Source organism: Pinus tabuliformis, chromosome 4_1, assembly GCF_031772625.1.
Source record: "Pinus tabuliformis cultivar Carrire ecotype Pingquan chromosome 4_1, CPIR1, whole genome shotgun sequence".
NCBI lineage: Eukaryota > Viridiplantae > Streptophyta > Pinopsida > Pinales > Pinaceae > Pinus > Pinus tabuliformis.
This window is the reverse complement of record NC_142303.1, coordinates 805,562,632-805,634,720: the sequence shown is the minus strand read 5'-3', so window position 1 is coordinate 805,634,720 and position 72,089 is coordinate 805,562,632. Positions and strand designations below refer to the sequence as shown.

General features: G+C 38.3%; 1 pseudogene; it reads right to left on the bottom strand.

Annotated features, from left to right (window-relative positions):
- Positions 1-19,844: 19,844 nt before the first annotated feature.
- On the bottom strand, positions 19,845-46,551 carry LOC149178666 (potassium transporter 5-like; annotated as a pseudogene).
- Between the last annotated feature and the right edge of the window lie 25,538 nt (positions 46,552-72,089).

Below are 72,089 nucleotides of genomic sequence, written 5' to 3'. Positions count from 1 at the left end.
AAAGAATTATCCTCATGTTCCTTGTTTCATTTTTTAATGAGGTTGACACAATACAAAGAACTATCCTCATACCCTTAGTTTCATTTTTTAACGAGGTTGACACAAGACTAGGAACTGTCCTCATGAACCTATTTCATTTTTTAATGAAGTTGACACAGTAAAAGAACTATCCTCATAAACCATTGTTTCATTTTTAATGAGGTTGACACAAGACAACTAACTATCCTCGGATTCAATCACAACTCATAAGAGGTCATGAAGGAGAGATCTGGTTCTAATTCCCCCAGCACATGATGTAAAACATCACTGAATTAATTGTCAGTCGATGTAGGTATGGGACTTGTTGCCACATAATTGACCTATGGCAGGGATGATACCATTGGTACAAAAGGACCATTTATGGAATATGGTTGATTGGGAGCCATATTTGGACCGAGAAATGAAAGATGGTCGACAATGACAATTCTGCCTTCATGTGGGAAACAAATCACTCAAAAGAGTGTTGAAATAATAGCTCCCTTGTCATAAACATAGTCGTGCCCAAGAAGTAAATTGTAATCTAGAGGGCCTGGGACTACCATCACATTCAGATAAATGATTTTTCCTCCCAAAGTAATGGGTAACCGAGGTAGGATCCCTAATGGTTGACTGGTTCCTCTGTTAAAACCCAATAGATTCTATGTGATAGGAACAAGCGGTGGCAAACTAAGCGCTTGCAAAGAAGTTGAGGAAATGATACTCACTGATGCACCTTCATCTATAATAGTGACAAATACAATCATATTACAAACTTGTACTATGATCTGGAAAGGCACATAAGAAGGAAGGCGGAATCCTACTAGTCAATTCCAATCAAAGGAAGTGACTAGATTACTTGGAGGGGGTACCGTAGAAATGGGAGAATTAACTCCTTGAGTTACAAGAATGGGAGGATTTTCCTCCTGTCTTGATGGAACAAGAGGATTTCCCCCAAGCTCATTAGAATCTGAAGAAACAAAAAGAACTTGAGTGGTATCATTTTCACTCTCTTCGGGAAAGGTACGATTAGCTGAAGTTGAAATCAGGTCAACTGTTACCTCAACCTGTTGATTTGGGTGAGGTATAGAGTCATAGGATTCACTTTCAGAGAGAGTGGGTTTGACCGACGGTTGATTTTGGTTAGTCAATTCATCAACAAGTGAAGGATTTAGGGAGATTTTCCTGTAACCAGATGGAAATCGCTACGGTGAAGCAGGATGGTTATCCAACACTCTTTTGGCTTCGTCCAAATAGGGACAAAGGTGAATGGGATGATTCCCTTCACATAACCTACAAGGAAACTTAACTTTTCCCTTCTTTCCATGAACTTTACTATCATTAGTTGATGGTGTGTCACTAACATGATCTCCAGAAGTTGATGACACAAGATGATGTAAACGAGAAGACCATTCTTCTAAGATCTGAGGAGTATCAAGACAACTTTGAAGAAGATGGTCTCCCGCACAAAGTTTGCATGGATATCGAGCTTTGTGAGGCTTGACAAACGGTTTCTCATCAGATGTTGCATTCAAAGCAATGGTTGCTTAGTTGCCCTTCTGCTGAATTTGCTTCTTCTTCTTCTTAGCCACCGGGTTACTAGTACCAATACTTTCACCAAGCGAAGAGGAAGAAGGGGAGGAAGTGTTATAGACATTTTTGTGCCTTACAGCTATAAGCATGAAATGTCCATAATTCAAGGGATCCAAAGTCCCTAAAGATGTTGTTACAGCTCCTAAAGGAACAAGGTCAACCAATGAAAGCTTCTCCCAGAAGTTCTCCACCAAAAACCACTCAGAAACAGTCAATTCAGGATCAATTCAGAAGCTCTTCTAGCTGCCTGCGTTGAAATACAGAAACTACACTGGCTAGGTGCACTGCAACGCAGGTGGAAGCACTACCAGGGTGCGCTGAGCGGGAAATGACAAATGGCAAGCTCATTCAACGAGGTGGAAAGACCCTGGAAGCTTCTAGAATCTTCTCCAATGACACTTGCCTCAATGAATTCAACTAGTGATGAGTAAGAGGTTCTCAACCTCCAAGTGGAAGAAAGAACTGACAGAGAGAAGCCACAAGTCAAAACATAAGCTGACTCATCCTATCTGCTTACATCTATATATGGATCTCTCACCCAGAGGTTCACGAGGCTGGAATTTTGTACTTTGCAGAGAATTGATGTTGGTTTGAGATTGAGATTAGTATATTGGGTGGTTTATGCTTTGTTGGAGGAGAGGAAGGGATTCCTTTGCTGGGAGGTAGATGCTGGATCGGAACTCACTGGGTTGTATCTCCTCTTGGACTTTTCTTATTCTATCAATAAACTATTTGAGTTTCTCCTACATGTTGTGTACCAATGATGTTTTGTTATGCTTACATGTTTAGCTTAATCTAATCTTGAGCTTTTTATGAATGTATATCTGTATCTTTGTGTAGTTTCTCTCTCTTGTGATCTTGCAGGAATTCGGTGAAGCTGGGCCGGTGAAGGAGCAAGAAACTGGGAGCTACTGAAGAGAGGAGTGATTGGATCGACAAACTAGCGGAAGACACAGGTTAGTTACATCCTTCTCCCTCACTTACATTTCATAAAGAAGAAATACTCAATTATTTTACCTTGTTTGTTGCTAAGGCACTATCACACCTTAGAGTGGGATAGGGGCATTCCGAATTGGATACTTTTCCCAACAACAGGAAGAAACAAACGAGGAAGAAGGGGAGGAAGAAACAAACGAGGAAGAAGGAAAAAGGTCAACTTTAGGATCAACTGGAGGTTGATTTTGTCCAGTTGGAGGTGTACTCAATTACAGAGACATCATGACATTTTGAACCAAGGAGGTTGAAAACAACCATACTGGAAAGCCAATGGTAAATCCTGAAAGGGACAATGTAGCCATATATGGAGCACCAATATTTCCAAATGGAGGAAAAGGACTAGGATTCCCATCAAAAGGAATTCCTTGATTGGTGGACTCCGGATTTGTCGCCATATGTTTCAACCTAAGATCAACTAAGGAGAGAGCGTGGAGGATGTTATCTGCATTCAATTAGTTTTACGACATTGGAACACAACTTTGCTTTTTCATTTTTAAAGAGTCGATAAAAAACAAAAGATGATTGTAGTCACCTTCAATGTTTGATGAGCCTAAAAGGACAAGTGCTCAAATGATCCTTTTACTTTTAAAGAGTTGAAAAGGAATGAAAGTGACTCCTCTGGAGATTCTAGACAAGAGGCTTTACCTTAGAGTGGGACAAGGAATTGGATACTTTTCCCAACAAAAAATTGGCGACTCCGCTGGGGAGAGTATCTTGTTAGTTTATTTGTGTTTCTATTGTTGTCCTTCTCATAAACTCAGGAGTGCCGAATCGAAATGCATTTGCCATTTTCAAATGCAAAGTAGAGATCTGCCACTCTAGTCCACTCACTGGCCCTGTTTTTATGATCTGAACAAACTGATCCACAAGTGCTCTAATAGCCCTTTGTGATAGATCTTAGTCCTCCTTTAAATCATCCTCCTAATTGTACCTAATTGATAGCTTTGATCCGGCCAAAAACTGTAGATTTAACTGCAAACCGTGACCCAGAACCCAGAAACAACTCTCGTTTCTACTTCAGCGCAGACTCTGTGAAGAGGTTCTGCATTTCAACATAGGTCCCGTGAAGGATACCTGCGCTGAAGTTCAGTTTCTCTGTGTTGAGGGTGCGCTGATCAGCCTTTGCCTTGTGCAGCTGTGGTTCCCTGCTTCCTTTTGCTTAGTTTTATCTCTGTTTTTTGCAGCCTGTTATCAGTCAGTGTACCTATCTGAAACCCCTTTTCTTTGCCTCAATTCCGCCTCAGTTGTATAAAGAAACTATATTTGTTCTTTGTGTATTTGTTACATCATTTGCAGTTTCCCATTACAAAAGTAAACTAGTCATATTGTCGCCCTTAGATCTAGACCTGTCATAAGTGTCGTTTTGGTCTTAGGAGTGAATTTGTTTGCTGTTCACAGTTGATTGAGCTTTTACTTTTGTCGTTTGGTTTGAATTTATGCATTTCTAGTGTCGAAACAAGTAAATCATAAAGTGTCGTAATCGTCTTTTTGATTTCGAAAAAGGAACTTGTTTATGTTTTCACTTGAAATCGAATTCAAATTTGTACAACAGCTTTCTTTTTAGGCATCAATATTAAGAAAGCGAAAACAAATACATGCATATGTGCATTTTCATTTTGATAGTTTGCATGCTTTGATTTAGGAAAAGTGCATTTACAGTGTGCTCTATGCTCTTTGAGAAAAGATTATGTCTTTCTTTTCCCATTGTAGCTAGGATTTTCATTGTTGAAAAGATATAAAAGCTTGCTTATCATCTTTAGACTGCATTTAGGAATTGTACCATACATCTCGTGGTGATCCAAAAAGGCAAACTTCTAAGAAAGATCAACCTAAAATAAATTGAATGAACTTAACAACGCTTTGTAACTTAACGCACAACATAGAGGTCTAGGCTAGAGACGTGTTCTGGCGTCGTAAAACCTGGTGACTGTCGATCTCGCTGATGGTTGGGTGATTCCTCCTGAGAGACGATAGCACCAGTACGGATTGTGCTCCCACGTACCGTCGAGTATATATTGCGAGACCCCTATAGGCATAAAACCTTTATCCTTAGGAAGCCGTGTCGGCCGCCCTACTGATCGCAATGCACTGAACACAGCATTCGGGAAGATTGACCGCCCGTACCTTAAAAAAGTATTCTGCAGTTTTGCGAAAAGTTTGGCACACCCTCTACCTAGAACTCCAGAGCAGTTCCTTTTGGCCTTTTTCAGACTCTATAACGGAAAAAGTCCATCTGAGCATTTGTCACTTCGGGCTCGTTAAAACATCGAAGGAGACTAGAGTCATCTTTAGCTTTTTCTCGACTCTTTAAAATTGAAAAAGCAAGTTGTGTCTAAGCATCGTTAAAATTTATTTTAAACGGAACAATCACCCCTTTTTCTTGCGTTGATCTTTAGGTTGAGAAAATGGAACCCACCAACCAAGGAATTCCCCTTTGTGGAAATCCTAGTCCCTTCTCCTCCTGGGGAGATGTTGGTGCGCCCCATATGGCCACATTGTCGCTTCTAGGACTGACAATTGGCTTGCCGGTCTGGCTCTTCTCAACCAATGTCGTTCAGAACACCACTATTCCTGTATAGTCGAATCAACAGTTAGACCAGTCCAGAGTTGCCCACCAGCCTTCTACTTCCTCTAATTCTTCCTCTCCTCCTTCCTCTTCGCTTGACGAAACTGGTAAAACAAGAAACCAAGTTCCTAAGGAGAAGAAGGAAAAGAAGAAGAAAGAGAAGAAGAAGAAGGAGCCAAAAGCGACTGGGGGCAAACAAGTGTCGTCTGACAAAAATCCACACACAGCACTGACTAGGCCTAAATCGCCATGTGTCATATGCAAGGGAGACCACTTCCACAGAGATTGTCCCTGCATCCCTCGGATACTAAGGGACTGGTCTCCCCGTTTGCACAATCCGGTGGCATCAACCTCTGATAGCCATGTTGAATGCATACCGTCAACTAGCGAAAGTGAAGTCCTTGGACAAAAAGGGAGAGCTAGATCTCCCTGTAGACTGTGCGAAGGCGATCACGCCATCCACCGTTGTCCCTTCTTAGACGAAGCGAAAAGAGTTTTGGATGATCGTCCAGTTTTACCGTTACAACTTCCTCCTGGATATAAAAAACTCTTGCCGAGTCCTTCGTTAGTTGAAAATCCAGCTGGCCCGCTCAAGTGGTCAACTGAAGCGCCAGTCATTGAAGATGAACCAGCTGAATCCATACCCGACGAAAGTCAAAAGGTCGAGGCGGCAATTGACCCGGTCTTGCCTTCAGAGGTTTTGTCTTCGAATGATACAGTCACTGAAGAGGATAAAGATGACACCATCCAAATTCTCTTCATCAGCACAGACTCCGATGAGCACGGGGGCAATCCCCCCATTCCTTTATCGCAGGAAGGAAGATCATCAAAGCGATACCCGGCCGTTTACTCGGTCCCACCACCAAGCAACCTAGTTGTCTCCTTCGACTGGAACCAACTAGGCAGACCACGTTTGCCAGCAAGCATACCATTCAGAATTATCGTCCAAATATACAGAATGGTCATGGCTGGCACCATCATTGATGAGGGGGCATCTGTGAGTATCCTTTCCTCTATTGCTTGGAAAGCACTTGGTTCGCCAGCGCTTTTGCCTGAAATGAGAAATCTGACAGGCTTTGATAAAGGAACCAGTCGACCTTTAGGGATCCTCCCCAATGTGCCTATCACATTGAAAGGGAAGACCGTTCAAATGAACATGATGGTCGTTCAAGGACCCTTGGATTATAACCTACTCCTTGGGCGAGACTATATATATTGCATGGGAGCCATCGTCTCCTCACTCTTTAGAGTAATGTGTTTTCCGCACGAAGGAAGAGTGGTCAAGCTCGTGGACCAGCTTTCATTTCCCGGATCACGCATCACAAATAGTCATATACCATCCCTAAATGGTCTCTTCACGCAAGAAATGTCTCAACCCACAGTCCGTCCTCCCGATGAGCGCGAGTAATTCGGAGGGATATGACTGGAACCCAGGGGGCATGCGTCCTGGTCTGCTTCGGCAGGAAAACTTTGGGTATAGGGTAGGTTTCCGCGGGAGAATATGACTAGTCTGTACCCCGTCCATCTTGGAAGAGGGGTTATTCTAGAATAAGATTCTTTTGTCAAAGTTATGTGTTTGGCGCTCATTGTCACGCACCTTTGTCTATCTCGGTAGACACCGCCGAAGAAATGTTTTGTTTGAAAGATTAATAGAACAATCTTTGGGTAACCTGAAAGAGGTAGGCCTTTTCTGGTAGAACAAATGTTTTATCTGCAAATTGAGGGGTAACCTTGAAATCGTACTTTATGCCTGGGGGCATGCAAACCTTTTTTAGGGCAAGCAAGGGGCGGCTATTTATTTTTTAAATTTTTAGGTCCTCCCTTTAAACCTGTAGGTCTAACCCTTTAAACTCGTAGGATTAGTCGTTTCCGAACTTGCATAAAGAAAGGATTCCAGGAGCATAGCTTTGTGAGGCGCAAGCTCCATAAAAAATGGGATCTTACATGAGACATTCTTATCATATGACTGGAAAATCGAGCAGTTTTAGCACATAGTTCATGCTCGTTAAAAAATAAACATAAGATCGAGCAGTTTTAGCACATAGTTCATGCTTGTTAAAAAATAAACATAAGATCGAGCAAGTGTTTCAACCCGCGTTTAAGCTCGTTAAAAAATGAACTATCCTCCGGTAAATAACAACCGTGAATGTAACATTATCAGCCATTAAAGCCTTGGTCGTGTTTGCACCGTCACTTCCACTTTTCCATTGGCCGATCATTCACCTCCATTTGATTGTTTACCCATTTTGAGGAACAGCTGCGAAGAGTGATTTCACTAGCCATCCTTGTGACACTGCCGTGATTGGAAAATTCCAAACCCTTACCTGGAATCAGTTGCTACCCGTTTTATCACTCGTTCCTCAAAAGACGAGTCTTCTTTAAGCTCTTTTCATCTGACTCGTAAAATATGAAAAGATTGCCGAGTTTTGGCCTTCCAGCTCATTAAAGCGACCGGAAGTGCTATCCCTCCTCTATATTTTAATCTTTTTGGACCTGAGGGATTATTGCACAAAAAGATCGAGCGCTTGTTTTGTTCGGCTCGTTAAAACTATCGAAAACTCATCCCTTCTGTATTGTTTTATACTTTTTCGGACTTAAGGGATTAGATGACGAAAAAGGACTTTCGGATTTAACTTTACGTACCTTTTCAGACTCTCTAAAAATGAAAAGGACCGAGTTATCTTTGTCGTTAGACTCGTTAAAAGGATTAATAGCGACAAACTTGTCTTTAGACGAGAACGAGTTTCACTATCGCTAGGCTCGTTAAAACATAGAGATGGGTTTGCCCGAAGGGCAGATTATAGAACAAGCATATGTTATCCTCCTCAAGCTTGACAAAAATAAAGAGGTACTGGTCAGCAATGACTGGGGAAAAATTGGGAAGAAACTCAAAGAACTTTATTGGTAGCAAGTCGCTCTTGAACATGACACTTCCACTCCGTGCCAGAGTTGGGTTGGGTTGTTTCATTCACCGGTCGCATCGCCATGGTCTCGCCATACCATCCACCTTTGGGGTAAATGCTACCAATTCATCACACAAGTGTCGCCGATATGTTCAAGAGAAGTCATCCAGAGAAGTCAACCATGTCCCATCCACTACCATACATTATCCTTCATTCTTTCATGACCGCCACCCTGAACCATATATCATCAGATCGTTTTCACCTCCATGAAAATCATTTGCTCCCTTCCATGTCACTGATGTGAGATACATTAAGGCCCTCCTTTGACGGATCGCTTCTTGTCGACATCAGCTCATTATCCAAGAAGTTGATCTAGGGACACCCCCTTCAGTACTTTGAAGCTTGCATGCCTCAATGGCAAGTTTCTCACTTCCGGCGACAGGTATACATCAATGACCTTCGACCGAAATATTTTGCGTGGTGTTCGACGCCAAGTCCTTTATTCACACCACGTGAATTGTACTGCAGTACCTTGAGGGTCATTATCATTATCGGTGATTACTCTCGCGCTTGTTAACGGTTTACCTCATTGACCGATAATCAAGCGATGTCTTTCCATGTTCGACTTCAGAACATCTCTCACATGGATCGACTTGTACTTAGAGTGAAGATCGAACGAGTTTGAAGACCCCGGATCTAGTTTCATCCATCTGGGCTGCGATATATATTAAGGAAAAATAAAGACAATGACATGTACATCATTGCAGCACAGACAATCATCCTACCAAAGGATGATGATTTCAACAGGATCATCAGTCTATCATCAGACAATTGTCTGTCCTATGTACACAAAAATGAATTTATAAAGCTGAGCATGGGAATGCCCGCCTCAGCTAGATCATGAAAACAGTATGAAAAATAATGTATTGTATTGTATCTTATTACAGGTCTCCTCCCAACATTGAATGAACTTCAGATCCTCCTAATAAAGCATTTCACCCGATAAACGGCCTCATACTTTAGGGGGCAACTGTTATAGACATTTTTGTGCCTTACAGCTATAAGCATGAAATGTCCATAATTCAAGGGATCCAAAGTCCCTAAAGATGTTGTTACAACTCCTAAAGGAACAAGGTCAACCAATGACAGCTTCTCCCAGAAGTTCTCCACCAAAAACCACTCAGAAACAGTCAATTCAGGATCAATTCAGAAGCTCTTCTAGCTGCCTGCGTTGAAATGCAGAAACTACACTGGCTAGGTGCACTGCAACGCAGGTGGAAGCACTACCAGGGTGCGCTGAGCGGGAAATGACAAATGGCAAGCTCATTCAACGAGGTGGAAAGACCCTGGAAGCTTCCAGAATCTTCTCCAATGACACTTGCCTCAATGAATTCGACTAGTGATGAGTAAGAGGTTCTCAACCTCCAAGTGGAAGCAAGAACTGACAGAGAGAAGCCAAAAGTCAAAACATAAGCTGACTCATCCTCTCTGCTTACATCTATATATGGATCTCTCACCCAGAGGTTCAGGAGGCTGGAATTTTGTACTTTGCAGAGAATTGTTGTTGGTTTGAGATTGAGATTAGTATATTGGGTGGTTTATGCTTTGTTGGAGGAGAGGAAGGGATTCCTTTGCTGGGAGGTAGATGCTGGATCAGAACTCACTGGGTTGTATCTCCTCTTGGACTTTTCTTATTCTATCAATAAACTATTTGAGTTTCTCCTACATGTTGTGTACCAATGATGTTTTGTTATGCTTACATGTTTAGCTTAATCTGATCTTGAGCTTTTTATGAATGTATATCTGTATCTTTGTGTAGTTTCTCTCTCTTGTGATCTTGCAGGAATTCGGTGAAGTTGGGCCGATGAAGGAGCAAGAAACTGGGAGCTACTGAAGAGAGGAGTGATTGGATCGAAAAACTAGCGGAAGACACAGGTTAGTTACATCCTTCTCCCTCACTTACATTTCATAAAGAAGAAATACTCAATTAGTTTACCTTGTTTGTTGCTAAGGCACTATCACACCTTAGAGTGGGATAGGGGCATTCCGAATTGGATACTTTTCCCAACAACAGGAAGAAACAAACGAGGAAGAAGGGGAGGAAGAAACAAACGAGGAAGAAGGAAAAGGGTCAACTTTAGGATCAACTGGAGGTTGATTTTGTCCAGTTGGAGGTGTACTCAATTACAGAGACATCATGACATTTTGAACCAAGGAGGTTGAAAACAACCATACTGGAAAGCCAATGGTAAATCCTGAAAGGGACAATGTAGCCATATATGGAGCACCAATATTTCCAAATGGAGGAAAAGGACTAGGATTCCCATCAAAAGGAATTCCTTGATTGGTGGACTCCGGATTTGTCGCCATATGTTTCAACCTAAGATCAACTAAGGAGAGAGCGTGGAGGATGTTATCCGCATTCAATTAGTTTTACGACATTGGAACACAACTTTGCTTTTTCATTTTTAAAGAGTCGATAAAAAACAAAAGATGATTGTAGTCACCTTCAATGTTTGATGAGCCTAAAAGGACAAGTGCTCAAATGATCCTTTTACTTTTAAAGAGTTGAAAAGGAATGAAAGTGACTCCTCTGGAGATTCTAGACAAGAGGCTTTACCAAACAAATTGAAAAACTACAATATACACCTTGGTGATAAACGAAAGAGAAATGACCAAGGACTTTACTTACGATAGTCAATCCTCGCTAATGTTGTGTTCGGTGCATTGTGATCGGTAACGCAATAGATTCGACTTCCTAGGGATAAAAGATTTCAACCTATTGGGTTCTCCCACCATATACTCGACGGTATAGGGAGCACAAGTCCATAATGGCACTTATCGAATCAGAGAGGAGGAATCACCCAACCTTAGTGAAAACGATAGCCACTAGGTTTAAAGATGTCAGAACACGTCTCTAGCCTAGACCTCTAGATGTTTTTCATTAATTCCCAATGCATTATTAGATTAATTGATGTAAATTTTAGGTTGATCTTGCTTAGAATTTGCCTTTGAAAGTTTACCACAAGATGTTTTCCGAAATTCCTAAGAATGCAACTAGAATGAGAAGCACTCTTTCCATTTAATTTCAGCAATGAAAATCCTAGCTATGAGGGATAGAGCATTCAAGTACTTTTTGAACAAGCAACAAAGAGCACAAATTAATGCAATTCCCTAAACCATTCCTTTCAAACATTCACAAACTCAAACTCTAAAATTCATATTGCATGTATTTCTTTTCAGTTTCTCTTAATGTGAATGATGCAATAAGAAAAACTAATGCACAAACGATTCAGAACTCTTTTCATAAAAAATGACGATTTGCAACAATTTATTTTAAAGGGAAAGGAATACTACACATGACACTTTCGATTTTAAAGAAATGAAGATTTTCGACACTTTAAATAAAAATATAAATCAAATGCACAAATAAATCAATCGATTATTTATGAAGGAAGACTTTACGACACTTCATTTTTCGAAGAAAATGACAATTTTACGACACTTTTCTATCAACAAAACAATCGATCAAAACTACCTTTTGACAGTGGATTGCAAATGATAAAACAAATACATAAAAAAACATCCAACAATCCAGTTTAAGTAGGGCCAAATTAAGGAGATGAAAAGCTATTTCAGAGACAAAACATCATTGACATTCAAAAACTCATTCAAACAGGAGAAAATTGGCAAAAAATTTCAGTTCCTAGATGGGAAAACTGACCCTAAAGAGGTTAGCGCAGGGAGCAGTTAGAGACAATGCGATGAGTCGCACTGAACCTATGCAGGAAGTGCACTACAACGCATTGTGTCCTTCATCAGACTGTGCTGATGACAGTAATCAATTCTGAAGGCAATTTTGTCACACTTTCGACTCAATTTTCAATGAAAGAGCACTGAAATCAATAACGACAACAAGTACAGTATGTAGAAATGTCTTAAGAGGTTGATAAGACACTAGGATGGACCATCTGTCCCCAGCAGATTCACCAATTTGTTTTGGTAATATTTAGTGTTCTTAGACAAATGCCTAACCCTCTGGATCTAGTAGCAGGTCCAGAAACAATAGACAAATTAATGTTAACCTTTTCTATAATCAACAGATAAAACAAGCGAGAAGAGAAACCTACTTGTAGTTTTCGCTAGCTCCCTGTCTCCCTTGACCGATCTTGCTGCTCCTTTCCGTACTTAAGCCGCTTGGAAATTACCTGCACAATCACAGAAACAAACACCCATCAAGGCAAATGATAATGATCTATTACTTATAAATAACATGGAATTGAAAACATGATATACATATGAAAGAACTAACATATAACACAAGAATAAGGAAAAAGTCTTGAAAACTTTATTGATAAGAGGAAAGATTACAACCAATATGTGCTTAATCTAGTGACACCTTTCCAATTCAATCCTTCATCACCTCATGACAAGCAAGACACTCCAACACTATTACAATACTTGCACTCAATTCTAATCTCATATCGCCAACATCTCCTTACAACTAAATATTTTTCAGCCCCCTGATCTCTTAGATGAGTGATTTATTTATAGGTGAGTGAAGGAGGTTATGCCATCAATGGTGATGATGAATTCCTTTCTAAATTTAGAAATCAGTTCCATGGAAGAAGGGATAGGGGATTAATGTTTCCTAATTCCATTTCTCATCCAAAAGCGAACTCAAAGGTGTAGGTGGCATTTGAGAAACTTCTAGGGGCTTCCAATGGATAAGGAATCTTCAAACCCTCATGGAAATTTGCTCAAATTCGCTCAGTGCAAGCCAAAGAGGAACCAAGTGCACTGCATAACACCTTGTCAGTGTATGGTTTGCATTGCAGTGCACCTTAATGAAGGCCTACCTGCGCTGATCTTCTTAGAGGTATTTTTTGGATGTTTTCAGTGATGGAACTTCTTTGGAAGTGAGGTATTCTGATGACTAACTTATTTAGGGCATGTAACAACTGCACTAGGGGTTCATGGGCCCTAATAGTATCGATCTGTAATTTGGGGTTGATGTGCCCAAATGGATCTGTAACAACAATACATATTCTAGACAATTTTTTAAGACGACAAATCTACAACTTATACAAAGAATATGAAGAAGGTGCTGAGGGACATGGTCGACTTATTACATATCAATATTTTGTGAAGGTATGGAAGAAAGAATTCAACCATGTTTGTATTCCTAAGAAGAAGGATGGGGATTTGTAGTACATGTGGTTCTCTTAAATAGAAAAGGGATAAATGTGAAGGGTCAGAAAGAGGTAAGCATTCATAAATTTAACTTTTAAAATTGTATAGTCATCAACTATGAAAACATATTTCTTAATGAATTTCTTTTATGTTGTGTAGATTCCATTGTCAAAGAACTTCAGGAGCATCGCGAATAAGAAACAAGTGAAAGGAAAAAGTTGTACAAGCATTGAAAGAAGTGTTATGATAATCCGAATAAATATTTGGGTTTGATAATTGATGGTATGGACCAAAAGAAAACACTTTTACCACATTTTGTTCAGATACCCAAAAATTCACAGGAGGAAAATTTTATTCAGTGTCACTTGGTCAGTTATATGGTCTTCAATGGGAAAATGTTGCCAAGGGTGTACTTCACAACTCCAAATATTCATAATGATGCAAATCTGATAATAACCATAATTCATGATGTGCTTTCTCATTTGTCTGGTAATCTTCCTGAAGTTTTGTATCTACAATTGGACAACACTTGCTGTGAAAACAAAAATCAGGTTATTTTTGGATATCTAAACATGCTTGTTGAATTGAGAATTTTTCAGAAGGTAAAGGTGGTTTCCTTCTTGTTGGGCACACTCATGACCATATTAATCAGATGTTCAGTCATTTTTCAGTCACATTGAGGAGGAAGGAAGTTGGGAGCTTTCCATCATTAATTGGATGTATTAAGAAATCATGCATGCCAGTGCCTACTTTTGATGTGTTGGAAGAAACTGTTGACATGTGAAGGTTTATTCTAGGATTGCATGGTGAGGAGAAATGCATTGAACAACTTAATGACATTAGCTTCCAACATCAATTTCGTATCAAAAGAATTAATGGGAAAACACTAATATGGGGCAAGAAGTATTCAACTACTGCAGAATGGGTATCGTCATCAGGTTTGGAATTTTTGAAGTTCATTCCAGATCATCCAATATTTGCATCAAATATATTGTTATTACAATCAGTTGTTGAAGTTCATAATGCATGCAGACAGAATAGAGATATAAATTATTCTGATTGCCTAGAAGAAATTAAAAAATGTATTAGATATACATATGAGTACTTTGACATTGTTGATTCAGTTTGGTGGGAGTCATTTTTCAATAATCAAAGTGATATCATTTCAAGAACAAAAAATGAAGATATACCTTTGAAAAATCCATTTATTTGGCCACAAAATGTGTCAAATGAACATGAGGAAAGAAACATTGTTGAACAACAACAATCTCAAGGTATTATTAATTCTTCACAGGCAGAGGAAAGAGAGATGTATATTGGTTCTAGAAGATCTCGTGCACAATGTGAAGCCATGGAAGACCTTTACAGGGGTTCAATACAGGATATTAAGGAGGGTTGCATGATCGCAGTGCTAGCAGATGGAGATCCCACTGGCTATCAATTCTAGGTTTCTAATGTTATAAAGGTATTTACAGAAAATGAAGATGTTACAAGTGTTGAAGTACATTGGTATGCCACAAATACATACCCATTCAATGGCATGTATAAGCCAGAGATGGTAGTTGATAAAAAAAAATAGCGGAAAGAGAAAAAGAAAGGATACAAATATAAATCATCACCACACAAACCTCTTAAAATTGGAGGATGTTGACATACTTGTTTATGACTTCAATTTAACAAAGAGAGGAACTATTTGCTTCAAGATGATAGAGATTCTGAAAAGGTTGTTACCCAAAGGAACATTGTTGAGATGGGAGTCTGCTGAAACTAGATGTAGATCCAGAAGAATTTGAAACTTGAAATGGTGGGCATGCATGTGGACACAAATGGGGCACTAGTTGATGAAAGAGAAGAATATCTTCATCTGCATCCATTCATTCATCTGAAGATGTGAATTTTGATAGTGTGCAAGAAAATATGAGTGATTTTGAATAATTGTCTAAGATAGTTTATATAACTGAGGTTTGCATCATATATTGAAATACAAGTTTTGATTTCCATATGGTGTTAAATCAGAAATTATGATTCATTTTTATGTTGTTGGATTATATGATTTAATTATGATGATTTTTATTGTTTAGAATATTTACAATGCAAAAATAAATTAAAGGTATAATGTATGTTTCATTCAATCTACAAATAATGACATTTTGATTAATTTAGTCATGTAATTTGTTCATAATGTCATGGTTTTTTAATTTTATGGTTGAAATTTTTCCAACTTTTTTGTATCTTTAATGTTATGATTGAAAACAATTAGAATTTTAGCGATCTTTAGTGTGATGTTATTATATGTTTAACAACATGCATGAAAACTAATAGAATGTTAATGTGTTTCAGATCCCATTATTTTTTCTTTTGTCGTCATTACTAAAACATGTTGAAATTATACTTAGGAAAGAAAAATGTTATTCTACCAAAAATATTAGTGTGTTTTTTCCTCAAAACTAGTTTTTTTTTTCACGTAAAAATTCGGTTACTGGCATTTTTTAAAAATGGTGAAAATTGACCCTAAAAAAAAACCATCACTCCAGTATCAACACTTTTCATTTTTAGGGTGTTTTTTGCATAATTTTTGCACAAAAAATCATTTTCACTGCCATTTTTAAAACATGTTCAAAATTGACCCTAAAAAAAAACATCATCCAGTATACACACTTTTCGTTTTTACCATTGTTTTTCATGTTTTTTTGGGGTTTTTTGGCCAGAGTTCCCGTTTTGAGTTTATAGTTCTCGTTTCAAAGTTTACATTGTTCTGTCCCAAAGGGGATTAGTTTTATTATGTTACCGTTCCTTTTTCTCCATGACAAGAGTCTTCTAGATAAAAGAATTGGGTCAGATGGGTCTGAAGTTGTGGGGATTAGAGGGCCTGCGTCTTGTCTTAATAATGCATGGATCGCTTCAAGGGTTAAATTATGGTAATTGGACTGGGCATGCTCCTATGTCTATTATGTTTGGTCACCTTGCGGTAATAGAACCCATGGTGATGTATCTGTACAGGGTTGACCTAGTTGGGCTTTGGGGTAGTATAGTGAAGTATCAAGCCTAAGGCTATCGGAATTCTGGGTCAAGTTGGGATGGGTGGGTGTTGGGTAAACTAGTGTGGGGGTTCTTTGCTGCTACTAAGACTCCCTGGCTTCCTAGTCGGAAGAAACCCTTGGGCCATTTCCATGTGAGTTGGTATGTGTTTAGTCAACCCCTCAAAGATGAAGGTAATAATGGGCATTAGGACCTTAGGGTTTTCATCGAAGTTTTGGTGTCTTATTACTAATCTCGGTGTAAGGGGATGGAACCCCTACCTATTTCAAGGAACATTGTTAAAATTTGTTGTAAAGAAAGGAAGGTTGGCAAGACCCATGTTCTGTTTTGACGGGTGTCTGTTAGTCTCTGGAGAGGTGAGCAGGTTGGAAACTGGACCCATACGCTAGGATGTTGTGGGTTTATACCACCTGCAAGTACTTAGTGACACATTTCTTCAACCATGGCTCACGTGACGGCTCGAACTCGAAGGCTTTCCCTGCGGGGTCGTGGTAGGAAGAAAAAAGACAAATAAGAAGAGGGTCAATCCAGTGCACCTGGAGGAAAATCGAGAACCAGAAAGTCTACTATGAGCATCATCAATGAGGTTGCAAAAGCCTACCATGAAGGCACAACATAGGAAATTCAACAATTGATTGAGGAATGGGAGGCAGATCTGAACCACCAGGCAAGTTCAATAGATATTGATGTTGAGGATTGGTGAATCTTGGTGCTCGATCCTGGGCATACACGGGGTTGAGTAAGCCAGTTTAAACACACTCTATTTCATTACCGGTGTATGAAATGGATTCTGGGCAAGGCCCTGGAACAAATAGCTTTGAACATGGCCACCACAATGCAGGATTTCTTGAACTACAAGCAAGGCTTCCAACAAGTCCATTCCCAAATGCAGAAGTAGGATGGGCACCTCCAGCGCATAGAAAACCACTTACTTTGCATCCTCTCTCCGACAAAATTCCCTGGGTCTAATGCAAAAGACCCAGTGCCAGTGGAATCTGCTTCAGTTGAGGAAGTAGATTAGTTATTATGATGTCTCTTTCTGTAGTTTTTTGGTGCGGATTACTTCTACTTTTCAATGTATAGACAGTTATGCCAATAGGCAAGTAGATGATAGGCTAAGCATAGACATATAGTCATATATTGCATGGTTAGAAAGACTTAAGACTTATTGTTTTTGGATAGAATACCACGTCGTAGGTGGCCAACGGACTTAGTTTCCCATAGGGCAAGTTGAGGCCACCTAACTAGCTTTAAAACTAGTTATAACTTGTTAAATTAATAGAAAAATTAGGTACAACCAAGCTTAACAAAAAAAATGTGATTTCCTTAATTTAATTTATGGCTTTAAATTTTTATTGAAGGGATGGTGAATAAAAATCCACAATTGTGGAATGCATTATAATTTAAATTTAATTTTTTCAACATTAATGTTATTTATTTATATTTTATTTTCTCTAAATTTTAATATTCATTTTATCTTTTCACAAATAAATTCCAACTTCTAATTCATTCACTCTCCATCTTAGGAGAATGTTTTAGATTAGAGATGCAAAAAATTTCTTTCATTATTTTCTTTTGCATATACTTTAAATTTTTTTTTAGTAAATTTCAGAAATATTTTAAAATTTAATAAATTTTTTTAAAAAAGTGACATCACTCCCTTCTAATTTAAAAAATATTTTCAAAATCTAAATAAAAAATAGCTCCTCATTCACAATCCAAATATGATTTCAGCATTATTCTTTTCAAATACTACACAATCTATCCATCGAATTCTACCATCTTCTTTTAATTCATTCTAAAACTTTTATGTTTCTTTTTTTAAATGTATTTATTCAAAGTTTGTTAAATGTGTATATATATTTAACTTTTAGGATTTGAATAATCATAATATCTTTACATTTTTTTAAACTAAATCTTTTCTTAAAAAATCATTTAAACACATCAAAATTATAACCTCTTTCTAGTATTTTCAGAATACTTATTCAAAATTGGTTAAACTTGTATATATATTTAAATGGTAGAGTTTGAATATATATATATATATATTTATTTATTTATTTTAAACTAAATCTTTTCGTAGAAACAATTTAAACAAATAACTATTATAATCTTACATAGAATTATAAACAAATAATAATTATAATCTTACATAAAATTATATCACCTAGTTTTTAAAAAGCTAGTTACAGAAGGCCTCCCTATTATTTCTACTTCCCCGCGTTCGTTATCCTTTCTTCATCGTCCGTTCACATTCGCTTGGCTTTTATTTCTTCCTACGTTTGACATTTTAAAATGTCCTTTTATTTTTTTGCTTCCTAATCCTTTCTTCATCGTCCATTCACATTCGCTTGGCGTTTATTTCTTCCCACGTAAAATGTCGTTTGACTTTTTAAAATGTCCTTTTATTTTTTGTGCTTCCTAAAATGTCCTTTTATTTTTTGTGCTTCCTATTCCCACAATAGGGACGCTTAGTCATTCGTGTTTTTAGATTTTTTCTAATGGATGATATCTTTTATCTGAAAACATGCTTTATTGGGCATGAACCACCCAAATACCTATTGAATCAATGTTTGACAATTTTCCCTTTTCCTATATACCAAATACCTATTGAATCAATGCTTACTATTTTGAAATAATGTTAAAAGTTTTAATTTTCCCTTCTCTTGTATACCGTTTTAATACATTCATCATGAAATATATTATCCATAAGATACAAATGTCAAATGTCAAATTGTTATGAAGTGAAGTGAAATATATTCTTTTTAGAATTCTGAAATTGTTTTCTCTCCATTAAAAATTTGTTTTTCTTAAATGTAAGGATACATGTTAAGGTTTAAGATTTTGAAGTATTGGCACGAGTAAAAGCCTGCTTTCTTATGAACCATCAATCAGTAATTTTAGGTGGAGTGGTTTTTCTTGAATAACAATGATGAGTCAACCTACATTTCTTGATCGTAGCGAGTGATTAGCCATCCCCACTACTAATTTGATAATTGAGTTATGATAAAATTTCCAACTATGTAAAAAAAATCATTCTTTCAAAACTCGGATGGTAAAATTTTAAACATTTAGATTTCATCTATATTCAACCAGATCACACCTGCTTCTAGGATATGATAATTAAGTAGAAACAATGTCTCGATAGAGTATTTAAATTCAATTAATAGGTATATTATATTTTTATGATAATAATAATTTAATAAAAAAATTATGTTAATTTAAATATCAAACTAGTGTTTATTTTATATATATATATATTTAATAATATTATTTTAAGTTTTGATGTTTAAGATTTTTCAAGGGGCCATATTGAGTATATAGACTATGTACAGCCTAATCAGAAGCATAAAAATGAAACACACAGATCCACGTCACGACTAGGAATTTTTTTTAAGAAGTTTGAATTTATAATAAATTTGTGGCCATCCTTAAATATTAAGTATCACAATTAATATACATCAATCGTATTGGAAATTTAGTTGCCACCTTATAGACCGGGGATAAAACAAATAAGTATACATATAAAAATATATGTTTTAGATATAATAGGTCACGCTGACTTGCAAAAGATTTTTGTGTGGAATCTCCAAAGCAGCTTGTCCCTTTCTACAGTTCTTCCACAAAATGTTATATGCAAAGTTCACTATGAATCTCTTGAACAACGATGAATCTTTGTTTGCAATAACCTCACTATCTCCCAACAAATATACCACGCCCAATTTCTTTGCATTTTCTAAGAATTCCATCTCTTCCTTCATGCTCACCATGTTGCACACATTCATCATTTCATTTTCAGAAGCAACCTCAATATTGATTATACTTTCTCTAGAGTTAGAACTATTTCCTTCGTGCTGAGATGGATTTTTAATATCATTTGTGAATATGTAATCTAACTATATAAATTCTCTCAATTATTCCAATAACTAGTTCTCAAATTCCACATTCCCATACCTAGTGTCCCGATAACCATACCTAGCTATGCATCTATAGATTTTGTGTTCCTTTGGACCAATTCTAGGAAATAAAAATTGTTCTTCAGTTGGAATTATATTCACAAGAAGATACTTGATACAGAAGAATACAAGGGCAGAGTGCCTGGCAGGGAGGTTTCTCATTAAATGTTCAAATATTGTTGGAACTCCTAGTGCTAGTTTTGTGTATAAAAGCCGAGTCCCTAGAACTTTAGTCACATCGAGACTGGAACCCAAGATTAACATGTATTTTGTTGACACCTTGTGTTTTAATTCACAGGGGTACCTCTTTATATGGACATAGTTCCACATATACATTACAAATAGCAACACTGCAGCAAAAGATGATGGAATGTATCCCATTGGGAGAACTTGGACAACACTACAGAGAAGTATGTAAATTTGATTGCGCCAAATACAGTGATGAAGATAATGACCAATAATAGATAAGTGTTCCATATCTTAAGCATTACCAGTATGAGGAAAGATGAAGTGACGATAATAACCCCAACCATGGCTATGCATGCATCCAATTTACATACATGTCAAAACTTTAATATATAAATTTATATAGGATTCAAATATCAGCTAACTTTTTGACTTTTAAAAAAAAGCATAGATATATAAATAAATAAATATTCACAATATAAATTTCTTTAATTCTTTATATTTTGAGTAACAAACCGATTCAACATATAACTTCCCTTCTTGTATTTCCATCCTAACCATTTTTATTCACCAAAAACATCCACTAAGTTTCTATTCTTTTAACAATTTTGAATTACTAACCCATTAATTCACTCACTTATCAAGAAGCACACTAACATCAATTGCTGTGAAATAAAATTTAAATGCAAGGTTATGTTATATATTTTAATTTAACACCAATCGTACATACATACCATAGGCATTGCCGATCTTGGTAGTATCTTGGAAAGAAATGGTGACAAAGACGCATGCCAACATGAGAATGTAGTTGATTTCTGGAATATACACTTGGCCTTCATGTTTTGATGAAGTGTGCACCACGGTTACGTGTAGAAAGCATCCAAGGGACATGGATTGCTTTATGATAGAAAAAGTGGTGGAGATCATGGCTTGGCTTGCTATAATAGAAACAACAGTTGCAACTATAAACATTGGCCAATATATAGCTCCTATCACAAAATTTGAGTCATTTATCATTAAAAAAAGGTGAGCTCAGTTTGAAAATTTATTAAAAATTTAAAATTATCCATTGTGACAACAGAGAACTCGCTCTTAGACTGTAAAAAAAATAAACATATTAAAGGATAAGTTGTAAATAAAACAAAGCAAATTAAAGGATAAGTGAAGTTACTTGGAGTAGATTTGTAAAATGTATCTGACACGTCTTGGGGAAACTCCTTGAGATATGCAGCTTGGCCCACATATCGCAGATTAAAGAAGGATAGACTATTCCAGTAAAGGAAATATGATCAGGATCGACATGTCAGACTACTTGCATACATTATCTTAAAATTGAAATGTAAATTTAAATTTATTATACAATGTATTGATCCATATTCATGCCTGAATGGAACTAACTAAAAATGACCTAGGTATGTGAACAGAGCTTCATTTCCTGCATAGTACCCATCTAACTTAAGAAATGAAGCCTCGCCTTGGTAAATTGAAGAAAAGAAAAATGATTCACAGAGATGGTAGCATACTGTATACCTGTTACACAAAGAACTATTCCTCCAAGTGAAATCCAAGCCCTCTGTGAATCTCTTCTGAAGTATTCAAATATGTATTTGGGATAGCAAGCTCGGAAGACAGTTGTATCATATTTGATGATATTGTAGATTCCAATGAAGGAAATAAAGGAGTACCATATCAAAATAGCTGGAGCAAAGGAGTAACCAACTTTTTGGGTTCCAAATCTCTGGACAGAGAAGAGCATAACTAAGATCGCCACTGATATCATAGCTACCGTCTTTGCAAACCCAATTGAAAATTAAATTCAGTTATTGCCAACATCATTTTGAACATATACTCAGAGAGCATCTGGATGAGTACTTACCCTAGCTGATTGACGTGTTAACCTGTCGTATCCCTTGAACTTCTGATAAAACTGTTGCATGGAAATAATATTAGCTTTCAATGGCATTATAATTCAAAACCAGTGAGTAGAATTATAGTCTTTATAATAGGGATTTTGCCTAGAAATTTGAGAGATTGTATTTGGTGGAGGAATAAGACCTGAGGATGGGTATGTCACCTTGTATGTCACCTTTACCATTGACGATTAATTAATTACGCCGTAAAGCATTTCCCTCTGAAATAAACTCCTTTCTCTGCCTACCTGTCATCTTTATATGCCATAGGATTATATGTAAGACGATTGCAAAGATTTCAGCCATTAGATTAGAATGGTTACAAAAAACTAGTTCTCTCTGCCTACCTGTCATCTTTATATGCCATAGGATTATGTAAGACGATTGCAAAGATTTCAGCCATTAGATTAGAATGGTTACAAAAAATTAGTTGTTGAAACAGTTTGCGCACTGGTCTAATGGTTACAAATACCGTCGCCTCTTGCAAGTCTTTCTCGACAAGCCTGAACTGTAGGCTGGACACAATATTACATCTCAGATAGAAGCTGTTGTTTGAGTAGCCTCTGTCCATATAGCCATTTTATCTGCGACCTATGCCGAATCCAGGTGGTGCCTGGATGCGCTGGTCGTCATGGTGGAGTCCAAAGCTATTATTCTTCCGGTCTTCTATAAAGTGAAGCCCTCGGAGGTCAGGTGGATGGGCAAAGATAAAGATGGATCATATGCTAAAGCCCTACGTATCCACGAAGAGAAGCAGCAGTACAACTAGCAGACTATCCAGACTTGGTGAAACGCCCTTCATCATGTCACGAATATAAGTGACTTTGAAATGCAGGAGGGTAATGGGTAAGGATATCCACTATCTTGATCCATATTAGGTCTAAATTTGTTGCAATGAAGCTACATCACATCTCAAGTATGCTTTTGTCATTACTTACTTTACTGTCTTAATTAATATTCAGGGACGAGGGCGAAGAGAGACTCTTGGAGGAGCACGAAGAGGAGCTATTGGAGAAGGTTGTGCAAGCCGTGTTGAAAAATGTTGCAATGCCATTTGATGTGGCAAAATATCCAACTGGTTTGGCGGAAAAGTTACAAGATTTTTAAGGGACACTGCGACCGCATCATGGTGAGCATGTGGAGGTCAAGGTTGTGGGGACTGTGGGCATCGGTGGAATTGGAAAGACAATGCTGGCCAAAGAACTTTTTAATCGTAAGAGGTCAGATTATGATAGATCCTGCTTTCTATTTGATGTGAGGAAAAATGCAAATAAAATGTCTCTAAACAATGTATAAAGCAAACTCATTAAGGACTTGAAGGATAGAGATATCAAAATTGAGAGGTGGGAAGAAGGCGTGGAGATACTTAAAAAGAATCTTTCAGCTTGTGAGGCACTCATAATATTAAATGATGTAGGTCGTGTGGATCAATTAGATCCTTTCTTGCCAATTAAGCATGTCCTTCACCCCAAGAGCTTGATTTTGGTTACGTTTAGGGTCAAGCATATCCTTAGAAGTGCATGAATTGCAGAGTCGTCAATTTATCAGTTACCAGGCCTCAATATAGCACACTCCCAAGAGTTGTTTTTCTTGCATGCCTTTTTCCAGCCATATCCACTACCAAGATTTGAAAATCTTGTAGATGGGTTTTTAAAGGCATGCCATGGTTTGCCTCTATCATTGAAAGTTTTTGGGTCGCTTGTTTGTGGACATGACAAACTTTACTGGGAAGAGCAACTGAATGGACTTCACCAAACATTACCTACATAGATAGAAAGGAGCCTTAAAATTAGTTACGACTCTCTCAATCATGAGTAGCGGAAAATATTTTTAGATATCGCCTATTTTTCGATAGGAAAAGACAAGGATACATGGGTAAGAATATGGAGGGGTTCGGGATGGAATGGTTTGGTAGGGTTTCAAAATCTGCTCGACAAGTGTCTTGTCGAGTTGGACGATGAAAATAGAATAAGAATGCGTGATCACCTCATAGATTTGGGAAGAGCTATTGCGGATTGTCCAGAATTATTACCGTGTTGGCTTTGGCGACCGATAAAGAATCTTCATCTTCATGAGTTCTTGCAACAATCATCCTCTATAAGTGTTTGAGCCATCCTAATTGTTGAATGTCTAAAGAACTTTCGGTATTTTTTATTCAAAACAATCTGCCACACATTATGTTAATAATAGTTTATTGTTTTCAAACCGCAAACAAGTGATAACAGAAGTGCGCGGATTTGCGATGGCTCCTTGGTACACCTTTATTGGGGAGGATGAAGATTAGGAAGTGTTCCATTCAGAATTAGAATTGCCCTTGAATACAAGTTACAATCAAGAGGTCTGCGAAATCAGGAAATTGCAACTTCTTGAAGTTGAAGGCAACTTTGAAAGCATCTTGACTTCGGTGTGGTCACCAAAACTCATATGGCTTCATTGGAATGTGTTGATCTACTCATCACTGCCTTCTTGGATTCCATTGTGCGATTTAAGAGTTTTAAAAGTGTTCGGTTGGGAATTGAAAAGATTGTGGCAATCTCGATTTGAGGTACGTACATATAGATGCAGCAATTTGCAGAGCAATAATTCTCCTATCTTTTCAATTTCTTATATAATCAAAATGTACTTAAGATTGCAGGCACCTCTCCACTTACGGGAATTAAATATTGAAGCTCCATTTTCCGAGTTTCCAAAGTCATTAAGGTCGTTGAAGCACCTAGAAAAGATTGTACTGAATTGTCCGCGATTGTTGACATACGCAGATGTAGCAATGCTATCAGAAGAATTTTGTTATTTGAGCTCCTTGAGATATCTAACCCTCATAGGGTGCCCGAAATTGCAGCTTCTTCCAATTTTATTTGGGAATCTAAAAAAGCTCGAATACTTCCATCTGTCCAAGTGCAGTAGTTTGGAAATGCTTCCTGATTCTTTTAGTAATCTAACAAATCCTCAACACATCAATCTGACAGACTGTGGAAGTTTGAAAATGCTCCCAAATTCCTTTGGGAATTTGGTAAATCTCCAACACGCCAATATTTCTAAGTGCAGCAATTTGGAGATGATTCCAAATTCCTTTGGGAATCTAACAACTCTCCAACATATCAATCTCACACTGTGCAGAAGTTTGAAGATGCTTCCAGATTTGTTTCAAAATCTGAGAAATCTCCAAACCATGAATCTGACATTGTGCAAAAGTTTGAAGATGCTTCCAAGTTCCTTCGAAAATTTAAAAAATATTCAATACATCAATCTTTCTAGGTGTAAATGTCTGGAAATGCTTCCAAGCTTTTAGGGAAATCTATTGCAACTTAGACATCTACATTTGAGTGATTGTTTGAATTTTACTCTTTCCACACTTGGAGATATCACCACTCTTGAATGTTTAGATCTATCAGGTTGCCTCCAAATGGAGTTATTGCCTTCCCAGGTTGGAAGTCAACCGTCTTTGAAAAAGTTAAATTTGTTCCGTACAAACATCAAAGATTTACCTAGTACTATTGTGTGCCTGAGCAATTTGGAACTTCTGATGTTAGGTAGCCCTTTTTGTTGGGAGCGTTGCCATCTTTGTTCGAACTGACTAAGTGTTTATTACAAACATTGCAATTTTTCAACAAAATGTCAAGAATGTTACTGTAGTAAAGGTGTTTTCAAATCCACTACTTCAGAAGCAGGAGGTGGGTGCTGATTTTCTTCTCCTTCTGCTGTGATGGTTATATCTGCTTCTTCGTCAGAAGATATTTTGATCTGGGTAGCATCGTCTTGGCTTTTGCCCCACAGAAAAAGGTAGAGACCAATGAATATAAGAATCACACCCATCAAACTGTTCTAGTGTAGGAAAATCAAGCATTTCAGTTAATTAATTTTGTAAATTTGTAGGCAAAATGAGAGAAGAAATAATAAATTTAATGTAAATTGTTAGGGTAGTTCTGGTAAACTTGATTTAGTCGAGTTATAAGTAGTTTTCTGGCTCCAACCTATGGTTTGGCCCATGATATTCCTGTGGAATATAACCTATTTAAAAGCCAAAAGCCTCCATGTTAATTTCTTTCACTTATGGAGTCTTTCTGTTTTTAAACAGGCTATATTCCACATGAATACCATAGACAAAATTATGGGTTCTCATGAACCCCAAAATAGCTAATGACTTTACCTAATCAAATTTACTTGAACCACTCTAATAGAAATTGAAGACTTAAGAATATACTATAGTCCATATGAATACCATGGAAAAAACCATAGATTCTCATTAGCCCAAGAACAACTAATAACTTTATCTAATCAAGTTTAATTTTACCTGAACCACTCTAACACAAATTGAATATTGGAGTATATAAAAAACCACCGAATTGAATATTTGAGAATATAACAAACCACCCACCTTCCCAGACGCAGTGTGTCTCCCAGAACTATAGATGATAAAATTGCTGAGCACACGGTAGACACTGGGTTGAATACTGTAACGAATACCGGCCCTCGTTTCTGCAAACACCATAACTGTAATGGAAATGCCATTGCATTGAATATGATTCCCTGCCAAATTGAATTAATCTTCCACAAATTAGCTTAACCACCTAACAAAAATTTAAGTTGTTCATGGCTGGGAAAATTGAGGAAGAACATCATTCATGTATGTAGACTTACTGCAGTGAACATAGTCAAAATATTAGCCCTATCTAGTATCCATGATGTTGGAATGATGCCCCTGTCAAGAATGGCTATTAGGAGAGCAGTTTGGATGGAGCCTAGAATGGTAGTAATTGATGTAAGGGATAGTGTGGCTGGAAACTTCTTCAATGTCTCAACCTGCACATGAAATTATAATCATACATTTGATTGGGTGGGGAGCTTTGAAACTTCTAAATACAGAAAAGGGTTATAATTGGGTATCAATTTAATATGCAAGGTGGTAGGGAGACCTGCAATATCATGATAGTGGATAACATTATCAATGCTGAGATAAGGTAAATACACTCTCTAATCTGGTTGCCTGAATCTCCCTCGTGTAGAATGGTTTCCACTAGGTGTACTGTATTAGTGTTGGAAACTGATGTTGATTGTCCCCACAGAGGCCAGAGTTGGGCTAGAGTAGGACCTTGAAGGAAACTCATAGCCATTGCTCCACCCACACAAATTACAGTTCCCAGAATTTTGGCTCTGTTGCGAATACACATAACGTCTACTTTCTCCATCCTACATATTTGACACTCACATTAGATTTTGGTCACAATAAATCTAAATGGTATAATTAACTCCAAATGAATGCATCATATAGGTGAGCAATTATAAGCTCAAAATAATTTTTTGACCATTAGTAACCTAAATCAAAATAAATTGTTCAGAGTTTCATTTCATTAACCTAAATGAAAGAATCTCCTCCAAATTTCAACTATGTGAACAGTTACTTCTAGTTTAAACAGTTATAAGATAAACAATAGAAAATCTTTTCACTTTTTAATAACTTCAACTACATGTAACTTCAATCATTAACATTCACTACCAAAATACAAACGATTTATATTTCATTAATCACACATTCAAATGATTAACCACACATTCAAAGTGAGTGTTGAGTTCTTGATTAACCACACATTCATGTAAACGATTCATATTTGATTAACCACACATTCAAAGCACATTCATGCATCCACACATTCAAATGATTAATAACACATTCAAAGTGAGTGTTGAGTACCTGATTAACCACATATTCATGCAAACGATTCATATCTGATTAACCACACATTCAAAGCACATTCATGCAAACGATTCATATTTGATTAACCACACATTCAAAGAACATTCATGCTAATTAGCCACACATTCAAAGCACATTCATGCAAATGATTCATCACTCAATGTAGAGTTAAGGTTTATAGCCACTCACTTATGGATCAAAAGCATGATGAATTAGTAAACTCTTAGTTGTTGGATGTAAAAAACAGGATTCAAGTCTATTCTACATGTTAATGGGTATTTCTATCAATCCAATACATAGATGAAGTTTATAAACACCACTAATGGATCAAAATCAGTTACACATGCCAAGGGGAATCAAGTGCCATATATTTCAACTCAAAATCTCTGATCAACAAACTTTGTATTTCAGAGCTTTTCAACTGCAACTAGGAAAAGATGCTATAGTAGAAAATATTTCCCCTCTTTATATTTGGTGACTCACTACAGCATAAAGAGCAAACTCCATTGGTGTTGCAGGGCTTCAAATCTGGGGAAAAGAGTTAGAGAAATGAGCAAATGATTTGGAAAACAGATCTATGGATCCCATGCTTTCATCCATAATGATTTAATTTCTGCATCACTGAATTTGTAATGAAAGAAACTCAAGCCCATTTGATCTGCAAGTCATTCATTGTGCTCTCAAACGATTTGCAGTCGCGAGAGAAGAGGAAGAGGAAACAACAGAGTGGTTGAAGGATTTAGGGGATCCTAACACTGATCTGATGGATTGGGCGAGGGAAGAGGCAATGGCTGCCTTCACCTGCCCTCTTTTGGAGATGTTCCTCCTCGAATCAGTAGCAATAGTTGTAGGCATATTGGTATTTATGTTTTGGACTGAATTCAATGGATTAAGCGATTAAGGAAGATAACAGGCAGTGAATACTTGAAATATTGAATGAACGGAGTGCAAAAGCAAGGGAGAGAGGGTTTAGAGAAATGAGATGATAACGAGTATTTAAGCCTTTTTTAGACTTTACCCTACTCTGCTAACTAGCACACTCTTCACATGCTAGGCTACATTACAAATAAGTCAGAGTGCAGAGGATAAATTGAGGAAGTAGTCTGCAAGCCCTTGGTGACCGTTTTTAGCTCTGATTATTCCGTTCATGAAATGAACTAGCATATATTTAGATTTATTAACACTGAGAATATTGTTCAATGACATTGAATATTGACCTCATTTTATTTAAGAATCATGGACATCTTTCCCAGGCTTGTTATAGAGCAGCTACCTTTTTTGTGTACAATGTTAAAGAAAATGCAGATTACTTTGCAAAAACACTCAAATTGCATGAATTTTAAATTCATAAAAGACCAAACCTTTTTTATGTACAATGTTAAAGAAAATGCAGATTACGTTGCAAAAACACTCAAATTGCATGAATTTTAATTCACAAAAGACCAAAACCTCTGTTATTTTAGTAGTAAGTTCAATCCAAGTAAAACCTAGATTTATTACCAATCCAACATGGGCTATAATTAGCACAAACTCATCTGAGGGTTTAGGGAATCTGAAGTTGATGTCACACTTGGGTTTGAATGGGCTTGTAATAATGTCTATATATTCAATGCACCTTTATGTACAATCTAGATTCCATACATCATTACATAGGCACATTCCTATAAAAGATTTCATATCTCATTTCCCCTCCAAACTTTAGACCGCGCCTTGTTTCTCTCCCTTGTAACTTCATTTCCATTCATTCCAATTTCATTTTAAAACAACTCACATGCAAAATATTACAAATAAATTTCCACACTTAATTTACATATTGCAAATCCTAACAAAATATACATTTTGCAGGTTCATTACTGCTTCTTCAGGTCTTCGATGCCTCCAACAAATTTCGATGCAACTTCAAATATGGAATGACAACCACAATGTTCTTCATAATATTATATTTCTTCTCTAACCTCTTCCGTTGCAATTTACTACTTGTATTTTCCAACTGAAACTTGAAAAAAGATGTTTCAAGATGAAATACGATTTTGATAGTTTATGTCTTTACAACCAATTCATTATCAATGGGTTTTAACATATTTAAAAAAAAAATCAATTTATTTTAATGAATATAATACATGTTTTAAATATATCTTGATATTAATTAAATTTTTCATTTAAATAATGATTTCTTAAATAACCCTATCCAAATCGATATGGATACCCAGTTTTTGTTCACCTGGATTCATTTGTTTACCTTCACCTTCAACTAGGCAATCTTTATCCAGATACAAAGGTGTTTAAACAACTTCAATGGCTATTTATGACTATTTTTATTCCATTTTATAGCCACTTTAACCCCCGAATAGGGTTTTAGGCATGGCTTCCTCAATTGAAACTCATTATCATCAACCTGTTCACCTGGATTCATTTGTTTACCTTCACCTTCAACTAGGCAATCTTTATCCAGATACAAAGGTGTTTAAACAACTTCAATGGCTATTTATGACGATTTTTATTCCATTTTATAGCCACTTTAACCCCCGAATAGGGTTTTAGGCATGACTTCCTCAATTGAAACTCATTATCATCGACCCTTGCTTTCAAAAATGCCCATTCACATTTCAATATTCCTCCACAGTGTATGCCTTACGGCGTTTCCTTTGCAACATTAGGTGCAAATGCTAGTATTAGCTTTCAATGGCATTATAATTCAAAATCAGTGAGTAGAATTATAGTCTTTATAATAGGGATTTTGCCTAGAAATTTGAGAGATTGTATTTGGTGGAGGAATAAGACCTGAGATACAAGGAGTGAGCACACCATCTCCAATAACCATGGAGGTCCCCAGAAGGGCTAGTATGAGTAGAATTGTCTTAGCTGCATGACTTTTTTCTAAAGCTTCTTTTATCTTCAAAGCTCTTTTGAGCTCTCTGCTAGGCACTGGAAGTTTATATGATGAAAGCTCTCTATCCTTTGCTTGTTGATTGGGAACCACGCTCACTTTTTCATGACGAAATATCAGGGAATAAAGTGCAAATGTTCCACCTTCCATCTCATTAATCTTCACAATCAGTCTATATCCAAAATACAAAGAACAAATTAACATTGAAAATTATGGTTTTAGATCATGTTACATATCATCTCCGTTATCATTGTCCCAAAGTACAATGAAAACGTATTTGATAAGTGGCAAAAGAGTGAGCGAGTATATTATGAGAGACATAGCACCAAGAATATCATCTGGATGACATATTCCATCTGTGAAAGTACTAGAAAACACATTAGGGGAGAAGTCCATACATTCCCATAAACCACCCCAATACTCTGCAAATCCAACTGGACAATGGAAGCCACTATGACCAAATTCTGGAAAAGAAACAACAGCAAGCTCTAATTAACTAATCGCCTACACACTATCATCAGGAATTTGTGAGTATTGATTATTTTACTGTGATTTTTCCAGTGGTATTTTCTCTAACTTACCATTTAAGATTGGATGTTGAATTTACAGAGTATGCATACACCATGAAAGTGGACGAGAAGAGTGATGTATACAGCTTTGGAGTGGTTCTGCTTGAGCTGATCACGGGCAAAAAGGCGGCGGGTGAAAGCGAATTTGAAGAGGATATGAACATCACAGGGTGGGTGAAGAAGATGACCAATTGGAACAGAGAAGAAGTTATGAAGATTATTGATCCCAGACTTATCAACGTCCCAGTGGAGGAAGCCCTGCATATATTCTTAGTGGCTCTGCTCTGTATACAAGAGCACTATGCGCCACGTAGTAGTAATTCTCACATACTTCAGTCCCAGGAAATAATTTTCATGATTCACATTTGACGGCGGGAAATGAATGGCATAAGGCATTCTCATCCTCAGCTTGGCAGTCCAGGGCTGATCGGATGTGTACCTTGATCAAGGTTAGCTATCTTGAATAAAGATACATATCCATGTGCTCTTTTAGGATATATGCGCAAGAGATTCTAGCTTAGGAGTACCTATCTTTATTTTTTAAGAAGGTAAGTTGTGAAAATGTACGCATCCGGATCAACTTTGCTTTCAGAGTCCTCTATTTTTTGTTTTTCTTTCTAATTTGCCTTCAGATTCCTCATCCTCCAATCCAAAATATTCACGATGAAATGTCTCTACTTCTTTTCTATGCAATGTTGGCATATGGTAGCATTGTTATTTTCAAAGCAGAGTCAAATCTCCTTTCATCAATTACTATCTGATAGAGAAACCTCGAGGATGTCCAATCAGTTTGAGATCTCCTCTTCTATTATTTTGACTGGTGGATCTTCTTAAACTCCTGTTCCTTTGAAGGGTGGGTTTTCCTAAATTCAGCCTCTTGGAATATCAGAGCCTAAAGACAAGGCCAAGGTCCACAGGTAGTCTAAGAGCTAGTAAATCTCATATAACACCTTGTCCTCAGGTACATCGTTTTAATTACTAAAAGTATATTTGGGTTCATTTTGTTTGATCTATTCACGTTTCCATATACAGTTCTAAATCAATTCCCACAAATTTCAAATCCATCCTAGTGATAAATAACTTTTTATCGAGGAGCATGGAAAGTGTAAACGTTTAACACCATAGTAGAGAAAAACTTTTTGTTGAGGAGCATGGTAGGTGTAAACGTTTAACACCATAGTAGAGAACACCGGGAAAAGAGAAGAAAAGGAAGTGAACATCAATAAATTATATTGTATTAGAATACAATTTGGATAAGGGAATATCATAATGTACATTCTTTGTCAATTCTAGGGAACAAAGCAAATTACCTACTTTGCATGGCTCAAAAGCTTATTAGAGTAAGCTGATCAAAGTTCCTAAATACTATTGAGGCATTTGCCATTGTAGGAGCATTTTGTCTTGCAAGATCTGATCCAAAGTTATTAGTGTCAATCTCATCGGCTTGCCTAGCTGTTGTTAAATGAGCGTAAGAATGACATGGTTAAGGTAATAATTTCCAACATAGTTAAGGTAATAATCTCCAAACAAAACAGGGAAAGAACATTGAACTTTGCACAAATCAACCTTGCTCTATTTGTGGCATCTATGGAAATTAGGCACAAATCATACTTCTCTATTTGTGGTGTCCATGGAAATTACCCACATGATTATCATCTTTTACTTGAGTGAGTTTCTTTGTTGGAAAGAAGTTGAGAAAACTCATGATATGGATAATCAACCTAATAAACCTTTATCATTGTAACCAACTATGTTTTGAAACCATTTTTGGACACAAGGATTCGTATCCACTCTAGAAGTTAATTCTCTTGCTCTATTGGGTATGTAAAATGGGCCACAAGGCTCTCACAATCCGAAAAATGTATTGAAGCATGTCTGCAATATGCAATGAGGACTCTCGCCAAGCTAATATATGAAGTTGTCAACCAATATGCAGCCCTCTCGTTCACAAAGATAGATGGGGTTGATCCAAGTGGATATTAGTGGCCACCTACCTATTCCACTTGGACCCCCAACATTGTCTCTTTCAATTTTTCGATTTTCTTAATTGTAGCACAATTTACTATTTTTGGCATTTTTTCAAGCCCTGAACTTCCAAAGTCGTTTTGAGGCCCTAAACGATCTTTTTAGGGACAACAGAGAGACCGAAAACATGCCAAACTGACTTTCCAATTTGTTTTTGGCCTTCTCTTCAAGATCTTCAAAATGAAGTATTATGATATTCAAACGGAGATCATATGCCAAAATTACAACCCTGGGAAGTTGATGTACCAATTTACCCAAACGGGGCCCACAGTTTTGGTGTTTCATCTCCTAGGGTAAGGTTTCTGGATGTTTAGGGTTTTCGATTGTTTCTGAATAATAAATAGGCCTTTGAGCCTCATTGTAACATAGTTCAGAGGCATGTAGCCACCAAATCTCTTCTCAGAGATAAGTTACCATCGCCCCGAGCTATCTTATTTCCATTATGGGTGTAAACATAGTTCAGTGTTTTTCTATTAATGAAATGAAGTGTTTTTTTGCTGCATCTATGTATTTATGATTATATATGTAAGTTGTTTCATTCCTATTTAAGTTCGGATCAGTGGTATCAGAGTTGTCTCCTCTTTCTTTGTTTTTCTTTGCATGTCCCCAATGAGGTCAGGGTATAAGGATTCAGGGCTCGATCTGGTTGAACTATTGCAAGATCAACCTCACAAAACCTGACGACCTACCATGGCAGAAGAAAAGAAAGACGAGGGGGGTAGGAGATCCTTTCAAAATGTTTCTCGAGGAAGCTCTTGATTGACAGAGGCACGCGATGATGGATAGCTTTGCCCAAATCCTTTGGCGGCTACCCACAAGTGATGCATCTTCATCCAACAACCACTCTGGAGGCACCACTCCTTTTCAGGTACAAGTTAACTTCAATATTCCCATATTTGAAGGTCTGATAGATGTAAATATCGTAGATAAATGGTTAAATCTGTTGGAAGCATATTTTTTCAGTTCATGACTTTTCCAATCAAGAAAAGATTACTTTTGCACTTCTCAAAGCCGCCCCACACGTCAAGGACTGGTGAGAAACCTACTGTGAACAAAAAGACGAGAGTGAACCCTCGTTGTTTTCAGCTGCACCCACTTGGAATTCTTTCTGATACGCCATCAAGGAACAATATTACCTTGTCAGGAGCTATGAAGATAAATACATGAAGTGGACCATGCTATGGCAGGGAAGGGACCAAGATATGTCAGATTTCATAAATATTTTCCATACCCTTCGCACGAAGCTAGGTATCAAGGATACTAAGCGGCATTCGGTGCTCAAGTACCATGGTTGTCTACACAAGTACATGTAGGACAATATAGAGTTCCTCAACATTTCCTTGCTTGACACGTCGTACCAATACGCTATCAAGATTGAGCATAAGTTTAAACATAAGAAGCAGGACTTTGTATTTGCGAATCCAAAGCAAGTAAAATGCGCCCCCAAACCACAGAACAAAGGACCAAGCCAAGGCAGGGATACCCAGGACAACGTGCCAAAGCCGCAAACAAAGAATAACACCACGAAGACAAAGAAGGACACGGGAAAATGGTGTGAGTTTCATAAGAGCTCCAGTCAGAAAACAAGTGAGTGTTGGGCCAAGCAGTCACTGGTGGCCAAGCTGAAGGCTTCTGAATCATACGCATGTTCTGACTCTGAATCAAAACCTAATAAGGGAATTGACAAAGGGAATCAAATCATCAATGCAGAGCCGAGTGCCACCGTGACCACCACCACGATCTAGAAGATTGAGTCTAAAGATCCAGAGGAGGGGGAACGCCTCTTCCACTCACAGATGTGGGTGAAGCATTCTCTGCTACAATTCATTGTCAACAACAGGAGCCAAAATAACATCATTTCAGCAGAGGTCTTGAAACGACTAGGCCTAAAGACTACACCACATCCACAGTCGTACACCATCGGGTGGCTTCACCAAGGACGAGATCTTCACGTCAGCCAGCAATATCGCTTTCCGTACAGTATCAAGCCCTTCACAGATGAGGTACTATGTGATGTTGATCCTCTTGAATCTTGTGATGTATTGTTAGGACAACCATACTTGTGGAAGTGACATGTTGTATATGAGTCTAGACCTCGCTCTGTGATTATTACCTTGGCTAACAAGTTGTACAGGATACCGGAGGTAGCCTTGCCCACCACCATCTCTTTGATCACTGCAAAGCAATGCAGTAAGATCATTTTCTAGACTAGGAAAATTGTTTTCCTTATGACTCACCCTTGGGGCAAGAAGAAGGTTGTGGCCATGGCTTCCAGGGAAGGCTCCTCTGCATAGTAGCAACAGATGGGCAAGGTTGTGGAGGAGTATAGCGATATTTTTGCCTCACCTACGGGGTACCTTGATCCAGGTGGATGTTGGTGGCCACCCACCTATCCCACTTGGACCCCCACAACTGTCTCTTTCAGTTTTTTAGTTTCCATAATTGTAGCACAATTTACTATTTTTAGCAGTTTTTCGGGTCCTGAACTTCCGGAGCCATTTTGAGGCCCTAAACGACATTTCTTGGGAAATCTGGGAGCAACATGTGTCCATGGACCGATGTTTGTCTTCCCAAAGTTGTAGTGCACGGATAGATCTTTTTGACGAGCTATTGTATGCATCAAACAGAGACCATATGCCAAATTTTTGACCTCGGGAAGTTGATGTACCAATTTACCCGAAACGGGGCCCATAGTTTGGCATTTCATCTTCTCGGGTTAGGTTTTTGGATGTTTAGGGTTTTCCATTGTTTCTCAACAATAAATAGGCCTTTGAGCCTCATTGTAACACAGTTCAAAGGCATGTAGCCACCACATCTCTTCCCAGAGATAAGCTACCATCGCCCTAGCTAGTTTATTTCCATTTCTGTTTGTAAGCATATTTCAGTATTTTACATTAATGAAATGAAGTATTATTTCCAATGCATCTTTGTGTTCATAGTTATCTCTGTAATGTGTTGCATTCCTGTTTAATCTGGATCAGTGGTATCAGAGTGGTCTACTTTTTTTCTTTGTTTTTCTTTGCATGTCCCCAACGAGGTCGGGATATAAGGAGTTAGGGCTTGAACTGGTCGAACCTTTGCAAGACCAGCCTCGCAAATCCCGATGGCCTCCCATGGTGGATGAAAAGAAAGACGAGGGGGTAGGAGATCCTATGAAAATCTTGCTCGAAGAATCCCTCAAGTGATAAAGGAATGCGATGATGAACAACTTTGCGCAGATCCTTCAGCGACTACCTAGAGGCAACGCATCGGCTTCCAATAGCTACTCTGGAAATGCCACATTGTTTAAGGTACAAGTTAATTTTGAAATCCCCATATTTGAGGGTCAGATAGACGTAGATGCCATAGATAAATGGTTAAATTTGTTAGAGGGTTATTTTTCTGTTCATGATTTTTCCAGTCGAGAAAATATTTTTTTTTCTCTTCTCAAAGCAACCCCCCACGTCAAGGACTGGCGGGAAACCTACTGCGAGCAGAAGGATGAAAGTACGGGCTCACTATTTTCAGCCGCACCCACTTGGAATTCATTCCAAGATGCCATCAAGGAGCAGTATTACCCTGTCAAGAGCTATGAGGACAAATACATCAAGTGGACCACGCTGTGGTAGGGAAGGGACCAAGATGTGCCGGAGTTCACAAACATTTTTCATACCCTTCGCACACAGTTGGGTATCAAGGATTCTGAGCTACATTTGGTACTCAAATACTGCGGTTGCCTACACAGGTACATTCAGGACGAGATGGAGTTCCTGAACATCTCCTCGCTCAGCACGGCATACCGATACGCTACCAAGATAGAGCAGAAGTTCAAATAGAAGAAGCAAGACTTTGGATCTACAAATCCAAAGACCAAAGGACAAAGCCAAGGCGGTGTGACCCAAGACAACCTGTCGAAGCCACAAGAAAAGAACAACAACACGAAATCGAAGAAAGACACAGGAAAGTGTTGTGAGTTCCATAAGAGCCCTACTCATAGCACAAGTGAGTGTAGGACCAGCAGTCATTGGTGGTCGAGTTGCAGGCTTCAGAATGAGATGCATGTTCCAACCCTGAGTCAAAACCCGACAAAGGGAATGGCAAAGGGAAGAAGATTATTGATGTCGAGCCCAGTGCCACTATTACCACCGCCAAGATCTCGAAGAATGAGCCTAAAGATCCAAAGGAGGGGAAGCGTCTTTTCCACTCACAAATGTGGGTGAAGGGTTCACCGTTGCAATTCATTGTCAATAGTGGCAGCCAAAAGAACCTCATTTCAGCAGAGGTCGTGAAGCAGTTGGGTCTATCGACTACACCACACCCGCAGCCGTACAGTATCGGGTGGCTTCACCAAGAACAAGACCTTTGAGTTCGCCCGCAGTGCCACCTTCCCTACAGCATCAAGCCATTCACAGATGAGGTATTGTGTGATGTTACACCTCTGGATGTTTGTGATGTATTATTAGGCTAGCCATACTTATGGAGGCGACATGCTGTGTATGATTCAACACCTTGCGTTGTTATTATTTCTTTAGGTAATTCATTATACAGGATATCGAAGGTAGCCCCACCTACCACCACCTCTTTGATCACTACTAAGAAAGGCAACAAGCTCATCTCATAGACTAGGAAATTTATTTTTTGTCTAGTTCACTCCCAAAGTAAGGGGAAGATTGTCACCACATCCATGGCCCCCACGAAGGGTTCCTCCACGTAGTAGTAGCAGTAGAGGGATACGGTCATAAAAGAACATAGGAACAACTTCTCCTCACCCATAGGGGTACCACACAAGCTTTAGGTGGGCAACAAAGTCTAGTTGCATCTACAGAAAGAACGCCTTACAAGAGCCCATCAGAAGCTCCGACCACGCTGACATGGTCCTTACACCAGTAACAAGGTTGCGGGAAATAATTCTTTGGAGCATAGAATTCCTCCATTCCTTCGCTTGCACCAAGTTTTCAATGTGTACCACCCTTGACCATGCTTCCTACCATTACTGGACACATCCGAGATTGCAGAACAGCTCACCAGGGACCAAGCTCAGCAAATTGAGAAACTCAACGCAATGGGGGCCATTGCTTCCTAAGGGGGGAGGAATGATCCAGGTGGATGTTGGTGGCCACCCACCTATCCCACTTGGACCCCCACAACTATCTCTTTCAGTTTTTCAGTTTCTGTAATTGTAGCACAATTTACTATTTTTAGCAATTTTTCAAGTCCTGAACTTCTGGAGCCTTTTTGAGACACTAAATGACGTTTTTTGGAAATTTGGGAGCAACATGGGTCCATGGACCGATGTTCCTCTTCCCAAAGTTGTAGTGCTCGAATAGATATTTCTAACGAGCTATTGTACGCGTCAAACGGAGATTGTATGCCAAAGTTACGACCCCGAGAAGTTGATGTACCAATTTACCCAAAACAGAGCCCACAGTTTGGCGTTTCATCTTCTAGGGTTAGGTTTTGGATTTTTAGGGTTTTCCATTATTTCTCAACAATAAATAGGCCTTCGAGCCTCATTGTAACCTAGTTCAGAGGCATGTAGCCGCCGCATCTCTTCTCAGAGATAAGCTACCATCGCCTTAGCTGGTTTATTTCCACTTTTGTTTGTAAGCATATTTCAGTATTTTACATTAATGAAATGAAGTATTATTTCCGCTGCATCTCTGTGTTTATGGTTATCTCTGTAATTTTTTGTGTTCCTTTTTAAATCTGGATCACACCTATGCACTGTTAGGTAAAGCACTCCATCAATCTGACCCCGGGCGTGCCGCTGCCCAATGGGCCAATCTATCTGTGCTATGTTCTAGAGAATGATGAGATCAGGAGGTAGATTCAAGAACTATTGCAGAAAGTGCACATCAAGCCAATCTCATCACCTTGTGGGACCCCAATTGTATTGGTACAAAAGAAGGATGGGACCCGGAGGCTCTGTATTGACTATCGGGCGTTGAACAAGATCACTATCCAGAATAGGTACCCAATCTCGTGGATTGATGACCTCCTTGACTAGCTCAACGGAGCCAAATATTTCAGCAAGATTGACTTGAAGTCAGGTTATCACAAGGTGCCTATCAAACCCTCTGATATGTGGAAGACTGCCTTCAAATCCAAGTAGGGCATTTTCAAATGGTTGGTCATGCCGTTCGGATTGACAAACGGCCCTGCAACCTTCATGAGAATGATTTATGACATCTTGTGACCCTTCACCAATGTGTTCATGGTGGTGTATTTAGATGACATCTTGATCTTCCACCAGAGTTGGGATGAGCACCTCAACCATATTCAACAGGTCCTTCAAACCCTGCGACAACACAGATGTGTGATAACTTGGAGAAATGCACCTTTGGCCTGACCGAGGTTCAATATCTAGGGTACATAAGTAATGAGCAGGGTGTACATGTGGACCCATCCAAGATACAAGTCATTCGGGATTGGCCAACCCCAACCACTCTAACAGAGCACTGCAGATTTTTTTGGGTCTTGCCAACTTCTACTGTAGGTTCGTATTGGGATTCTCTCATATCACTTGGCCTTTAAGTCAAGTCACCAAGGGCAAAGCAGAAGAAAAAGAAATTGGTTTGAAACCCAACAATAAGTGTTATCCGAGTTGAATAATCGCCTCTGTTCTGCACCAGTGCTCACATTACCAGACCTGCAACAACCATTTGAGATTAAGATAGATGCCTCTGACTATACTATTGGTGCGGTTCTTACTCAGCATGGGCATCCAGTGGCTTACCACAGTGAGACGCTTTTAGACACAGTTCGAAAGTACCCCACTTACGAAAGAGAAATTTATTCCATTGTGTAGCCCTGTCGTCAATCGAAGCATTACATTCTAGGAAAGGAAACATTCATCCACATAGACCATCGACCTCTACAGTTCATACAAGCACAAGGGAAGTTGCAGAACGATCGCCATTAGAAATGGTCCACCTACCTGCAACAATTCCATTTGAACATTAAGTATAAGAAGGGAAGCACCAATAATGTCATTGATTTCCTCCGCTGACCACCGGTCATGGCGTTGATCCCTGTGCTCGACTCCTGTGGCCATGAGACATCAGGGTGGTTGCATCTTTATAAGAGCTATCCAGAATTCAGCAACACATCCTAGACACTCCTGGAAGGGAAGCAAGTTCCAAATTTTCATCTTCAAGATGCACTGTTATGCCACCTAGGACACATCTGTTTTCCTTCAAGCGAGAGTGCCAAGATGATTTTGGAGGCGCACTACAGTCGAGTTGTTGGACATTTCGGAGTAGAGAAAAAAATGGAGGTATTGCATAAGAGCTTTTATTGGCCAAAACTTCATCAAGATGTTGGGAAGTACATTAGATCCTACATCGCCTATGCCATTGCCAAACCAACCATCAAAAATCAAGGCATGTATACTCCTCTACCTACTCCTAGTCGACCTTGGGAATCTGTCTCCATGGATTACATGTCGGGCCTTCCTTCTACTAAGCACGAAAATGATTGTGTTTATGTGGTTGTCGACAGATTCTCTAAGATGGCCATCATGGCGGCCTGCAAGAAGAGTATCACAATAGAGGCCACTGCTAATCTCTTCTTTGAGAGAGTTTGGGTACACTTTGGCATCCCATAGTCCATTGTCTCAAATGGGGATAGCAGATTCCTGAGTGCATTTTGCTCAAGTCTCTCATCGATGTTGGATACAAAACTTACTAAGTCCACAACTTTCCATCCCCAAATTGATGGCCAAATAGAGGTTGTCAACAGGATGATCGTACACATTCTATGCATGTAAAACTCGAAGCATCCACGCACATGGGATGAAAGCCTCCCCTATGTACAACACACCTACAACAGAGCTCTCCACAGCTCAATAGGCCACAGCCCCTTTCAAGTAGGGCTAGGATTTTAGCCATTATGTCCATTTGATGTGGCCATACCATTTTCAACTACTCAGGCAGATTCGGCTCATGTCCAGTTCGAAGTTGACAGGGCTAACAGCTTCTTTGAGTGCATTCAATACATACGCCAGCAGGTCCATGATATATTGGATAGAGCTAATGCTAAGTACAAGAAATGCCATAATCAGCATCGGGTTCCACACAAGTTCCAGGTGGACAACAAAATTTGGCTACATTTGTAGGAGCGCCTCGTTGGACCCCACCGCAAGCTTTGCCTTCTCGGATATGGGCCATACACCATCACCAAGGTTGTATGGTTCAATGCCTTCAAGCTTAGCATTCCATTGTTCCTTAGTCTGCACCCAGTGTTCACTGTAGACCGCCTTCGGCCATACTTTCTACCATTGTTGGATGCATCCAACATTGCAGCACAACTGACACCAATAGAGCTAAACCCAGACTGCATGGAACAAGCCACCACTAATTAGATCATGGACACATAGATCAAGAACACTCACTAGCAGAAGATCCAACTATATCAGGTTGTCAAAGCTGGCCAACTCCTTCACCAAGGCAAGTGGCTCACTAGTGACCAAGTTCAGCAAAAGTGTCCCCATCTCATGGAGGCACTCAATGAAATGGGGACCATAGCTTCCTAAGGGGGCATGAATGATCCAGGTGGATATTAGTGGCCACCCGTCTATTCCACTTGGATCCCTAACATTGTTCAGTTTCCTTAATTGTAGCACTGGCCTAAACTTTTGTAGCCATTTTGAGGCCCTACACAACGTTGTTAGGGACAAAAGAGAGACCAAAAACATCTCAAACTAGCTTGCTTGTCGAGGAAACAAGGTATTATGATGGCCAAACCGAGATCGTATGCCAAAGTTACGACCTGGTAAGTTCATGTACCAATTTACCCAAACGGGGACCATTGTTTTGGCACTTCATCTCCAGGGTTTTCTATTGTTTCTCAATAGTAAATGCCTTTGAGCCTCATTGTAACCAGCTCAAAGGCATGTAGCCGCCACATAGAGATAAGCTACTATCGTGAGCTATCTTATTTCCATTATTTTTGTAAGCATAGTTCATATTTTTCTATTAATGAAATGAAGCGTTTTTCCATTGCATTTATGTATTTATGATTATATATGTAAGTTTTTGCGTTCTTGTTTAAGTTTGGATCAGTGGTATCAGAGCAGTTTTTCTTTGCATGGAGGTCATATAGGATTTATGGCTCCATCTGGTTGAACTGTTGCAAGATCAACCTTGAAAACCCTGATGACCTCCCATGGTGGAAGAAAATAAAGATGAGGGGGCAGGAAATCCTTTCAAAATGTTGCTCGAGAAACCCCTCGAGCGATAGAGGGATGCGATGATGGGTAACTTTGCCCAAATCCTCCGACGACTACCCACAGGTGATATATCTTCATCCAGTAGCCACTCTAGAGGCGCTACTCATTTTAAGGTACAAGTTAACTTCGATATTACCATATTTGAAAGCTCGATAGATGCAGATGCTATAGATAAATGGTTAAATTTGATGGAAGGATATTTTTCAGTTCATGACTTTTCCAATTAGGAAAAGATTACTTTTGCACTTCGCAAAGCTACCCCACACATTAAGGACTAGTGGGAAACCTACTGTGAACAAAAGGACGAGAGTGAACCCTCGTTGTTTTCAGTCTCACCCACTTGGGATTCTTTCCGAGAAGCCATCAAGGAACAATATTACCCTGTTGGGAGCTATGAAGATAAATACATAAAGTGGACCACATTGCGGTAGGGAAGGGACCAAGATGTGTCGGAGTTCAAAAATATTTTCCATACCCTTCGCACGAAACTGGGTATCAAGGATATTGAGTGGCATTCGGTGCTCAAGTACCATGGTTTTCTACACAAGTACATCTAGGACGAGATGGAGTTCCTGGACATTTCCTCGCTCAGCACGTTGTACCAGTACGCTATCCAGATTGAACAGAAGTTTAAATAGAAGAAGCGGGACTTTGGATCTACGAATCTAAAGCAAGTAAAAGGAGCCCCCAAACCATAGCACAAAGGACCAAGCCAAGGTGGGGCTACCCAGGACAACCTTCTGAAGCCGCAAGAAAAGAAAAACACCATGAAGACAAAGGAGGACACGGGAAAATGGTCTGAGTTCCATAAGAGCTCCACTCACAATACAAGTGAGTTTCAAGCCAAGCAGTCACTGGTGTCTAAGCTGAAGGCTTTTGAATCAGACGTATGTTCTGACTCTAAATCAAAACCCGATAAGGGAAATGACAAAGCGAAGTAGATCATTTATGCCAAGCCCATTACCACTGTGGCCACCACCAAGATACAGATGATTGAGCTTGAAGATCCAGAGGAGGGGGAATGCCTCTTCCACTCATAGATGTGGGTGAAGCATTCTCCACTGTAGTTCATTGTCAACAACGGGATCCAAAAGAACCTCATTTCAGCAGAGGTCGTGAAGCGGCTGGGCCTAAAGACTACACCACATCCATAGTCGTACACCATCGGGTGGCTTTACCAAGGACAAAATCTTCACGTCAGCCATCACTATCGTCTTCCCTACAGCATCAAGCCCTTCACATATGAGGTACTGTGTGATGTTACTCTTGAATTTTGTGATGTATTGTTAGGACAACTATACTTGTGGAAGCGACATGTTATATATGAGTCTAGACCTCGCTCTGTGATTATTACCTTGGCCAACAAGTTGTACAAGATACTGGAGGTAGCCTCGCCTACCGCCATCTCTTTGATCACTGCAAAGCAATGCATTAAGATCATTTCCTAGACCAGGAAATTTGTTTTCCTTATGATTCACCCTCAGGGCAAGAAGAAGGTTATGGCCATGGCTTCTAGGCAAGGCTCCACTACACAGCAGCAGCAGAAGGATGATGCAACCCTATGGCTGCCACACCCAAAATACCTTATCTCTAGCGACGCGTGCTTAGGAAACCTCTCCCAAACCTAGTTTTCATTCCATTTCTTTTTCGTTGCAATAAAACTTTGTTCCGAATTTTATTTAAAACCCACTTTAGAAACTACTTTTAAAAGTGAATCTTACTGACCTTTCAAGCTTATCGCTTTAACTAACACCTCTGCCCTTCCTTCTTCATATGACCGCTTTACGAGGTTCGATGCTCCTTCGCATGACTTTTCACAATCCTTCGTCAATATAACAATCAACCACTATCTACGCGATCACTTATCACATCACGTTGCAAATCGCCCATCGCATCCATATTGCATTGCCGATCCATATCACATCACCGATCCATATCGCATTTCATTTTCATTTCACATCGTTATATCCATATCGCATCGTCGATCCATATCGCATCACTATATTGCAGACCACAGGGTCATTGTAAGATTGTCAATAAATGGGTCATCGCAGTTTGGCCGATCACAATCTTGGATCGCAATCTTGCTCCCTTTACCAATATGCAATAACAATTCAACTAAAATTGCAATCTGCGATGAGGTCTTAGGCTCAATGCAAAATGTGAACTTTAAAGGAAATGTGCAGTGCTTTTAACGGATAACTCCATTTATGTATAGAGCCCATCCTCCATGTAAAATATAATTTCCTACGCAAAATCACAGTGCCGAGAGGAAAATTCCCTTCCTTTGAGAAAACACAGTGCATCCCTAAAACTTCATGCCTCCACTGTGCCACTCTGATTCTTGTCAATCCTAGGGTTCTAGGCCCCAATCTGCAAATTCATTTATGAAGTTTCTTCGAGGAATATGACTGTTCCAATATTACCCATTCGATTATTCTTTAAGAACTGTAATTAAGTGAAACACCCACTATACAAACAAGAAACTAAAGAAATAAAACTATTTAACATAGGCCTTCAGCATCACAGTCTTAACTAATTCTGGGTGAACAAAAACCCATGAATTTCATACAATTAGCTATGTACACATCATTTCTAAAATTAAAAGAATATGAAATAAAACATTTTTTTTTGTATTGGCCCTTGGTGGCCTGATTTACACTACATTTTCTTCACTCTTGCTCTCTGATTCCTCTCTTCCTCTCTCGAATCCTCTCTCAGAAAAGAAAGGGAAATACATATATGCCCTATCTAAAAATCTCCTTCCACAAATGAAGGAATCTACTATATATTTAAAAATCAATCCTATCCTACTTGAATAATCTTAAGTACTTGGCTTGATCTCCACGTAGGGAGGATCAACTTGCTACTTATTCCCTTTTTTGTTCAAAACTAGAGAAAAAATAACTAGTTACATAATTTGTAATTAATAAAAATCAAGTAACCAATTTTTCCTCCAAATCCTCGTTAGCCACAACATTTGAATGCACCATCACATTGTTGGCTAGGTCTAGATGCTCCTGCATCAGAATCCCGGGGATAAAAAGTCTTAAAACCCAGTTCATTAATTCTTCCACTGTAAACCCTGTAACTTTCAGCTCTACAGTATTCATCCATGTAAATAATCGATGCTTCACTTCCAGGATGCTTCAGCCACTTGATCAAATATCTCAAATTATTTCCTGTATTTTTCATGTAGTTTACTGCTCTTCGCTTATCATCACAATTCATTGATGGTTTAAGCTCACCAGGCTTCCACACCTTATTATGAAATTTACCATTACATTCACTTGTACCATTATTTTCATCCAATCTTCCTTTCTTCTTTTGTCCTCTATATATTCTACTGGAATGTTGTTGTATGAGTCTCCAAAACTCATCAATTTCTTTGTCCAATTCACTTCTCAGATGATGAATACTATTCTCCTGCAACTGGGTGTGTTCTTTCATAAGAACATTATAATCCATGCACCAATATTTTCCCATATACATTTTTGAGACATACAAATTCCTTCTCCATTGATGCCCTATGATAATTATGGTTCCTTCTTCTATTCTCTCATTCATGGCTTCATCATTTCTTACTACAATTCCCAGTATACCTGCAATTCTGCAAATTTCTTGAAAACTAAGGATTCTTCCTACTTGCTTAGGTACTTGGAATACCTCTTCTTCTAGTAACTTAATTTTTGTAACCTTAATGATTATGGCATCATATTCATCTGCTTCTGAAATTTCACTTCCAACTTCTTCTTCATCAATAACTCCCTGTTGCACAATAGTATTCCTATTACTATCATCCATTGAACCCATATTTAGTTCAACAAATCCATACTATGAATTCAACATCATTACATCTTTATGAGACATTCTGATCTCATCCCTCCTTACTTCGATCTGATCTTCAGAATCAATTTCGTGTTTCAAATTCACTTCACATTGCCTTGTTCATGCATATAAATCTTCACCAGAATCAATCAATTCATTAAGCACAAATGCTTTACCCTGTTTTCTCTGTATGCCAACATTTCTGACAACTTCTTTTCCACATTTGTCATCCATGACAACCTCTTCATTCTCATTCAGTTCTGGTCTTACAGTTTGAACACTTATTCTTGGGTTTTCTAGCCTCTTTTCCAAAAGACTTAACTCATGCCACAAATCCTCTATCTCACTTGGAATTTCTCCCAAAAACTCTGCACAGTCTTCACTAACTTCATTGTCTGCAACAACTGTCATTAGTCCTTCTTTACTATCACTGTCTTCAAGGTCAACAACCTTTAACAGCTACTCTCCTTTGGCTTCAGTCCTCAATAGTTGTCTAATATCTGCATAATTCACTACAGCCGTGTTTAAAAGCTGCCCTTTTCCTTGCATAATAAGACTATGTGAACTTCCTTCTTCTATCTTTTGAAAAACAGTCTCTTTGCTTTTCTTTTCCCCTATGACAACATTAAGCAATTTCCCTTCTTCAATGTATCTTGTATTTACACACAAAATATTAGTTTCAAAACTGAGACACCAAGGTCTCCTCAAATAATTTCATCATCAATTCTTTAGGTTGACTTTCACTTCTTGAACACACCATAAGATTCTCCATTAGTTTTGTATTAGCTTCATCAGTTTTCCTGAGAAAACTATTTGTTCCATATTCATATAAATGGATCTCTTTCTCTCCAAACATTTCTTTGATCTCAATAATTCCTTTGTCATCCTCCTTTTGACTTATCCTTTGGATGTCATCCGACTGGACATCTTCCTTCACTTGACTGTAACTTTTCTCTCTATTCTTCATATGACCATGGGTAGTCATCTTTTCACCTATTGATATGACAATTTCCAATAACTGCTTGTTTTTCCCCAAGTTTACATGACCTGCAAGCACACAACAATTATCAGTTTTAAAAGCACAAGACCTTTCGTCCTCTTTTAATGCTTCAAGCACCAATCTCCCATCATATATTTTCTGGATTTCGAGAGATCCTCTTTGTTGTGACTCCATTCCTTTGAGTCTCTCCTTCTCTAACAAATCAATATGAATTTGTTCAAGTTTTTTGAACTCGTGTATCAGCTTGCCATTCGACTTATGTTGAAATAGCTTCCACTTGATCTGTTTCTTCGTTCTCCATCTATATCTTTGGTCTTCATTTGTATTTCTTTATAGCCACTCCATTAATATATCTACTTCTGCTCTCATTACTGCCATACTAATCTCACACTCTTCATTCTGCTGCCAATTGCTATATTCCCGCAATTTAATGCCTTCCTCAAATTTACTCTCATGTTGCTGATCATCTATTTTAAATTGCTGGTTTCTTCCATCTTCATCTTGCTAGATTAATACTTATGTTTCCTTCATGTCTCTAAGGATATAACTTTCTTGTTGCTCCTGATCTTTCATCTCATCTTCAAATAATCTCTGCTCAATTTCTCTAATTTCAGCATCATATTTATTAATGTTGTCTTCTGTACCTACAGCCACATTATTAATTGAAGAGTCTAAATATTTACTTAACTCTATAAACATTTGGGAAATTTCATCCTTGTCATGCTTGGTAACCGCAATCCCTTCTTTACCAGGTTTTGAAAGCTTCGTTTCTCCTTCAGGTTCCTTGAGAAATCTTTCCAAGAACTCTATTTTCATGTGAAGTCTTTTCAGCATTTCATCACAACCTTCATTCTCAGCTTCATTCTTTTTCTAGCAATCCTCCTAAGTTATCATGTTTTCTGTACCATCACATTGAAAAATTCCTTCATCAATTTCATTAAACAGATTCATTTGTTTACCTCCTTGGAATACCACTATGACATTTTCATTATGCTTCTGGTCCATAACAACTTCAACTGTCTGTATTACACCAAATAGAAATTCATCTATGAGTTCTTTCTGCTGCAATAAATCAACATCTTCCTCCTCTAAAAGGCATTCTCCATCATACTTCACCTCAAGAGCTTATTCATTTTTGTGATAGTTTCACCAGGCTGTACATCATCTTCTTCACATCCTACAAACACACACAAACTATGAGTTTTAAAATCACAAGACTTCATAGCCTCATCTGCTTCCCTTGTCAACATATCTTTGAATTGTTCTGAACTATTCCAATAGTCCATGAGATCTTCAACGGATCTCTCATTATCCTCTTCACCCAAAATTTCACCTTGTTCAGGTTCACAAATGGAAACTTGTATTTTTTACTCTGCTTCTCTGAGGTTTTCCATAAACCACTTCACTTGTCTCTATCGTAGCCTTCTCTATAACTTAGGCCACTTCACTATTTTTTTCTTCAAGACCCAACCTTGTCTTTGGTATTCCTCTAGTAGCATTGCTAACACATCGAGTTCTTCTCTTATCTCAGCCATCTCCTTGTCAATCTCCGCTTGACTCATCTATTTCCTATGGATTGTTTTAGCACCATTTTCCTTCATCTTGTAGCCTTCTTCTAAACCTTCCATTTGACTTTCCATTGCCATCTTATCTTATGTGTGAGCTTCTACACCTGCAACAAATCAACTTCCTTCTGAGTTGATCTTCTCACCAAGCTTCTCCTCTCCCTGGTTTCCAAGTCCTCTTCTCCTTAGAACTTGCACTAAGAAATCTTGCTCTCTCTCTGGTTGCTACACTCACTTCTCTTAAGGACTCCTCTATCCCTGTCTATTCCAAGCCTCAGCTGGAATGAGGTTCTGCTACAATCTCTAAGAACTTCCAAAAGTTCTTCCTACAGTCTTACTATTGTAGTCTTGTGCCAAACTTTTCCATTCATTCAACTGCTACGAACTTTCATACATTTGTAATCATAAATCTCCATAAGCAAGAACATCCTTTCTTTGATACCAAACAACATAAACCTATGGCCGCCGCACCCAAAATACCTCATCTCTAGTGACGCACGTTTGGGGAAACCTCTCCCAAACCTAGTTTTCATTCCATTTCTTTTTCACTGCTATTAGACTTCATTCCGACTTTTATTTAAAACCCACTTTAGAAACTACTTTTAAAAGTAAACCTTACTGACCTTTCGATCTTATTCCTTTAACTAACACCTCTGCCCTTCCTTCTTCATATGACTGCTTTACGAGGTCCAATGCTCCTTCACATGACTTTTCACAATCCTTCATCAATATAACAATAAGCCACTGTCTACGCGATCACAAATCACATCGCATCGCAAATCGCCCATCGCATCCATATCACATCGCTATATCCATATCACATCGCCGATCCATATCGCATCGCTATATCGCAGACCATAGGGTCATTGTAAGATTGTTGATAAATGGGTCATCGCAATTCAGCCGATCACAATCTCATATCGCAATTTCGTTGATCGCAATCTTGCTCCCTTTTTCGATATGCGATAACAGTTCAACTAAACTTGCGATTTGCGATGAGGTCTTAGGCTCAATGCGAAACGTGAACTTTAAAGGAAATGCGCAGTGCTTTTAACGGATAACTCCATTTATGTATAGAGCCCATCCTCCATGTAAAATACAATATCCTATGCAAAATCACAGTGCCAAGAGGAAAAGCCCCTTCCTTTGAGAAAACACAGTGTGTCCCTAAAACTTCATGCCTCTGCTGCGCCACTCTGATTCTTGTCAATCCCAGGGTTCTGGGCCCCGATTTGCAAATTCATTTATGAATTTTCTTCCAGGAATATGACTGTTCTAATATTACCCATTCGATTATTCTTTGAGAACTGTAATTACGTGAAATGCCCATTATACAAACAAGAAACTAAAGAAATAAAACTATTTAACACAGGCCTTCGGCATCACAGTCTTAACTAATTATGGGTGAACAAAAATCCGTGAATTTCACACAGTTAGCTATGTACACATCATTTTTGAAATTAAAAGAATATGAAATAAATCAAATTTTTTGTATCAGCCCTTGGTGGCCTGATTTACACTACATTTTCTTCACTCCTACTCTCTGATTCCTCTCTTCCTCTCTCAAATCCTCTCTCATCCTCTCTAAGAAAATAAAGGGAAATACATATATGCCCTATCTAACAATCTCCTTTCACAAATGAAGGAACCTACGATATATTTAGAAATCAATCCTATCTTACCTTAATAATCTAAATTACTTGGCTTGATCTCCACACAGGGAGGATCAAATTGCCACTTATTCCCTTTCATGTTCAGAATTAGACAACAAATAACTACTTACATAATTTGTATTTAATAAAAATTAAGTAACCAATTTTTCCTCCAAATCCTCGTTAGCCACAACATGTGAACACACCATCACATTGTTTGCTAGGTCTAGATGCTCCTACATCAATGGACAAGGTTGTGGAGGAGTACAGGGATATTTTCTTCTCACCTACAGGGGTACCTCTACACTGTTAGGTCAAGCACACCATTGATCTGACCCCGGGTGCGTCGGCTGTCCAATGGGTTGATCTATCTGCGCTCTGTTCTGGAGAACGATGAGATTAGGAGGTATATTCAGGAACTATTGCAAAAAGGGCACATTAGGCCAAGCTCATGACCTTGTGGGACCCCGATTGTATTGGTACAGAAGAGGTATGGGACCTGCAGGCTCAGTATTAACTCTGGGCGTTGAACAATATCACTGTCCAGAATAGGTACCCAATCTTGTGGATTGATGACCTTCTTGACCAACTCAAGGGAGCCAAATATGTCAACAAGATTGACTTGAAGTCATGTTATTGCCACGTGCCTATCAAACCCTCTGATGTGTGGAATACTGCCTTCAAATCCAAGGAGGGACTTTTCGAATGGTTGGTCATGTCATTCAGATAGATGAACACCCCTGCAACCTTCATGAGACTGATGGATGGCATATTGTGACCCTTCACCAATGCATTTTTGGTGGTGTATTTAGATCACATCTTGATCTTCATCCAGAGTTGGGACAAGCACCTCCACCATATTTGACAAGTCCTTCAAACCCTGTGATAACACAAGCTATGTGATAACATGGAGAAATGCACCTTTTACCTGACCCAATTTCAATATCTAGGGTACATAATTGATGAGGAGGGTGTACATGTGGACCCATCCAAGATACAAGTCATTCGAGATTGGCCAGCCCCAACCACTCTAACAAAGCTACGCAACTTTTTGGGACTTGCCAACTTCTAACATAGGTTCATGTTGGGGTTCTCTCATATCACTTGGCCTTTAAGTCAAGTCACTAAGGGCAGAGAAAATGAAAAGTTTTTTGGTCTGAAACCCAACAGCAAGCGTTCTCCGAGTTGAAGAATCGCCTCTGTTGTACACCAATGCTCACATTACCAGACCTACAACAACCATTTGAGATTGACATAGATGCCTCTGACTAAACTATTGGTGTGATTCTTACTCAGCATGGGAATCCGTCAATGGAAGAATCACGTTATGGAGAAGGAAATGGTCATCCACATAGACCACCGACCTCTACAATTCATACAGACACAAGGTAAATTGCAGAATGATCGCCATAAAAAATGGTCCACCTACCTACAACAGTTCCATTTGAACATTAATTATAAGAAGGGAAACACCAATAATGTCACTAATTTCCTCAGCTGACCACCAATCATGGCGCTGATCACTGTGCTTGACTCCTGTGGGTACGAGACATCAGGGTGGACACATCTTTACAAGAGCAATCCAGAATTCGGTAGCACATACTAGACACTCCTAGAAGGGAAGCAAGTTCCAAATTTTCAGCTTCAAGATGCACTGTTATGCCACCTAAGACACATTTGTGTTCCTTCAAGTGAGCATGCCAAGATGATTTGAGAGGCGCACTACATTCGGGTCACTAGACATTTCAGGTAGAGAAACCAGTGGTGGTATTGCTAAAGTATTTGTATTGGCCTAAACTTTGTCAAGATGTTGGGAAGTACATTAGATCCTGCATTGTCTATGCCATTACTAAAATAACCATTAAGAAGTAAGGCATGTATACTCATCTACCTACTCCTAGTCGGCCTTGCGAATTTGTATCCATGGATTACATGTCAGGCCTTCCTACTATTTTTGGCAGATTTCGGGTATTGAATTTTCGGAGCCGTTTTGAGGCCCTAAACGAAATTTTTAGTGACAATAGAGAGAGCTAAATTTCTCAAACTAGCTTGCCTACTTTTTTTTGGCCTTGTCTTTGAGATCTTCGAAACAAGGTATTATGATAGCCAAACAGATATCGTATGCCAAAGTTACGACCCCGGGAAGTTGATGTACCAGTTTACCTAAACGTGGCCCACAATTTTGGCTCTTCATCTCCTAGGGTTAGGTTTTTGGATGTTCAGGGTCTTCCATTGTTTCTCAATAATAAATAGGCCTTTGAGCCTCATTGTAACACAGTTCAGAGGCATGTAGTTGCCACATCTCTTCTCAGAGATAATCTATTGTCGTCCGAGCTATCTTATTTCCTTTTTTTTATAAGCATAGTTCAGTATTTTCTATTAATGAAATGAAGTGTTTTTCTGCAGCATCTATGTGTTTATGATTATATCTGTAAGTTGTTGCATTCCTATTTAAGTTTGGATCAGGGGCCCTCTCCACTTTTGCGTCTTCGGCCACAACTGCTTCTCATCTCTGGAGAAAACACAATGCTCACAATCCTCTAAGCTTTGAAAAATGCCACATAAAAAATACACTTGATTGCTCATAAACCTATGTCATAAAAAATACACTTGATTTCTCATAAAACTAAAAGTATATCATAAAAGGATCTTGGAATGCCAACTACACAAATGCTTCTTAGGCTTATTTTCAATTCAAAGATGAGGCAAAGACTAAATAAAATGTGATCAAACAGGTCTACAATACGCAGCTAGGAAGCCATGATGTCACTGTAGAAAATCCATTCAAAAACAAATCCTATGTGTCAGAATACTTAACTGTAGAAAGTGTTGTTGATTGGGGTTTTGAATCCCACTGGCAACGGAAGCCGCTCCGGTGAGTTCATGTTTTTGGGAAAAAATCTTCTCCAGCGACGTATTTTATGCTGTGGAAATCATGGTATTGTGGGGCTTTCATCTTCTGCAAGAAGAATTAAACCTTAGCCAAACATTCAAATAACAAATCCTACAGTTTTTCGTATTCTTGCGAAGAATTTGATTTGTTTAAACTTTTAGACCACCAATTGGTTAAGTGTACCCGATTCAATTGAAACTGTGTCAATCTGAAGACACATTATTTTGCAATTGTCTAACATCAATCTGACAACACACTATTTTGCAATCGTCTAAAATTCGATTAGATGGTGAAAACTAATGCAGAGTGACAACTAAGTTGTTCTCAAAGAGGAACGCCTTCCGACATAATAATAAATACAGGAAGTGGGATCTAGCTTGACTTGAAGAAACTCCCTCCCCTTGGGATATTACATGATCAAGGGCCCAACTCGGATAGAATAAATCATAGAGAAAAAACACGAAAGATTGAATATTATATAATATTAAATTTATATTATATTACTTTATAAAATGATTATAAATATTGATAATTAAGATATTTCTTTTGATTTTCATAATTTCAATAATTATTTGTAATTCAAAATATCAATTTTTTTTATATATTTGAATTAAAACGAATTTAAACTCTATTTGTTTTTGTGTATATTTTTTAATATGGTATTTATAAGAAATTGGTTTATAATTTTTATTAAGATATATCTATGTACAATCAGTTGCTACAAAATTATTATAATAATTGTTTTTTTCCCTTTTTTCAATAGTTTATCATAGTAGTCACTCTTATATCACAACTTTATTTATTATTTTATTTATTTAATTAAATTACTTGGTAACATTTCTTTTAACATATTACAGCTTGAGTGGGCCTAATGGTTAAGAGCATGTGTTTCCTCCTAAGAAGCCACAAGTTCAAAACCAAAGAGGGGTAGGGTATGTATGCCTTTGTAAACTGAGTTATCTTAATTACAACTCAATTTAAATTCATACTAGACCCCTAAAATTTAGGGAAAACATATACATGACTACAGAAAGACTTCCAACTTGAAATTCCTAAGCATTAGGGTAATTTTGAGTTCTAAAATGGGTCTCATAAGAAAATAATAAGATAATAGTGGAAATAATAAAATAATATTAGATTACATCATCGAATTTTAGAGGGAAAAAGAAAAAACTAAAATTTCAACTCATATTTTCAACTCATCTCCTTATGGGTTTACTCAAATTTCAAGCAGCAACACTTGTCAGATGCAAAATTTGATTCCTTATCCAAGGAGTACCCATGTTGCATACTTTTGATGGACCTTGCTACATGAAAAATGAGAAATACATGAAAAACATTATTGCAATCACGTTTTTTCATGTATTTCTCATATTTTGTGTAACAAGTTCCATCAAAAGCATGCAACATAGGTACTCCTTAGATTAGGAATCAAATTTTGCATCCAACAAGTACTCCTGGTCGAAATTTGAGTAAAACCTTAGAGGGATAAGTTGAAAATATGAGTTGAAAAAGTAGTTTTATTTTTATTTTTTTAACTTTTTACTTTTTTACTCCATAAATGGTGAATCATCCCCCATGGTTGACATCATCATCTTGAATCCTATTGGTTCTTATAAGGTCTATTTTGGTTGTACATTTTTCTTAGGAGGCCCATTTTAGACCTCAAAATTCCCCTAATGTTGATTAAGTTAATTAAACTTAATTAACTATTTACAAGTTGCTATGAGAATAGAATTCAATTTCAATTCTCAGTTTAATTCAAGGACAAATTAAACTGGAATTTCTTGTTGTCATTTCTCAACACTGCCTCTCAATATGTAAGGGATTATCAGCTACCCTGATCTTGTCTCTATGAAAATCGAATTTACATCTTGACAATGCCTTTGTCAAAATGTCAGTGTCTTGCTCCTTTGTGGGAATGTACTCTAACAACATGATCTACCTCAATACACAATCTCTAAGATGATGATATCGGATATCAATATGCTTGGACCGATCATGAAAAACTAGATTTTCAGAGAGTTGGATACAATGCTAATTATCACAGTAAATCATTGTCGGATCCATCTGTTGACCAAACAAACCAACCAGGATCTTCCTCATCCAAATGGACTCACATGCTACCTGCTTGTAGCCATGTACTTTTCCTCTACCAAACTGAGTGCAACCGATCTTTGTTTCTTGTTGTACCAAGAAACTGTCACTGACCCAATTCTGAAAATCCCTCCTAATGTGATTTTCTAGTCGGATAAACTCCCCACCCAATCTGCATTAGTGAAGCCTTGAAGCTTCACTCCCTCTGTCTGTCTGTACCATAATCTGTACTGAGTAGTGCCCCTGAGGTTTCTCAATGCATGCTTTTCTGCCTTCCAATACAGCTTGGTAGGCCTAACCATCGATTGACTAAGTTGGTTAACTGCATAGCATAAATATAGTTGTGTTCACCAAGTACATGAGTGAAACCACAAGCTTCCTGAAAATAGTAGCTTCCATTACCTCTCTTGAAGTAGCATCCTCCTTCCTCTAGTTACCAGCCAGAGGAGTCTCCATAGGCTTTCATCTCTCCATGTGGAACCTCCTAAGTATCTTGTTGGCATACTTGCCTTGAGACACAAACATCTCCCCATCACCCTAACATACTTCCATGCCCAGAAAGTAATTCATGAGCCCCAAGTCCTTCATCTCAAACTCTCTTGCAAGGTCCTCCTTGCAAGGTTTAATCAGCTAATCACCACCTATCAATATGAGATCATCAACATAAAGTACAATGATCAACATTTTACCTTCCACCACTATGTGGTACAGGTTCGCATCCACTTCACTCTTCAAGAAACCCACCCCAGTGAAGTAGTTATCTATCCTGGTGTACCAAGCATGAGGTGCTTGCTTAAGCCCATACAATGCTCTCTTGAGTCGGAACGCATGTGATTCATGGTCAAAGGTTTCAAAACCTTCAGGCTACTCTATGTACACCTCTTCCTCAATCGTAACATTAAGGAAGGTTGTCTTCACATTCATATGATGTATCTTCCAACCCATCTGCACTGATAGTTCCAATATAGATCTAATCGACGAGTACCTTGCAATAGGATAAAAGGTTTCATCATAGTCAATCCTCTCTACCTGTGAAAATCCACGGAAACAAATCTATATGCTTCTCCACACTACCATCTGCAGCTTGCTTTACCTTGTAATTCCAACGAAATATTGCCACGGACTTATCCTCCGGTCTCGGGACCACATCCCAAACACTGTGACGAACTATGGAGTCATACTCCTCCACCATGGTATCAACCTAAATTAGCTGCTGCAATACTTCCTCAAAGGAAGATGGCTCTGTCACAACACATCCGCTCATAAGAGCCATGTATCCTGTATACCTATCATGCGACCTCCTCTGTCTACACTATGATGTGGGTGCTCACATATTCTCTCTAGCATCTGACAACAATTTGTCCACCTCTCTGGTGTGCTTTCTCCCATATCTGGAAGACTCTGCCTGAGTGGATGTCTCCACTCTCGGATCCTCTGCGTCTGAGGCTCCTCAACCTTAGGAGCTAGAATCTCCTCAATTGCATGTAGTTGAAGCTCCTTTTCAAGGGAAACTTCCATGGCCTTCTCCTTATCAAATCTGACATCCTTGTGAACCGTCGTCATCCTATTGGTCGGCAAGTACACCCAATAGTTGTGAGGTGTACCAACGTACCCCAATAATATCCCCAAATTTGTTGTCAGCTCAAGCTTCTTCCATGCATCTTTGGTCACATGGCAATATAACAACAACCCAAAAATCCTGAAGTGACCAACATCTATCCTCTTACCTGAATAAGCCTGCTCTGGTATCTTCATCCCAAGTATCTGATGCGGGCTATGGTTCTAAACATAAATTGTTGTGTTGCATGCCTCAGCCCACAGGGAGACACTAATCATGCAACATCGTCCTTTTTGCCCCTACTATTGCTTCTATTCTTCCTCTCATCCACCCCATTCTGCTGAGGGTTATGGGGTGCCATCAACTCCCGTTTAATTCCTTCCGCTGCACAAGAGTTCTTAAACTCATTTGATACACACTCCCTACCATTATCACTCTATAGAGCTTTAACATTCTTGCTTGACTCTTTCTCCACCAATGCTTTAAACTCACAAAACTTTGTGAAGGTTTGATCCTTTTTCTGCATGAAAAATATCCAACATTTTCGAGAAAATTCATCATCAAATATGACATAATACATGTGTTTGGCCGTGGATATTTTCAAGAATGGTCCACACACATCTAAATGGACTCGCTCTAGAATAGCCTCTACTCAACTGTCTCTGCTGTGAAAGAAGACTTCGTGCTTTTACCCAAAGTACACCCCTTGCATGTATCAACTTTCTCTAATGTAACTTTGGGAACACCAGTGGAGATTTGCCGCATGATATTCAAACCCCATGATGCAAGTGACCCAATCACATGTGCCACAGCTCGCCAATATCTAAACTCTACACCATCTTCGCCTTCTGGTGAGCTCCAATATTGCAGCAAGAATGTTGCAACTCTTGGGCTGCCAACTTTACTTTTATCAACCCAGTAGTTCATAACAAACTTGGAAGTGTTGTTGCTATATGCACAAGTACTAGTTCTCGCTGCAGGTTGTCACTTGGTCAGCCAAAGCGAGATCATTAGGAGCTCAAAACAACTTCTATAGATTTTAGAATAATCTCTATGTGTGATGAAAGGAAATAAATATTATTCTACAAATGCTATTCTAACTACAGAAAGGAGAAAGACTGGAATGTAAAGCAAAACCTAGTAACCCTAATTAACAAGCTAATTCTAATTTTGCCAAAAACACTATGAAGACCATGAAATAAATGCCATTACCTACTCAAGGAAGTAAACAACATCTAGCCATGCTATTTCTGAAAGTAAATAAGAAAAAAACATATTTTTGGAATTTTATGTGTTTTTATGTGAATTTAACATGCATCCAATTTATTGTGTGTGAGTGTAGTAGCGAACAGGTGGCGTTAGAGGGTGGTTTTGGAGCTTGGGAGGATGTAGGGTGGTGTGGATGGGTCCTAGGATGTCTTAGGTGGACTTTTGGAGGCATTTCCCACACTTGGCCTTCAAAAGAAAGCATACAGGAAAAACTACAGGAGGACACAAGAAAACTACAAGAGGAAAACAGGGAAATTACAAGAGGCCTACAGGAGGAGGCCGAGAGCAATTTTCACTATTTTGAGGGTGTGAGAGTGGGTGGAAAAGGTGGATGAAGGTTGAAATGAGGTGTCAGGGCGCCTAAGGTCTACCATGAATCACCAGGAGAAAGAAAGATGATTAGGTTTGCTCAAGGAGAGAGGAAGAAGTTCTATGAAAAATGAAGGAAACTAGGGAAGAATTGAGGTGAGGTTTGGGAGACTTATAGGGCATGGATCATATGGAGGGTCTAATTGCTAGTAAGCTGGCCTGTTGCTGGAAGAGATCTACTGCATAGAAACTGACAGACAGCCAAGAAAATTAAGAAACCAATGAAATGAGTGCATCCTAGGAAAACAGAGTTTTGCATTAAAATGGCCTAAACTATGATGTATAGAAGGAAATGTTGGGAAATGTTGTAAGAAAGGAAAGCATGCAAAAAGACTATTACAAATGAGGAAGTGAAAATGATAAAGAAGATCTAAAGCAAAGCAAAACTGGACTATCAACCTACTAGAGAGCTACAAACACTAGAAGTCCTAGGAATGAGGAAAATCTATGTTTTGGGGCAGCAAGAGAGTCTTTGCCTCAAATCATGGTCCCAAAGGGAGGAAGAGAGGCCAAGGCACTATTGCTAGCCTTTTGAATCTTCTCTGATCATTGCTTAACCTGCTATAGAAAGCATAAATGGAAGCAAGCTACTAAATCATCAAAAGCAACCTATTCTTAACCATAAAGGAAATACATCTAACAACAAACTAATCCACAAACTGAAGTAAAGCATACAAATACAAGTAATGAGAAGCTTGACTGTTTGGATTGGGCCCTAAACCAACAGCTTTAGCCCTCAGAGGTAACTCAGTGCTAGCTCAAAAAGTATTCCATCTTCTATTATGAAACCAGCTCAAGAAAATATAGAAAAGATAGATCAACACCTTAGAATTCAGCCTCTTCGAGGGGAAACATCCTTTACATTACATAAATGAACAATTATTGGATTCTATGGGGCACAGTAATAATAATATGGGGGCAATAGGGGCACAACAATATTAATAAGGGTTATAACTACAATAGTAATGGGGTAATCACTAGTATTATAGGGACCCAACATGACCCTCTCCTTCAAAAAAGTGTTGTCCTCAACGCTTGAGTAGTTCTAGATACTTTTGCATAAAATTCTCATCCTCCCATGTGGAATCTTCAGTGGATAAGTTCTTCCACTTGATAAGATACTCTAAAATTGAACGATTTTGTAGCTGTCAAGTTCTTGTTTTTGTGACTACTTCCGGTTCCAATATAGTTTTTCCTTCCTCGTCAAGTTCTGGAAATATTGTTTGAACTGAGAGCTTGTCGCTATAACCTTCTCTAAACATGAAACATGGAAAACTGGGTGCAATCGAGAAGCTGCAGGAAGCTCCAATTTGTATGCCATAGTACCAATCTTTTGCAACACCTTGTACGGACCATAATACTTTGGTGATAATTTATTATCCTTCTTAGATTTCTCGTCAATCATCTTAGCTTCTACGTCTTTCTTTAAATATTCCATCTTAGCTTCTACACCTTTCTTTAAACCATCCATCTTAGCTTTTACATCTTTCTTTAAACCATCCATCTTAGATTTTGTTCCTTTTTGTGCAAGGGACAGTTGTTGCACTTGGTCTTGTAATTTTGATATATTATGTTGCATTTCTTCCTCTTCTTCATGAGTCATGCTAGAGCTTTCAGGTTCCTTACTAGGTGTTTGCATTTTCTTTCCTCGGGGCATTAGTTACCGATAATAATGCTCTACTATGCCCTTTGAATTCCTTCAAAATAAAATTTCAAACCAAGCTTAAGCAAAAATTTAAGAAAATCTACACACCTTTTTTCACTTTGTAGGAGCTCGATATTGCCTCTGATGTATCTCTATACTTTCCAATCATCTAGTTCTGAATTTGTGAGCTATAGTAGGCCTCTATGTCCTCTTTCCAATACCCAAGTCTGACCCAAATTGGATTCTCCAAGGAAGAGTTATGTGAAATCTCGCACAATGACTTGCTTATAGATTAGTTCAGTAGAGCGAACTTGTACGACGTGCCACGAGTCACTGTTTCGAAATTTGGGTCTGAAACATGCATACAAGAAACTACAGTCTGTCCCCTTTCTGTACCTTCTTATGAAATTTCAATCCAATCCATAGAGAGAAAGTTATGACGATTTACCCCAGGTCACCTGTTTTGAATGCAATTCAGGAGTCTGCAAAAAGACCAACTTCCTCAGATCATATCTTCGCAAATATCATGCAAAAAGATCTGAAATTCGGACCCAAGGTTCAAAGCGATTTATTCTCAAATGGGGTTTTTTTGCAACTTCTGAAACGTCACAGAAAAAAACGTTATAGCGAAAATGCCACGATGACCTGTTTGGAGCAGCGAAACCCTAGAATCCAAAGCTCTCATACCAAATGTTATGAAACCAACTCAAGAAAAGATAGAAAAGATAGATCAATGCCTTATAATTCAGCCTCTTCGAGGGGGAAACCTCCTTTACATTACATAAATGAACAATTCTTGGATTCTATGGGGCACAGTAATAACAATATGGGGGCAATAGGGACACAACAATATTAATAAGGGGTATAACTACAATAGTAATGGGGTAATCACTAGTATTATAGGGACCCAACATCTTCATTATCAAAAAATAACAAGATTACATAAAACTGTCACAAAATAGTAAGCTCGAAATTTGAGCAGAGTTTACATAGGCAAAAAAATCTGACCCTAGTGAGGCCCTAGGCCTCTCTACTAATACATCTAAGCTACTAGCAGGTTCCTTAAAATCTGGGAGGCTTGGCTCTAAAAACTCAAGATAACTATCAATCATCTTCCACTTGCTCAACTACCTTCTAGTGCATGATTCGGTTGCTAGTACTCCGAGCCAAATGAAGGGGAATTCAAAGTGAGGAGCAATAAATGAGGGGGATTCCCTCCTATAAGTCCTCTCCTCTGTCTACTTCGAGTTATTGCTGTAATTTGGCCACTAGATCCTTGACTTTGACCTCGAAATTCATCAATAATATGCATTAAATAAATGTTAGACCACATGGCATAATAACTAACTCAACTCACCTTATAAGCATAAATATAATAATAAAATCATACAATAAGCTAAGAGAATGGTTGATTTGACTAGGTTAGGAGGTAAAATGAACCCATATAATTACCCATTTATGAGGCTCATCATCACCCCCCTACTGAAAGTGTTTCTCATCCTCTGAGAAACCTAGTCAATATCTTCGTCTTTTATGGCCTTGGTGGCCTCCCTAGCATTCCAGGCCTCTGATGTGGTCTGCTCATGTTCTCCATAAAATCCTGCATTCCTGTCTATGTCCTTCCACTACTCCTCCTCTTCTTCTTCTCTTTTGCCTTCCAGCATGCCTAATATGAGTGGAGGACTCAGTTTGAGGCCAATCCAGTTGACCTTCAGCCTTTGCATGGAGTGCTTGTACATTGGCACTCTTTTCAATACCTCCTTCAGCCTCATGGGGGAATGGTATTCCCTGATCTGCAAGTTGTGGGGTAGAGTGTTCCATCTTCTCATGCATGCATGCACACAATCCTCCCCAAGTAGCCTAAACATATCTTCAAAGTGTGCAATGGCTTATCCCTGATTGGCTAGATATTTAGGGGCAATCTAAGGGTCATTGGCAAGTAGGTTGTGTGTGCTGATGAGTGCCATAGGATATGATGGTTCAGCTCTTATCATCAATGGTTCATTTTGCTCATTTATTAACAATCTTTTCATTTTTGCTGCCCTCAATTCTTTATGGTTCATCCATGAAGCCATGGCCATTAATTGCAGATCCCCTAGATTGGAATTGGGGTCCCACACATTTAGGTTTGTGAGGACCATGTTGTGTAGATAGAACTCTGCCATCTTTGTTTTGTCATCGGAGGTGCTTTGGTCACACAAATCCATGAACTGCCAGTAGTTTTGGAAAGGCATTGTGTGTTTTTGTGCCAAAGTTTTTATTTGGAATTGAAGCCATTGATCCTTCAGATAGAGGCCATAAGATTTGGCTGGTGTTCTGCATTGTAATGCTTCTATGGATAAGCTGGCCATGTATGCCAAATGAGTCTCTTTCTCTTGTAGCTGCCTCCTTAGTAATTCATTATCATTCTCAAGGTGGCTTCTGGTAATGGCTTCTCTGTCTCTAAGAGCACTCAATTCCTTTCCCATTTCCTTGAGTTTGTTTTCCATGTGACCAATATCCTCAACTCCTTTGGACTTGGATATCTGCATCCACCTATGCGTTCTTACTCTATTTTTCTAATTCAAAAAATAGTGGAATTGCAAATTTCTATGGTGTTATCACTCAGGTTGTTCCCAAAAGTTGTAAGAAAGGGAATACAGCTGAGGTAACCACAGACCAATATTTTAGATACAGATTCTAGCCAATCTGCATCCAGAGAGGGCTCTCTCTTTATGATTTAGCTTTGTTTTTAGAAGATATTAGGCTAGTTATGAAGTTCAAGGGTTTTGTTTTGAGTTTGGGTGGTGAGATTCAATAGAACAGTGAGGTAAAACTGAGTAGTTTAGTCCATTGGGCATGATGGAGTCAAAGAATATGGTTTTCTGGATTAGGTTTCTTACAAAGGATGGCATCACAGAGCAAGGTACTCAAACATGGAACAATTAAAGAGCTGCAAATAGATGGAATGGGCTCAAATGGGTGAAGGGCAGTTAAGAATCCTTCAACATATTGAAAGAGGGAAAATGGATGCTTACCGACAAAGAGCAGTTAAGAATTCTTTATCAAATAATCAATATGAGAGAATCAGGAAACATGAGCAATTAAGAATTCGCTGTTTATACTAATTCTGAAGAAAACACAGAGAATAATAAAGACTAAAAACAGGGTGCAGTTAAGCAAATTTTGAATTAATCTTTCTCTTTATCATTCAGAGCATGAAACATAGATGATATAAAAACTCAGAAAACTGTAAAACATAAGATATAAGGGTACTTATTGATCCATAGGTTGATTCAAGAATTTTGTGACAGGTCTTCTGCATCAATGCTTCATCCAGTAGACCAGACAACAATTTGTTTCCAACAGCTTTTTTATTCCAAAAGTTCAGTATTACAGCAAAGTCTAGAAAATCTACACAGACCCAACCTCTTTAAAAATCTAATGGAGGGGGTATTTATACAAACAAAATATGTACAATAGGTATCTCATCAAAGCTATGAGATAATATCTATATTTTAACCTAAAGTAATTTACAAGCAAAGTAGAAACAACTAACTTATGTTGTGATGGAGGTAGGCTTTTAGGGTTTGGCTTGCGGCTGTCCTGTAGTAGCTCTGTGCATTTGCCTGTCTTAATTACGCTATTAAATTATGATCTGCTTCTCCTTATCGGCTCGGATACTCTTTGATTCTGACTTGATTTGCCTTTAATTCTGCCCTGATACTCTTTAATGTTGATCTGATACTCTTTGACTTGTTGCATACCCTGTTTTCTTTGTTCATATCTGTCCGGTGTTTAGCCCAAAATATCTCTGTATATGTCGGTTTCTCTCTTCTGCAAGCTTTGGAAATCCCTCTGTTTGCTTTAAACTGTGTTAAACGAGGGAGAAAACTGTAAAATGGTGGGTCGGCAGAGTCTGCGAGCTCGTTGCTGGAGCTTTTCTGGTCTCGAGGTTGTCAGGTACCGGGAACATTTTGATTTTGGTCGCTTTTACACCTGGAGTGCTTGTATGCAGAAAACTATAGAAAAATGGCACTTTTACCCTTTATTTGACAAAAATGAATTTTGGCGGGAAATTTTGGTTCAAAGGACGGATGACGTCAGCATGACATATGAGATAGATGACGTGGCAGTGACGTCAGCAGAAGGTGATGTGGTAGAGTGACGTCAGTAAAGGACAGCTGACGTCAGCAAATGATGTCAGCAGGGGGAGGGCGGTAAGCGGTTTTTCCCGCACCGCTTTTGGGCTTGGGCAGTTTTGGGTGGAGGGGCAGCGAACACGCCGGGAGAGCGACACGTGGATTTGGTACGGTGACAAAACCACCGTTTCCCTGGGAGTTAACTTTCGGCAATCGGGGGGGTCACGAAATGAATATCAGCCGTCCGATGTGTGATGTTTGATCGAACGGTGGGCACTCAGCAGAGATGGAGAGACTATAAGCAGTGGGCCCAAAACAAATAAACCAAGGTTTTAATGGTATCGGGCATAATGTTATTGGTCCGCGGGGTTTGATTAGGTTTATTAATTAACCCAGGTGGTTAATTAATTCCAAGGTTTTGCGCGCGGTGGGTTATTAATAAGCTCTAGATGAACTTATAAATTCCCAACAATACGTTTATGGTTTGTATATCAACCGGGGCGGGAATATTAGAATATAGGGGTTTTTATAATATAAACATAATATGGGAAGGGTAACAAATGTAAAGGGAGTTATATAATACAATTAATGGTTAATATGAATTTTGAATAATAAAAAGCGCTAAGCCAATGTTTGAAATTAAAACTTAGGCTTAAAGGGGGGAAAAAGGGGTTTATGTGATACTATGCATTTCTCATAAGTAAAATGGGAATTTACCTTGGGCAAATGTTTATGAAATGAAATGAGATGGCTTAGTGATATTCAGATCTTAATATCTGAGGGGGAAATTAGTAAATGATTTGGGGAAAAATATGAAGGGGAGTTAGTCATGCCTCACTTGAGCTGCTCCAAGAGTAATTTTTGCCATCGTACTTTGTGATAGAAGTGTAAGATTAACATTTTGAGAGACAAAATTTATCACAAGTCTCATTTTGCAACAACAATCTACCTACCCTGCCTACTTTGCCTAACATTTTTCCTTCTTTCACTTGGGTGCACTTAGACTGGAAAACCCTCATCAATTTTCTTTTCTTTGCATGATAAGCCTATCTAAGTCTGCACTTATTTCTTCCAAGGGCTCAGATTAAATAGTTGAGCTCCTTTGCTTCTCTACCTATCTACTTATCTGCCAAAATTAAACAGTTTGGACAGATTTTATTCTCTATCTCTAAAACATAAAATTCAAACATGAACTAGCCAAGATTAAGCTGTTTGGCCATTCATCAATTGTGGCAAAAAGTTCAACAAGCTGTACATGATGCTTTATTTACAAAAAATGAAAAAGTAGTGGCATCTAGACTTGCACACTTTCCTGGTCTTTTTTATTTGGGGTTCATTTCTTTTCATTTTTTCTTTTGACCATTTATTTTTTTCACCCTTTGATTTTTCTTTTAGGGTATACCCTCTTTAAAAATTTTAAGTTTTTTGATTTTTTTGATAATATGGAAACCTTTACATCAAGGAAAGGTATGAACATATTACAGAGCTCAACCAGTCAATCATGAAATATGACACCTATAACTATAGGAGTATAACACTGGCTCCACTTGGGGATGGCTTTCCCTGGTGGAAAGTCAAGAACAGCAGGTCAGATGGCCTTATGAATAACTTTTGCTGTGCTCTGAAATTTTCCTTTGCTAGATCTAGAAATTGTACAAAAGGATGTTGTAAAATATATACACTACTCTTGAGCTGATTCAAACAACTGCATATCTGTTTTGGATAGCTTTTACTTGGATTACTTGATCTTATGATTTCTGCTCCCAAGTCTTCTTCTGCAATCTCTGATAAACTGAAATGAGGCAAAACAAAATGGTAAAGTTACTTCACTGCTTTCAAAATTTTTTGCACTTTCCTCCTCATTCTCATTGCTGCAATAAACAAGCTGATTACTTCTTTCAAGCTGTTGATCCTGAATTTCCTTATGTACATGTTAGAGTCAGAATATATCAAAAAACTGGATCAAAGTAGTGTTTCAGCATTCGACCATTCACTGGTCCTTCTTCTGTTTCTGTACCATCCAGGCTCTTTAGAAAGTAAGTATTGTTCCCTTGCAATGCTTGGATGATAAATGGCCCTTTCCACATGAATTCAAACTTCCCATGTTTTCTTTTGTCTTCTCTCTTGGAATCCCACTTTAGAACTTTCTCTCCAATGTAGAAGTCTTCTGCTTTGGTCCTTTATCAAATATATTCTTAAGTTTTTTCTTGTAACACTTGGGATCTTCGGTGCACTTCTTCTTTGGTTTGCTGCAAATGGACGGTCTAATTTATTCTTCTTTGAATAGCATTGGGTTCTACTTGAGCTTCTTGCAGCAATTTCATCATAGGAACTCCTAAATATGAAGGAAAGACAGCCTCCAAGCCATAAACTAGCTCATAAGGGCTGGTTCCAATTGATCTTTTTGTAGTAAGTCTGTCTTCCCATAGTGCATTTATGAGTTTCTTGTGCCAGTTTTTGTTGTTCTCTTCCAACAGTTCCTTAATGATATTGATCAGGCTTTTATTGGAGGACTCAGCTAGACCATTACCTTGAGGGTAATAGGCTGTGGAATGGCCTAAAGTGATGTGGTATTTGCTGCAAAAATTTATCAGTTTCTTGGATTTGAAGACAGCAACATTATCGATTATGATTTTTTTAGGACAACCAAATCTAGACAAGATGTTGGTTTCTAGGAATCCTATAATCACTATATCATTGGCTTGTCTAGCAGGGATGGCTTCTATCCATTTGGTAAAATAGTTTGTGGCAGCAAGGATCCGTTTATGTTGGCCAGAAGAGGGAGGATGGATTTCTCCAATGAAGTCTAAACCCCATTGTTGAAATGGTCTTTCTGTGGAAATTGGTCTTAAGGGTAAGGGTAACAATTTTCTTTTGCCTTCAAAAATTTGGCATTTGTGGCAAGCGGTGACAAACTTCTTTACATCAGCGAACAAGGTTGGCCAGTAGAATCCAGCCCTTAGGATTTTTTCTGCAGTTGATTTCCAGTACAAGTGTCCACCACAGTCCCCTTCATGAAACTCTTTGAGAACTTTGTCAGCTTCATCTTTTAATAAAAAATTCAATAAAATACATTCATGATTTTTCAAAAAAGAACATTATCTAAAATACAGAATTTTGAAGCTTTCATTTTTAAAAATCTTTTCTTTGTTCTGGATAACCCTGTAGGAGCCTGCAGGTTTAATAATACATGAATTATATCAGCATACCAAGGTGATTGTAAGAGGGCCTGGCTGATTTGTGGAGTCATCATCTCCTTTTCGTTATCTAGTTCATTAATGTCTAGGGCTTGAAAGTTTGTTTCAGTCATGAGCCTAGTTAATCCCTATCCTTTTATCAGCTTTGTAGGTTTTATTTCAATGTCATACTTCAATATCTTAGCTATCCATTTACCTTGTTTGCCTTCAATTCCATCTTGAGTCATGATGTCTTTCACAATAGCATTTGGCACATAGCTATTACATGTGAGTATAGTATATAAACTATGAAGTCTTAAATGGCTTTCATAAGTGAAAAGGCCTGTTTTTCCATGATTTTGTAATTCAGAGGTGCATCTCTAAGTTCTTTACTAAAAACAGCTATGGGTTTTTCACATCCTTAATCATCTTTTTGAAGTAAAACAGATGTTATGGTGTGTTCTGATACAAATGAGAAAATTATGAAGTCTCTGTCAAACTTTGGACTTGTGAGGACTGGTGTTTTGGTCAAAGCCATTTTTATTTCTCCAAACACTTGTTTGGCTTCTACTGTCCATTTAACCTTTGAATCATTCTTTAACATGTTGTTCAACGATCTGATTAATTCAGCCAAATTAGATATGAATCTTCTCATAAAATTAATCTTCCCTAAGAAAGCTTGCAGTTCTTTGACATTTCTAGGGTGGGGTATTTGCAAAATAGCTTCAATTCTAGCAGGGTCAATTCTGATGCCATCTTTGGAGATGATATGGCCTAAGAGTTTGCCTTCCTCTAGACCAAACAAATATTTTTTAGGATTTAATGAAATTCCATATTCTCTGCATTTTAAAACTTGTCTCAAATGATCTAAATGTTGCTGATATAATTTGGAAAACACAATGTCATCTAGATATACAACTAGAAAATCATGAATTTATTTTGCAAAAGCTATGTCCATTGCTCATTGAAAGGTTGCCCCTGCATTCTTGAGTCTGAATGGCATTTTGACATACCTGAATGTACCCCATGGTGTTGTGAACGAAGTTTTTTCTTGGTCATCAGGATGAACTAGAATCTGATTGAAACCTGAAAACCCATCCAAAAGTGAAATCCTAGAAGCACCTACTACCCTTTGTAAAATATGATCCATCTTAGGTAAATGGTATTTGTCCTTAAAAGAAACCTTGTTTAAATTTCCTAAGTCAACACATAACTTGATTTCTCCTATTTTCTTCCTGGTAGGCACTAAATTAGATACCCACTCTGAAAATCTAATTGGAACAATTGTCCCTGCATTATGCATTCGTCTAATTTATTTTTCAATTAAAGGAAGCAGTATAGGGTTGATTATTCTGAGCTTTTGTTTGAATGGTTTTTGATTTTCTTTGAAGGGTATTGTATGCTGAATCACAGAGGTGTCATAAGATTTTAGGTCTTCATAGATCCAGGAAAACACATCCTGAAATTCTTTGATCAGTTCGACATACTTAAGCTTTTGATCAGGGGGCAAAGATTTGGACAATTTTACCATTTTTAGATGTTCTGCAGTTCCTATGTTGTAGTCTTCAATGTCTGCTTTTGGAGGTTCCATCTAGGGTTTCTTTGGAATATCATTGAAATCAAAGAGATCTTCCAAAGGAGTCAATCCTTTGGGCAAATGATTGTCTTTTAAATTGATAATTTTAGATTCTCCTTCAATAATATCATCAACATGTGTTTCTTCAAGCTCTTGAATTTCCTCTTTGGTAAATTTTGTTGGATGAAGCATTTGACTTGTATTTTCTGCTAAAATGTCTATTTGTATCTGATTGGCTAGATCAAACTCACTAACTGTGTCTTCATCTACGTTAGTGCTGGAAAATTCCTCTTCTAGGGTCAAAAAATGGTTGATCTGTTTATCACTTTCAAACACTTGCCAGTTCTTCACATTGTCAGGTATGGCTGGCCTGTGTCTAATTTCTGCTATGAATCGATAATTTGGTTCAAATGGCAATTTACAGGTACTGGCAAAAATTTCTAGGCTATGAGCTTGCAAGTTATGTTTTCTTGGGATTTTGGCAAGCTGAGTTTCTGAAAATGTGTTGAGGCTCTCTATGGCCGTTGCTCTGTATTCTCTCAAACTGGGATCATTTTTCAAGAACTTCCCGTTTATCTGTTGAATGATTAAATCATAATCTCCTAGGACTGACACTCTAGTTGCTCCCAATTTTTTTAGCAGTTTAAGACCTAGCAATAGAGCTTCATATTCAGCCATATTATTAGTGCATCTAAAGTTTAACCTGTAGGCATGACCTTCAGCATGTTTGTTTTCAAGGTTGTGCACCCAGACCCCTGCCCCTGCTCCTAATTTGTTCACAGAACCATCAAATTCTAAGTACCAAAGGATTTCATGTTTATAATTAGTATCTGGAGTTTCAAGGATCTATTTAGCAGGGAGGTCTGGTTTTTCATTTTCTTTTGGTTTATCTGATGTTTCATGATTTTCAGAAATTTCTTGGATTCGTGCACTAGACCTTTCATTTACAAATTTTTCTTGTTTTATCTGTTAAAACTTTCCTTTCGTGTGAGGGATCAATTTCAGCATTGTAAAGGATAAAAGAATCCATATCTGAATGCACTGGGTAGATAGGGAAATTTTGAGGTTTCTCTTGACTACTTACTACATACTTCATTAAGGTTTCTTTGTACAGTCTCTTAGGTTGACCAAACATTGAAATAGTAGCATAAGACATGTCTAACTGAAGAGATCCTTAAAGCTTTTCACCCCAAGATCTAGACAATGACATACCATACTTTGGAGGAATATCAGCTACTACTATGTCTATTAAGATGGTTTGGGCATGATATTGGACAAGTGACACACATAAATCTTTGATTAAACCCAAATATTTGACCTGACTTGATGTTGACACCTAATCCGAAACGGATGAGGTGAAGCCGGACAGTCATCTAGAAGATGAACTGATCCGTTTTTGTATATGTATAAATAATAATAGTTGAATGAATAATATCACTCAGTTGTTTTGGGCTCATTAATTTCTGAGCTAACCTGGCCTGACATGGTATCAGAGCCCAGGTCCCAGGTTCCAGAAATAGCGTAACTCCTCTGCTGCCTCATGAAACCTCTGCTCCCTGGCGCACCAGCGCTGCATACGCTCTCTGCTCTTCTGACATCCCTTCTGACATCGCTGCATACGCCCTCCCTTTCGCTGCGTTGAGGTCCGTTGCTGTATGTGGAAGTCGTGGAAGAGAACAAAGGTCTCCGCCCGGTTACCTATACTATCAAGGAAACGGTAACGTTTTATTGTAAGAAGAACTGCGTTAATGTATTGACTGTATTGAAGCTGCGTTAATATATTAAGAGCTGGTTTAAACGTATTGAAGACTGCTTTGAGATATTTTAATGGTTGAGTGCATATATTGAAGACTGCTTTGAGATATTTTAATGGTTGAGTGCGTATATTGAAGACTGATACATGGTATCTGCTGTTGAAACGTTAATGGTATCGCTACGTTTTTAATGCTGGCTGCTGCGTCGTTATTTTTAAATAACCAATGACCACTGCGTTAATAATGCCCTCCTCATGACTGCGTTTCTGGTGCGGTGAGCGTGGATCGAACACGCGAAGCTTTCTTAAACTCAAGCTGAGTCTTGTTATTACTGGCTTGACTGGCACCATGCTTGTTGATGCTGCTGCTGAAACTTCCTACTACTGATGCGCTTGATGATTTGTTTTGAAGGTGTCCAAGGGAATGCCTTTTGATGGCAATGTGTTGTAAGACCGAAAACACATTTTATTGTGTAGATTAGCAAGCAAGATCATTACTTCTTCCAAGAGACTGAATGAATGTGTTCAAACATGTGCCTTGACTATATCTATTCCGGATTGTGTACCTGTAAATATGCAGTTTTGACTGATTTATATTGATAGACTGTGCATTTTAGGGTCTTGAATGAACATGTGATAGAAGTTTCTCAATAAATTCAGTAGTGATATATGTAAGCAGTCATATATAAGTGAGCGCCCTCATTTTTTGTTAAACTGTGATATATATTGATATATGGAAAAGCAGTGAGCGCCCTCATTTTTGTTAAATAGTGATATATATTGATATATGGAAAAGCAGTGAGCGCCCTCATTTTTTAAACAGTGATATAGTGATATATGTGAGCAGTA